Raw genomic sequence first — 72,089 nt, 5'->3', positions numbered from 1 at the left:
CCAAATGTGGGACAAGGAGTATGTTTGTGTGGGACAATGTGGGACACCCTCTCAACAGCACACACCCCCCCCGAAAAAAAAATCTCTATTTCTATTCTGTTTCATTTGATCTATTCAACAGCATCCAATAAACAATAACAGAAAGTCAAGTCAAAATGCAGTAACAATTTAGTATCCCCCCCCCCACAGTGTGTGGGCTATTTTGCCACCTAGAGCCACTGGTGTCTTTAACTCTGCCAAACAACTCTCCACAGAGGCAGGGGCAGGGGCGGATCTACCGGGGTGGCATGGGGTGGCAACTGCCACCCTAAACAATAGCCTTGCCACCCCAGCTGCCACCCCCAGTTGGCATCTTTGTTTTGAAAGAAAAGTTGTGGCTCATCGGACATTTATGAGAGAAAGTCTCTAATGTCCGAGTGCAAGTGAATGCAGCACAAGATGCACGTCATGTAACCCCTCCCCCGGTCCTGGCGCGAGAGTGGAAATATGATTGGTGGCGAATTCACTTGAACGTGGGAACGGCGCAAAACGAGAAGCCTTTCGGACCCAAGTACTGAAGGAATGAGGTAGTTGCGGTCTACAATGACAGAGAAGAGAATGTCAAGTTTGGCTGTACTCAGCATTGAATCAAAACGCACTACAGCTGTTGATCTTAATAAGTTTGTGAGGCGTTTTGCTGAACAAAATAGTAATCGCCGCATTAGACAATAGACAATAGACATGCCAACTTGATGCTCTGCTCACGGATGACTCGATGAGAATAACAAACTGTTAAGATGATGACCTTGTATGCGTGTATATATATTTTTTCTTTGAGGGGGTCTGCCCCCAAAAAACATGTTTTAAGTCCTGAGAAAGTAAAATAAGACGGTGTGTAAAACTACACTGCCCAGCCAACAGAAAGTAACCACTTTGATTTAACTAGGGCCAGTAGGTAGGACCTTCCACTGGATAATAACTGCAGCGATGTTTATGTTTTAGCTGAATACACGTGTTTTAACCCTAACTGATGCAGTTAGTCACTTCTTTAATGTTTGTTCTTTCTGATGTAAAGTCAAGGTTGTAACTGTATATCAATAATGATATAATTACTTGTTTTTTAAATTTGAAGGAGGGTGAGCAAGCATCTTGATGAACATTCATCATTAACTCCTCCAAAAAATATAGTTTATTCAATAATAAATGAATATGTGAATCATAACAGTTCTTCACTATATCTGTAAAGCGTCTTTGAGCACCTGTAAAAACGCTAACAAATTAAATCTATTATTATTATTATTTATTAACAGTGATTGACAGCTGATAGGAATAATATGATTGTTAATAGTATCATATTCATTCAGACAAACATCGATGAGACAGTTTAATTAATGTACTTATTGCAGCAGTCTGCATAGATTGGTACCCCTGCTGGTCTAAGAGTGAAACAAAACTAATTCAGTTATTGTTCAGTTAAAATTCATTAAATTACGTCTGCCACCTTGTAAGGCTTTACTGATGTGCCACAATAATATCACCTATGTGATTGAGTTTAAAATATTAATATTGTGGCTTTCCAAGTTAACATTGATTGTAGGGGTGTAACGGTTCACAAACATTTCGGTTCGGTACGTACCTCGGTTTTTAGGTCACGGTTCGGTTCGGTACGTTTTCGGTACAGCAGAAAAAAATTATCACAAAACATTAAATATTTTTTTTTTATTATTATTAAACTGTGACTAATGTATTCAAATAAATACAAAATATAGTAAAATAAACATTAAGGTGCAGCATTTCGATGAACTGAAATAATCTGTATTTGAACTGTACTAGTACCTAAGCAGCCAGCTTGACATTAGGACTTGCTTGTCATTGTATTTTCATGTTGTTTAAAGAAAGATGAACTTGTCCATATTGCTTGCTGAAAGGGCAGATCTGCTGGCACTAACAATGTCTCCTGCTGTGGAGAACACCCTCTCTAGGGACAGTGGCAGCAGATACAGCCAGGTAGCGCTTTGCTAACATGGCAACATAAGGATATTTGGCGTTTGTAATAGCTTTGGCTCGGTCTGAACTCTTTGCGAGTGGTGGAGGCTTACATGCTAGTGGGAGTTGGGTTTGCACTTCAGTCTTTTTTCTTTTGGTACCGGTAATATTCACATTCGGGTGATGCCTTTTCAAATGAGTGTGATGTATTGCCAGCCGCGTAACCAATGTTAGTTGAACAATGCCGACAAACAGCTTTGGTTCGGTCCACCTGTCTTTGTCCGTCATCCTTGTACGTAACTGCGAAACCAAAATGTTCCCAAACCGGAGACTTCAATGATGCCGGAGGATTTTCGAGCTCAACTTTATCTGCGTTCGCCATTTCGACAGTTCCTCAAATTACTGACTACATTTGAACGCATCCCTGTGACCAGCTCTCATAGTATGCCTCTCGTCCAATGAAATGACTTGGTCGCTCTATGATATAGATTACTTCCAGAAAGTTGTTCATGTTCTCAATTTTTTACGTTTAACGCTATATTAGTTCGGTACACACGTGTACCGAACCGAAGGGCCCGTACCGAATAATTTCAGTACGGGTACGTGCACCGTTACACCCCTAATTGATTGATATGATTGCGATTTAAATCAGCATATACTTCTGTCAGGGGATGCCACCCCTCAAAATCTCCTGCCACCCTCTTGCCACCCCATGAATATTTGTCTAGATCCGCCCCTGGGCAGGGGCAAGCTGCTTTTGTACGTCCACATAACATTTTCTTTACTATCTCAGAGTCTGGAAAAATGGTCGGCGCTAGCTTGTTACCAGTCATTTGACCGGTATGATTGGGAGTGTTGCACTGTATGGTAAACACTGGTTATTTCTGCTGCTGTTACCTTGTCTGAGTGGCCATCATTTTTTGGTTTGAGTAGGAATGTCTCCATAGAGTGGGATGTCTCTTTTTGAGCGACACGTTTCTTGTGAGAATCGCATTCTCGGTGTCTTTTGACGTAGGCTATTCACCGCCATGTGAAAATTACTCTTGCAAAGATTGCAAAAAACACGGATAAGTGTCTTCCCAGTCTTTGTTGTATGTGCATCTTCTTTTCTTCTTAGCTGTAGTTTCAGTTTCCTCCATTTTCCATAACCTGCTGCGTCGCCTGCATTATTGACTGACTTTCGTTGTTGTTGGGGGGGGGGGGTGAGTGAGTTACTCTCATTGGTTAACACTTAACCAGCACCCGCCGTGTGTTACAGATTGATTGACAAAAAACACACCCCCGTGATGATAGCCTTCCCTGCTTTCTCAACAGCCATTGGATAAATCTGATTTTAGGAGAAAAGCGTTTTAGCCAATCAAAATGAAATATGCGGGACATCGTCTCAATTTGTGGGACGCACCAAAAGTCGTGAAAATGCTGTGCAGTCCCGCGCAAAGCGGGACATCTGGTCACCCTAGGTGCCATGTTAAAAGAAATACATTTAAAAGGTGATTTAAGAAAACATCTAAAAATCGAGAAAATACCCTTAGACTCCAGAAGGTTAACCACTGCTTACTGAGACTTCAGCGGAGGGGAATAGATGTGCAGTTATGCTCAGTGGCGGCGCCAGAGATTTTCTCTAGGGGGTGCTGTGGGGTAGCTTGACGTTTCATAGAGGGTGCTCAAACATTTAGGGTTTCCCATTAATGCACCAGCGCTACAGTTGAATGTTCTACTGCAACACTCCCCACGCACACACACACAGTGCACCCGCGACTGTTACAATGAAGGCTAGATAATCAGCTCACGGTATATAGGTGTGGGTAAAGTGCTATTTTTACAAGCGGGGAGCGGACCTCACCTCCTCTAGGAGGGTCCTCACCTTCTCTAGGGGGGTCCGGGGGCTAGCTCCCCCGGGAAGATTTGTTGTTAAATATTGAAGTTAAAAGCATCAATCTGGTGCACTTTGAGAGCAACATTAAGAGATCTATGGATACATCTCTCAACACCCATACGAAACAGAACTGTCAACAGATTTTCTATTTCTTTATAGATATTTTACAAATCCCTCCCCTTTTAAAACAAACCGTTTGAGACCCACTGAGATAACTAGACTAAAGTTAACTATCTAAACACTGAGAGAGTCCTTTACTTCACCTGAGTTGAGGTTACCTGAGACTCTCCGTCTGACAGGAGAGAGTTCTCCCTCCACCTTGTTTGTTGAAAAAGCTCCTTATATCCATTAGCTTGGCTAGCTAGCACCAGATGCTAACCACAACGATCTCCGGTAGATACCCACTGGTGCGCTAGGCGAGCTCGCTCGCGCACGCACGCACACAAAATGGCTCGTGCCACACACACACACACACACACACACACACACACACACACACACACACACACACACACACACACAACACACACACACACACACACACACACACAACACACACACACACACACACACACACACACACACACACACACACACACACACACACAGAGTAGGGCTTGAATGAAACACAGAGACCCAGAAGTAAGCTACTTGTACTCACAAGGCCTATTATGTGCAGAATCCCTCTCGCTTTCAGGTGGTTTTGATTGAGTGTCCACACGTGGACGTTTAAAGACTAAAAAACGATCAATTTTTCACTTTGCTGTTAGCAAATCATTTAGCGCTCTAGCTAACAGGAAGTCACTCAAGTGTCACAAAGTAATGTAGCCTATTGGTAGGTAAAAAATCGAATGGGTGCTGGCCATTGGCCTAATCATATCACCTGTGTTGGCTTTATGTTTTTGGTCAAAAATGTGTTTGTTTCACATATGCATTGATGTAATCAATAATATTTCTAATTTAATAAAAATAATAATAATAATTTTCGAAAAAAGAAAATAAACCACATATTTCTTGGGGGGTGCTTAGGGGGTGCTTTGGCAATCCTGGGGGGTGCTTCAGCATCCCCTAGCTCCCCCCTGGCGCCGCCCCTGGTTATGCTGGGTGCCTGCACATGAGGGAGTTCAAGGGAATGAGCATGCTGATAAGTTAGCAAAAGAAGTGTTACAAAAGGAAATAGCAATACCAGTTTCACTTGGAAAAGGAGAAGGAAAAGCAATAATTAAGAAGAAGGGTATAGAAATATGACAGAAAAGGTGGGAGGAAGATCAGAAAGGGAGGAGATACCACAAGTTACACAAATCAGTCATAATAAAGTCTATACAGAAAGAAACAGACGGGAGGAGATCACAATCACTAGACTAGATTGATTCACTAGAATAATTTAAAACAACGTAAATACAGTGGTATAATTCCACAAGTGGTGATAGGATGATATGGTGAAACACACTCTTGTACAGTAGGTGGCGGTATGCACCTTAAAGCTGTTTGCAATCCGCCAAAAACCAAGAGAAGAAGAAGAAGAAGAACAAGAACAAGAAGAACAAGAACAAGAAGAACAAGAAGAAGAACCTGGATCCATGTGGCGTCTCGTCACTACGGTTCTCTCTCTCTCTGTGTTCCTGAGAAAGTGTGTGTGAGCTCCAGCACTACTGATCCATCATCTGTGTGTTTGGATAAACCTCTGAATGGACTGTGTGCTCTTTTTTCTGGAGCGTTTACCTCGGACTATAGGAGCTAGCTTAGCATGCTAGCTGGAAACACGTTAGCAACACTATTCATATTGAGAGTTTGATGGAGAGAGAAACGGTGTGTTTAACGGAGTCTGCAGGAAAAGGTGATCTAGGAAACATGAGTAAAGTCCAAATGCTGCTGTCGTTGAAGAAGCAGCGACTCACTGCTGCTGCTGAAGAGATATTTGCTCTGTTTGAAAAGATGATAGCAGAGCTCGAGGAGGAGCTGTCTCTTTCCAAAGAGGAGAACAAGAGACTCCAGAAACTACTGGACGCTGTTTTACAGCCTCAGCTTCGGATACACAGAGCAGGTCTGTTTCCTTTAATCAACACTTTACACTTGTAACGGTCAACTATCTAAAATAGTTGTGTTAATTAAATGCACAAGGGGTTCTTGAATGAAATAATATTATAAAGGTAAACAGAACTGATAAACGGACAATCTACTTCTTAAACAAAATAAACAGACAGATTTCATGCATGGATCCATTATATTGACAGTTTTCCAGCCACAACACAAACAAAATGAAACAGTCCGCTCTGCGATACACCAACAGTGTCTTTATTGCCTCATCCAGGCTACTATTGTTCCGCCCGTCGGCGGCAAAAACAGAAATGTTTGTCGGCCTTGGTTGTATCCACAAAAAGAAAAATATGAAGATCAGCGTGGCACAAAGGAGCGATCTCACCCTGTGTCGGAGAGAATCTCTCTCTCTATCTGTGCGCGTCCTCTCCAAGGAGACGTGCTTCCAGGTCGGTCGATGCAATATCCACAATCAGTACTTTCAGTTACTTCCCCATTGCATTGTAACATATATATACATTAGGGATGTAACGATATACCGAATATCGCGGTATCGCGGTAAATAAACGTCCCAATACCGTCGTGAGACTGACAAAATCTACCGAGATTTTTTTGTAATCACTTTTTGTTTGTTTTAAACCTTTATTTAACCAGGTGGTCCCATTGAGATCATCGATCTCTTTTTCAAGAGAGACCTGTGGCAACATGGCAGCAAGTAGGTTACAACATGAACATAAAACGTTGGGTTACGTATTGTAACCCTTGTTATATTAGCACAGGCGGAGCCCTCTACTGGAGTCTATGGGTACTACCTTACCCTGCCAGCATTCTCCCACTGAGACTTCTATAGACGTAGCCGGCCTTGGGCGGGCCTACCTGAATGCGCGCGCATCACACTGTATAAAAGGAGGCCTCGCCTCCTGACTATCATCCTACACCTCTCTTCAGCGAGCGGAATAGGACAGACAGTGCCCTGAGTAGAGGGCTCCGCCTGTGCTAATATAACAAGGGTTACAATACGTAACCCAACGTTATATCTCTCACAGGCTCCGCCCTCTACTGGACTCTATGGGTACCCATAGAGTCCAGGGCACTAGGCACTAGGGGCAGGTCTCACTGCGGGGTGGAGGCGCGTACTACTGGGCGCAGCCTCCTGACCCCCTGTAAAAACCGCGACATCAGTGGTTGACTAAAGGCTGACCTGCCGCCAAATCCCTCATGGCAGGACGAGATGGCTGCTGCATACACTTTCACTGTGTAATGTGCAAGCCCTCTGTCCACCAGTAACTGTAAGAAGGAAAAAAAATAGAGCCTAACTCACAAGATAGGGGCTCTATTCTCCTCTCCTCACACCATCGCTGGAATCCTAGCCACCTTGGCCTGTAACAGGCTGTGGTGGATCCAGCTCTAGCTGCCTGGATAGACTGAATAACACTGTCAGACAATCCACCCTGTCTCAGCCTGTCCCTCTCAGGAGCCAAGCCTGGAGAGGTTGGCCGAGAGTGGGTAACGCCCTGATTGCACCTGCCTCTTGAGACATCGCCCCCCAGAACTGGGGAACTGACGCGGTCCGGAGCCACTAGGATGACTGACAGACGTTCTCGCCTCACTCTCCCCTAGGGCTGTGCAATTTAATCGATCCTGCGATATATATCGATATTTACTTTTCCGAGAAAGTATCGATATTTCAGCCGCGGGTATCGATACATTAAGTCTGATAACTGTGTTCGTTATTCTCGCGTCCAGGAGAGAAGCTTTAAAAAGGAGACCGATTGAATCTCTGAGAAGGTTCAAATGTATACTTTAATTAATAAAAAGCGCGGGTAATGTTACAAGCAGAAGATGGTTCAGTCAGAAAACAGCTGTGTTCTGGCTCTCGTGAGCGAAGGGAAGAGAACGAGCTCCACCTTTCCAGCTGTTAAATATCCTCTTCTGGCTCCTCCCTGTGGGCCGGTTGGCGCTGCTGGGGGCCGGCCCTCCATGTCTCCAATGTTCGTTGTTGCGCATAACAGAGGATTCAGACATTGTACATTAAATATATAACTAAACACGCCTTTTCTCCTCCTTATCTCTTTCATGACTTTTCATTTAATACATTTTAAACGCTGTAATCAATACTCAAAATACTTCACGGCTGGTATCATTTCCGGTAGTTCCGGATGTTGTCTCATGCTACCCAGATCTGTAAACAAACGTATTCAAATAAACTGTACCTTCATTTAATATTCAGCAATAATAATATCTCGATGTCTATAGTTGTAGTGTTGAAATCAGTAGGTTTCGGTGTGCAACACTCCGTGTCATATCGTTACTAAATTCACCTCTATAGTAAATGGTATATTAGCCACATGCTAAATGCTAACCGGAGATGAAGGATTTTCAGAATAAAAGCTTAACTGGTTGTGCACAAGAACTTCTGGTTTTTCAGTATAAAACAGCATTTAAACTGACGGTATGTTTAAGGTACTTTATGCCATCAAAACATTGATTTTAATTTCTAACAAGTCCCATTCAAATCCCCCGTGTTCCGCCACCTACTGCACCTTTTAATTGTCCATTGTGATACTGCACTTTATGTACTTACGTTTCGAAGGCTTGTAAGCTACAGTTTGCACTGTTTCAATAAATGAAACAAATTTTCTCACCACATCTTTTGATTCATTTTGTCCAGCATTTGCAAGCTGTAGACTCTCTGTCAGAGCCATATATTATATAATTGATGCTTTCAGTTTTCAGTTGAATTAATTCAATCCAAGTCAATGGAACACTCACAAGATGTCACCAAAATCACACTGTCCCTTTAAAATCTTTCAGAAAATGATATAAGTGTATCGAATTATATCGAATTGTATCGAATCGTATCATTGGCTGAATATCGTGATATATATCGTATTGTGAGCTGAATATAGGGCTGTGCAATGAATCGTATTTTAATCGCGATTACGATTATGGCTTGCGACGATTAGGAAAACAGCATAATTGACAAAATACGATTATTTTTCTGGGTGCGCTTTCGCCCCTCCCTAAAAGCCCACTCGGCCACGTGGGAGTGACATGTGTTGTGAGTGTTCAGCGCAAGCGAAGATGTCAGAACAAGAGCAGCAACTAGTTAAAAAGAAGGGTCGCGGGGAGATTCCCAGTCGATCGCGAGATGTGTCTAAAAATAGAACAACAATATTCTGTTTTATCGTTAATGTCCTGTAACATAATGTTCCCGTGCCAGAATAATGCACTTGAATGCATCAAAGCTTTGTGATTGGCCGGCCTCACCCCATGTGTCCGGGCGTGGCTGGTGAGCAGTGCACTTACTAGTTCGCTGACGTTGTCCGTGTCAACAGCATGGATGGTCAACAGGAGTGACAGTCCGCACACACACAAGACCGCAATTATGGCAGAAGCAAAAAAGTCCAAAATATATAATTTTCACTCCAAGTGGGAGGATCATTATTTTTGTATCTATTCCAATTCAAAGTCCATCTGTCTCATCTGCAATGCGAGCGTGGCTTTATCGAAGAAGGGTAATTTAGGAGCGGCATTTCAAAACAGTGCACAAACGCTACGAGACGGAATTCCCTCCTGATTCTGCCCTACGCTCCAAAAGGGGAGGGGCCTGAAAGGACAGCTAAATGCACAGCAGTCCATTTTCACCAGGCCCAACAACAAGAGCAAGGCTGCTACCAGAGCATCTTATCGTGTCAGTCACGTTCGTGCGAAACACATGAAGTCTTTCGAAGACGGCGAAGTTATGAAAGAAGCTTTCCTGGAGGCTGCGACGCGCTTTTGTGGGACAGTAAAAAATAACAGCAGCATTTCAACAGGTTTTTGATATAATAAAAACTCAATTTAGATACCGTTATTAATCTGCTGTAAGTTTTAGTTTGTTTGAATTTATTCATGATAATTATTGTACAAAATGGTATAAGAATGCAAACATTAAGATCCGTTCTGTTTAAATTGATTATAGTCTATCAGTTCAGAAACTAGTGTTGCTTGCATCCTATTTTAAAGGAATTTCTTTTTATATATAATGGGTTTGATTCTATTAATGTTGTCTTTTTTATTGCACTGTTGCTGCAGCAGATTATTGTGTAGCTTCAGATCTGAGTTGTCTTATTAGTAAGCCTAATTTATACTTTTGTAGCGACACTATTTTTTAGGGGTGCACCGAATGGGAAATTCTTGGCCGAAACCGATACCGAAAATAGTTAACAGTTGGCCGAAAACCGAATGCCGAAAGGCCGAAAATGATTAATAGAAATATATATATATATATATATAATGTATACATTTTTTACCAATGTTGTTCAGCTACCTGATTATGGAAATAGACATGATTATGGCAAAACTTAACTTAAATAATAATCACTATTATGGGTCCATAAAACATTTATTCAGCACTTTTGAATGCATACAGTACATTTATATATGTCATGTATTATTGCTAAAAAAACATTATATCGCAGTCTTAGTGTCGCCAACTCGTTTCTAATATGCAAAGACAACAAATGCGTCTATGATGTATTTTCGATCAGACGAGATCTCTCTCCCCCGTCTGTGTGCGAGGGGGCGGGGCAGTTTACACACACGCAGCTGCTACATGCAGCGGAGCACACTGCGGAGATGGCGGAGAGAACGCGCTCCGAGGTGTGGTTAAACTTTACCCGTCTCGATGGGGAGAATACTTGTTACCATAAGTGCAATAAGAGTTTAGCATGTAAGCACGAGCAATTTGTCTAAACATTTAGCAAAAGTGCACCGCATGCAGACGGAGGAATGTACCGGGTTCGACCGTCTTTCTAGCAGCTCTGTAGCCCCATCCACGAGTAACGTTTCCACGTCAGGTGTTATGTATGCTAGCAGCAACACACGGAGTTAACTACATGATACAAACATGGGTTAATGATTAGAAGTAACTGAGTTATTTAGTTTGTTAAAATTTCAGCTATTCTGTTTACAGTCTGTCATCAGATTATTTAATACGATTTGTTAAAGGCTCAGGGCAATCTCGATGACAAAGGTCAATGTCCCCCCCCCCCCCCTGTGAGCCAGCCGCGAGCATGGTCGCCGCGTCTTTATTACGTCATCACAACAACACCTTAGGTTACCAACGTAAGCCTGTTCTGACATTCGGTGATATTTTTTCGGTGCTAAAACCCCGAAAGCCGAAAGGGCCTTTTTAACAATTTTCGGCCGATAATTTTCGGTGGCCGAATATTCGGTGCATCCCTACTATTTTTATATAATGGCAAAGAAAGGGTTCTTCAGAGTCTTTTCTTTTTTTCCTGTGTCATATGTGGCAGCACTGCCACATGTTCCTCTTCAGAGAGGGTCTTCAGTACAGGTGGCAATATTGTCACCTGCCTGCGCTCATCTCTGAAACCAGACCATGTCAACAGGCTGGTATTTATTGCAAACAATCTTTAAGAGATGACATGAGCAGCCCTACCAGCATTTGCCATGGTGGCCTAAACATTTTTATTTGGTCTTAAATTGTAGTTCAACATTTATTTCCTGTTACTTCTGGACCATGACGGTTGGCCAGCCTTCAACGTTTAACTGAGTGGAATATGTTGAATATGTTTTACCAAAATGTTGGCTATATGTTAAGGAGTTTTCAGTAGGTTGTGACAGTGCACTGCAACATATTTGATTTCATTTATTTTGGTCTAATTTATTTTTATTTATCATATTAATATATGTTTAGTATGGTTTTGGAAGTGCGCTCCAACACATTTATTGATCTTGTTTATTGGTAAAATATTATTTGTTTTAAAGTTCAATAAATGGTCAATGAATAATCGTCAAAATAATCGTGATATCATTTATTGACCAAATAATCGTGATTATGATTTTTGCCATAATCGCACAGCCCTAGCTGAATATCGTGTATCGTATCGTGAGATTAGTGTATCGCTACAGCCCTACTCTCCCCAGGAGAGGGAGAATGAGACGCAGCAGTGGAAAGGCGTATAGCAGCTTCCTTGGCCATGGCTCGTGTGCAAACGCGTCCACCCCCAAGGGCGGGTCGTCGCTCCGAGCCACGGAGAACCACAGGGCACAGTGGTTGTTGCGCCGGCTGGCGAACAGATCCACTTCCGGTCTCCCGAACTGGGCCCAGATCTGCTTCACCACCTCTGGGTGAAGCGTCCATTCGCCTGGCAGGGGGCCGCCCCTCGACATGAGGTCGGTCCCCCTGTTCTCCAGTCCCGGGATATGGAGGGCTCTCAGGGCTAACTCCACCTCTGAAGCCCATAACCACAGCCCCTCCGCTGTGGCCAACAAGGCGGCGGAGCGGACTCCGTCCTGCCTGTTGATATTAGCCACTGTGGTGCTGTTGTCGCTCCTGACCATTACATGTCTCCCTTGAATTAGGGGCATGCAATGCTGGAGGACTAACACTACCGCCCGTAGCTCTAGGAGGTTGCTGTGTCGAAACTCTGTTAGAGCCCAGCGCCCACCTATAGCCCTCTTCAGGCAGGTCCCTCCCCATCCTGTTCTGGATGCGTCCGTGAACACTGTGATGTAGGAGGTAGGGCTGGGCGATAAATCGATGTTATCGATTAACTCGAGTGTGTAGTTCACGTCGACTTGTTAAAATGAAAATCGGTTTTCTCTTCAACATCCGCCAACTTTTCCCTCTGGGCTCCCGTAGTTCGCCTCCCCCCGCACAGTGCGCGCATTTACCAAATAGAGTGATACACATTACACAAACAACATGACAACGAGCAGGTAAGAACTTGTTCCAAAGAAAGGCACGGTGTCATCCGTTATTTGGAATTGGTTTGCGTTCGCGAGGTCAGATTTAGACCAGACAACACCCCGCTGCAAAGTATGTTTGAAGTCTGTTGCTAGCAAAGGCAGCAGTACGACAAATTTACTGCAGCACCTCCAACAAAAGCATCCTGCTGAATGGGAGAAATGTTCCGCGCAGCGGAATGAAAAAGACCGCGGCACTACAAGCACCTCACGCACAGCCGCCAAAATACAGTCTACCGTAACACAGACATTTTCAAACTGCATTCCATATAGTGCTGCGTACCGGTACGCCGAACCGGTACTGGACTTGTAAAACGTTTCCGTTCAAGTCCGGTTAAAACCGGAACGTCGGGAACCGGTACTTGGACTCGCAAAAAAAACTAGCACTTACGTATATTCTGGTGTCTGTGGTTATTTAAACATTCCCTGATAAACGTTATTCAGCATCAATAAATGAGTGCTAATCCCAGTGTGCTCAATGTACAACATCACATGTCATTTCACCTTCGATTCACGGTTTGAAAACGTAGCATTTCACCACATGCTAATGCTAACCGGAAGTGAATAATTTTCAGAATAAAAGTATTAAGTTAATAGTGTCAACTTCCGGTTTTTTTCAGAATAAAACTGATTTAAATTAAATAGTGTATTTAATTCAAAATTACGCCATATCAACATTGATTTTAATTTCTAAAAGTATGTTTGTACATCACTATGTATGTAGTATACACTGTATAATGTACACATGTAGAGTTGTAGAAAATACATGGTGTACAGACAGTACAGTACACTCTGACTGTACAGTCACTACAGTGTAGCCTATACTGTATAGTAGGTGTGTAACAGTGTAATGCGTATAGTCTACTCTACACTCTACCTTTCAGCAACGATTTAGGCTCAGTCAGCTCAGGGACTGTTTGGTTACTTTAGTTTGGTAAATGAAATAAATGTTTGAACTTTGTAGTAGTTCACTGTAGTTGCTGTCATAAGTCATTTGTAGACTAAGTGGCAAAAAGTGTTTTTTTTACATTTGTACTTTGTAGAGAAATGTAGACACAAGTTGGAAGGGAGCACAATAAACCTGATGAGTTTGAATTTTAGTTAATTATGAGTGAATTTTTAATTGATAATTAGCTCACAATAAGTTCATTTTAGTTACTCACACAACTTGACACAAGCCATGGGTTCAGGTCCGGACTTATAAGTCCGGACCTGAACCTGAACCTCTGGACTTGAGTCCGGACCTGAACCTGAATGTGAGTCCTGTCCAGGTACGCAGCACTAATCCCATATGACAAGAATTTGGCCCGCTGGAAAGCCATTACAGATGCGGTCGGTATGTATATAGCAAAGGATATGGTGCCAATATATCCTCCTGGGACCCAGCCCATTGAAAATGTCCACTGTAGTGGACATTTTGTTAACATGCATCTCCTTTTAGTCTTTTGAGCTACTCTATCAATCCCTGATGTACTGTACAGAAGACATCCTGGTCTTTCCAGTGATATGTCATTGGTTAAAATTGGAACAATTACTTTGTCATCTGCATATGAATTGGGGGGGGGGGGGGGAGAAAATCGATTTAAATCGTAAATCGGATTTTTTGTGAAAAAATCGGGGATTTCTTTTTTTGGCCATATCGCCCAGCCCTAGTAGGAGGTCATCCGTCCCAGTGGAGACCCCCTCCGGAGGTGATCCGGAGGTTGCCCTCCACTGAGGGGGGGATGGTCACCAGCCGTCGTTTGTGCCTCTTGGGATCCAAACGCAGGCTGGAGAACCACCTCTGCAGGCGGCGCATATGCAGTAACCCCAGCGGGACCACAATGTGAGCAGCCGCCATGAGACTCAAAGTCTGCATGACAGTTAAAGCTGTCACTGTCGCCCCCTGTTGCAGCCTTTGAACCGCCCGGAGAAGGGACGCACTTCTGCTCTCTGACAGGGTGGCGCGTAGCACGCCTGCATCGAGCACCACTCCCAACTACAACGCCTGTTGGTGAGGTATGGGGGTGCTCTTTTTTCAATTGATCGCAAAGCCTAATTTGGTTAGGTGTGTGATCAATTGTGCTGTGCAAAACATTGCCTGTTCCCGGGACCCAGCCATGACTATGAGGTCGTCTAGTAAAAGAAAACTCATGCCGTGGGCGTGCAGCGGTTGAAGCGCTGTGGCCACACATTTGCTGAAGTGCATGGGGATAGGGAATAGCCGAACGGCAGCCTGTTGTACTCGTAGGCTATCCCCTGGAAGGAAAAATGCAGACACTTTCTGTGCTCTGGAGCAATTTCTACATGAAAATACGCGTCTTTCAGGTCGATGGTGGTGAACCAATCGCCTGGCTGCACAAGCCCCAGTAACTGTTTCATAGTTAAAATGCGGAATTTCCTACAGGAAATGTGGCGATTCAGGCCGCGGAGATCTAGAATAGGTCTGAATTCCCCTGTCCTCCTGAGAACCAGGAAGTACATGGAATAAAGATCCTTTTCTCTCTGCTGAGGGTGCACAACAGACACAGCCTGTTTCTGCACCAGAGCCTGAATCTCTGCTGAGAGGAAACACATCTCCTCCTGGGAGGACAGATTTACCTCTCGCATGCCCATAAAAAGAGGTGGGTGTGGGACACCCACAAGACAGTGGTCCATGTGATACAGTGGTACAGTGTATAGACATGTGGTACAGTGGGACGCTGCAAAACTGGAGTGAATAGCCCTGTTTCAGCGTCCTCCTTTCCCTCCACCTTGTTAGCACACCGCTGAGTTTCCATTCCCCAGAACATTGTGTTAATGGACAAGCCCTCAGCCGTGGTGCCGCAGCTATGAAGCTGTGATACATTCTGGTGACCCGTTCCGCCGCAAAAACTCCCCGCGAAGGGAAGATTTGCCCATGGAGGGTTGACACAGAAAGGGCCGATTATTTACTGAGGACCCTGAACGCACTGCTGCGCGCTCTTGTGTGAGCGCGCGCTCCACCCTAATGCTGTTCTCACCACTACGGTAAACAGCATTAATCGGAGTCTTTATAGGCGTAGTGTATTTTACTAAGGTCCCTGAACGCACCACCACGCGCTCTTGTGTGAGTGCGGGCTCCGCCATAATGCAGCCTTTACCACTACGGGTAAACTGCATTGGAGTCTTGCTCTAGGCGTAGTGTCTTCTCTGACAGCAATACGCCGGCCATAATGTCTGTGCATTATACAGGGAGGAGGCGGGATTCTCCCCCTCGTCCCGGGCGGTGAGATTTTCTCCCCTCGCCAGTCAGATCCGTAAAGACGGAAAGCCCGTCCCCGTGAGTGCCGGCACGCCGGTTCCACGGGGTGGAACCGGCGTCTCACCTCTCTACTGAGGTATTTGAACGCACCGTGGCCCGCCCTCGGGGGAGGGGGGCCGTGCGCGCCGTCACAATGCCGTCTCTTTGAAACGGACATTATGGGGAAAAGTGGAATTGTGGAGAGAAATAACTCTTACTCTGGGATAAATGCAATAGTCTTTACTGAATGCATTTTTCCCACACACAGACCTCACTCCAGAACTAGAGTTTACAACGTAAACCACCGTTCCACTGCGGAGGTCCCTGAACGCACCGCGGCCACTCTCACGAGGGCCGCGCGCCCACGTATTAACGCTGTATTTCCCATTGCAACGGTGAAATGCATTAATCGGAGCTATTATACCAGGCAAGGTGTGTTTTCTGACAACAGCACGCCGGCAATAGCGTCTCTTGAACCCGCACAGTGCTTTGACAGCACTCGGTTTATTCCACTCACGTGCACACGGCCACCTGCTGGCTCCCTATACTGGGGTTTACAGCAGGGGCGGGGAGTGTAGGAAAGTGTTTCTTCCTCTGGGGATGGGCAAAAAGCAGCCACGCTGCGACTATTCCTCATCCCGTGAGCAAGGAGATAGATCCAAAGAGCCCTTCCGTAAACACGGGGGCTCCCAGGAGATCAACACGATCCTCTTTGGAAAGTGCCACGCGGCGTGATATCCCAGGGACATCACACGGCGGCCTATGATGAAGTAGGGTCGACCCTATATCATGTGAAGCCACAGAGCACCGGTCCCCGGGGGAACCGGGCCTGGGGCAAGGCCCGTGGACCAAGCTACTTATTCGGCCTTGCGGCCCAATCATCGCTCTGACCTGGTGAGGCGGGGGCATCTCTAGCAATGAGTGAGTAGCCCACACACACATGGACGCCAGACCCGGAAGGAATGGCGAACGTGAATGGCACCGCCTCGGCGGTGTTATGCCGTGTGTGCATGCACCTCGCGGGAGCGCACACAGCGTAAAGCAAAACCTCCCAGACATGTGTTGATCTGTACGGCAAAGTACGGTTTGGAAACTATATAATTTCTTTTTGGAGGGCATGCATAACACGGAATAACACCAGAGCCTCGCTGCGGGGAAACATTGGCGCTGTTCCGAGTTTGTTCTAATCTCTCAAAATGACAGACTGCTTTCAGATTTTTCCGTTATTGATAAATAAAATATTCGGTTAACGCGACCACTGCTGTCCCAGCAACATCAGTACCAAGCGAGAGAGTTTTTTCCAGAGCAGGGAATATTGTAAATGCCCAAACATCCCAGCTTATAAATACCTGGAAATTTGGACATTCTCATATTCCTAAAAACCTGTCTGATGATGCTGAGTGAGTGACTAGTGAGTTTGAGTTGAGTTACTTGAAAAACTAAAGTGAAACTTGATTTATTTTATTGCAGGGTCTGATTATTAAATGTCCTTGTTTATTTGTGAGATGCAGTGGCACTAAGAAAATGCCTACTTTGTTTGGTAGTACTATAGGTACAAAAACAATGGTTTTCTTGTTCCAGTCTGTTACTGTCACTTTGTTTTTGACACTTTAAAATACTGCTATCCTACTAAAATGCTGTACAAATCAGATTTATTATGTAATAAAGAAACATTTTCAAAGTAAAAAAAATTGTTATTGTAATTTTTTTTTGACAAGTGGACTTGTTATCGCGATATTATCGTACCGTGAGTTTTTGGTATCGTTACATCCCTAATATACATGCTGAGGAAACTTAAATATCCCTCTGAATACCTGCATTCGCCACACACACACGCTTCCTCCTCCCGTGAGAACTGAGGTTACCTACTGTAACCCCAGTTTCTATGAGTAAATGGTGCAGCCCTCTAAGGCTATCGCTATTGGGTAATCCCCCTGCGCACCCGCGCAGCACTGAAACACTTGTAGTCCACAAACACCCGCAAGGTGGGCCCCACCCTCGGGCTCCCTTCCGGTATAAATAGGAAGGAGGCCCGACAATCTGCTCCCATGCAAAATAACTTTTCTTCAGCTATTCGTAGAGCCAGTGGGGCCCAGCACTTAGAGGGCTGCACCATTTACTCATAGAAGCTGGGGTTACAGTAGGTAACCTCAGTTTTATTTCGTATATGGCTTCGCCCTCTATGGCTATCGCTATTGGGTTAAGGGCGAAGCATGATGTAGTCTGCGCCCCACTGGGTCCGCCCGGCACTAGAAGCACAGACACACCCGCTCAATAACACCCCCTGCCTGTTGTGCCATGCGTAATGGCGCATCGCCGTCCCTGGAATATAGCGTAACATGAATATTTTCCATGAGGGAACGAAGGCTGGGAACAATACATACCTACCGCTGTGAAAAAGTAGAGACGAAGGTCATACTTTGCCCAGTGACAAAAAGAGGGGGTCAGCCACTCTCCGCGTGCTGAGAGGCAGGAGAGAGGCGTACAGCTGGATCCCTGACGTCACTCACTCTGACAAGACCCTCCGTACGGGGTGTGTCAGAGAGGAATGGGAGACATCCCTCAAATACAATTGAGTAAATGAACAGGGGGAAGACCAAGATGCAGCAGTGCAAATGTCTTCCACTGACATTCCTCCGTGCAAAGCCGTGGAGGAGGAAATTCCTCTGGTGGAGGACATTGATGTTCTCCGGGGGATCCACCCCAGAGGAGACATATGCCTGTGACACAGCTTCACACAGCCAGTGTGACAGCCGTTGTGCCGAGAGAGGCTGCCCGATCGGACTGAGAATGGCGCAAGGCAGCCGTGCGCGCCACGAGCAGGACAGCGCGCGCACAGGACAGAGGAGATGAGACGCGGCTTCTTCCTCCGACCTGTGAGGAGGGGGAACGAAGCCATCCAAGGTGATCACTCTCGACTCTAAAGAGCTTGTTAGGGTTAGGGCGTAAAACAGCTGAACTCCTTGGATCCGGAGGCATGACGGAGCCACAGGGAGAGCAGACAAATCACTCACCCTTTTCGCTGATAGAGCCAAAAGTAATATTACTTTGGCTGACAACAGTTTAAGGGGAACCTGGTCTAAAGGTTCAAATGGGACTTTGCTTAGTGCGCGTAACACCAAAGCCAAATCCCACTGAGGCGCTAGTGCGCGTGACACAGGTCTGAGTCTCCGTACTCCTCGCATAACACGGCTGCTGCGTTCTGCGAGCCCCTCGGTTCAATTCGCCGGGAATATACATTCCTCTGATAAGAGCAACGTGTGTGCGCGCTCAAGGTTGGCAAGTATGACGCCAACGCAGTGTAGCTGCGTCACGGAGAGGGCTGTGACACGCTGGAGGAGAGCCGTCAGTTCCTCCACTTGCTGCCACGAGAGCCGCGCTCTCATGCTGGCTGAGTTTAATTCCACTCCCAGATAAACGATTGTCTGAGAGGGAAGAGGACAGCTCTTCTTCCAATTTATTATGAAACCCAGGCTTTGACAGATGCGATACCAGATGTACCGTCTGTAAAGCGACTTCCTCCCTGGAGCGAGCTAGCAAATAGCAGGTCGTCCAGAGAAAACCACACTCTCATCCCTCCTCTGTGTAGTGGCTCCAGCCTTCTCTACACAAAAATGTGAGGAGCCAGGAAATATCCGAACAGCAGACGATTGTCTGGTCTGATATTCCCTGAAATGGAAAACGCAGGAATTTCCTGTGTTTCGGGATGATGGGTACGTGGAAGTATGCATCCTTCAGGTGGAAGTGAACCAGTCGTCCTGGTGAACACATTCCAGCACCTGTTTGATCGTCAGCATGTGGAATACTGACAGATCGAGGATGTCTCATTGCCCCAGTCTTTTTCGGGATTAGAAAAATAACGGGAGTGAAAACCCCTGATTTTCCTCCCTTTGAGGAACCCTGGAAATATCCTCTTTCAACAGGAGTTCCAGCAGCTCGGATTGGAGCGCAAGACATAGCTTCTGGGAGGACAGGAGTGTTTCCTGTATCCCATTGAACTGTGGGGTGGGAGAGGCAAACTGCAGGACGTATCCTCTGCTGATCAGCCTGCTCATCCATCTGTCCATCAGACACACGCGCTGCCACTCTGAAAAACACTCAGAGAGGGCGCACATGCTCGAGATGTTCTGTGGTCGTCATGGCAGGGAGCCTCCACACGCTGTGTTTCACTCCGGCTCTCATCATGAGGCGCGTACACGCTTAGGGGATGAATGGATGGAGGTGTGTGTAGTGCTGTCCACACGAGGCGTTATAACGGCGCTCATGGGTTTATTGTGACCGTCTGTAGGAGGCGTATCTCGGACAGAGGAATGCCGCGAGCTCTGCAGGTTATTAACCGAGGTTAAAACCGGCAGGCTTCTGCAGCGAGCCCTGCTGTACTTAATCAACAGATTAGTGGCAGCCGGCTTAATTAGTGAGCTCTGCAGTTAATTAACCGATAGGTTCAAACCAGCAGGCTTCTGCATCGAGCGCTGACGCCGTGGCGCTGCCGCTGGGGGCACTCAGCCTAGGAATACTGCTCATTCCCCCGTTCTGGCTTCTCTGTGATGTGCTGTAATGGTCGTCATGGTGACGAGCCACGCCATTGCCCTCGCCGCCGCTCGTAAGGCGAAAAAGCTGCAAGGAAGCCTCCACACGCTGCGTTTCACTCCGGCTGTCATCATGAGGCGTGTACACGCTCAGGGGATGAGTGGAGGTGTCTGCAGTGCTCTCCACATGAGGCGTTATAACGGCGCTCATGGGTTATTATGACAGTGTGTAGGAGTCGTATCTCGGACAGAGGAATGCCGCGAGCTCTGCTTTAACCGATAGGTTAAAACCGGCAGGCTTCTGCAGGAAGCCCTGCTGTCTAACTTAATCAACAGATTAGTGGCATCCGGCTTAATTACCGGCTCTGCTTCCTCGGAGGCTCTCGCGGAGCAGACCAGGAGCGGGGGAGCCTCACTCCCCTTAGACTTGCCGCCAGGAGACCCTGTTTCTGGGGTGGCGGGGGAGCGGAGACGTGGGACGGAGCCCCTGCAGCCGCCGAAGGGCGAGTCTGACGCCGAGGCGGTTGCTGTGGACGTCTCTCCGCTTGCGGCCTCCTGTGGCCGGCATGGACGCTGCGGCTGCTGCAGGCGCCGCTGTGAGCGCTCAGCAGGTTGGAGCCAGCTGTACATGCTGGCGAATGCCGTCCGCCTGTTCCGCAGCCGTCTTCATGGACTCCACCATGGCGTGGAACTGGGGTCCGAACAGCCCGTCCGGGCTCATTGGAGCGTCCAGTAGCCCTTTTCTGGCCGTCTCCGTAACAGACGCCTGCTGCAGCCAGAGGTGGCGCTGGATCTGTGTCACCCACACGGAAATCCTCGCCTGGGAGACAGCGATGGACACGCACAGAGTGAGCGCTTTGCTGGCCACCTTTCTGATTTCGACTGCCTCGGTGGTGGACCGCTCTACCAGTGTCACCACCGAGTTGGAGAGCAGCGCGATGTTATTCGCCGCCACCTGAAAGGCACAATGGTGCACCCGGCATGTTCGGCCGCCAAGCTGGCACCCTGCTCCGACTCTGTCTCCCCCGTCCGGGGGAGAGGAGGGAGGGGAGAACCGAACGGTGAACCGTGGAGGGAGGCGGGGCAGGAGTTGCTCGGACTCCTGCCTGGCACTCGGCCCCCGTCCGCGGCCTCGTAAGCCTGGACGGGCCAATCGTCCTCCTCGGCCGCAGCAGCAAGAGCGTCCGCTCTCCGCTTCCTGACGCCCGAGGGGAGACGGGCGCAGTGTGTGCCTGCTACCTGCTGGTTTAGAGCCGCGTACGCGTGCTCTGACCCCAGGCAGGATTAGCATACTGCTTTTATCTGTAATGGTCATAACTCATTATGAACCCAGAGCCACATGAGGGACAATCTCTCCCACAATTGTTACTCATGTTTACTCTGCAATTGAAGTGTCTCTTGTGCTTCAGTAACTGTGCTGGTTTGCTGAAGAAAAGAGGGAGCATATTGTCGGGCCTCCTCCCTATTTATACCGGAAGGAATCCCGAGGGTGGGGGCATGGACTACAAGTGTTTCAGTGCTGCGCGGGTGCGCAGGGGGATTACCCAATAGCGATAGCCTTAGAGGGCGAAGCCATATACGAAATAGAACCACACTCGGGCATCCTGTTGACGCGCCCACTAAAAAGCCTCTGGGCGCGCCGCGACAGGTGCATATGCAGATGAGGCTTGCAGAACCACACCCTCAAACCGTACATAAAAGTGGACATTTAACAACTGTAGTTGCGAGGATAATACACATGTATCATAGTTTTCATTTCATTTCAATATAAACCACATGCCTTAACCTTTTCCCCTGTCACTACATTTAATAAGAAACACTTAGATCAATCTGCGACTGTCACACACTCTTCAGTAGCACTTTATTGTCACATTAATAACACTTTAGACTAGGGATACACGATATTGTTTTTTTGAAACCGATACCAATCCCGATAACTTCCTGCTTCTCAAGACCGATACCGATAACCGATAATAATATAATAGATATATATATATTAAATGTACCTGTAGTTTTTGCACACCTGGTGTTAAAAAAAGATTAGTAGTGAGCAAATGACATGAGCATTACTACTATGAACAAAACAAAGCCAAGAACAGTTTTGACTCTTCAAAGTGACCATATTTATTTTCCCAAATAAATATAATTGAGTATTTTTTCGAGTATTGTCTTTTTCAAAAGCCTCGTCGATAGGTAAAATCCCCGGTGCCTTTGCAGCTGGATTTGGATTATCGGGATGACGTCATAATTCCTAATATCGGACCGATAATTATCGGGCCGATAATTATCGTGCACCACTACTTTAGACCCTTTATCAGCACTTGCTGCAGGTAGTAGATCCTGAAGTAAAAGTACAAACACCACACTGAAAATACTCCATTACAAGTTAAAGTACTGCATTCATATATTTTTTAAGTAAAAGTATGTAAGTATTATTACACATGTACTTTTATTATAATAATTCAAATGTATTACGGAAGAGCAAACCTACCAAAATAAATATATTTATACAAATACATACATTGAATAATATGCCATTTAATGTACTGATTTAAATATTACCCATACATGTAGGCACTAGTTGGTTAAATGTGACATACATTGATTCTTTAGATTTAATGTGCTTCTTTATTCACCTTTTCTTTTTAAATGTGTAAAAGCAAATGAAAACAAATACTTTGTTAAGAAATCAATGAATAAATATGTTCAATAATAAATTAAACACATCTAAAATGTTACTTGATAAAGAATAGGGGAACTAGTACAAAGGTCATTAAGTAATTAAAACATTAATACAAATTATGTAAAATCTCAATCAATTATTGCCAACATGTATTTATAATATATTCTGTATATATATTTAAAGGTCCCATGTCATGGCCATTTCCACTGATCATAATTCCATTGTTGAGGTCTACTAGAATAGATTTATACTGTGCAATTTTCCAAACTCACATTGGTTTCTCATACAGCATCTCTGTAAACTACGTGTATTCACTCTCTCCACTAAACGGCTCGTTGCAGCTCTTGCCCCCCCCTCCCTGTGAGCCCAGTGTGCTCCGATTGGTCGGGACCAGTCGGGACGTTGTGAATCGCGCTAAGCTCCGTGGAGGTGTGATTTCCTTGTTTAGCGATACACAGCGAAACACAGCGAAACTCACCCTGAGCACACACAAAGTCACAGCCGAAGTAAAAACAATAAGTGTGGCTTGATATTGAGTAAGAAAAAGTTTGATAAACGCTGTGAGAATGGGTCTGCAGAGAGAATGGGTCTGCAGAGAGAATTTCGCCGCCATCCCAACTGTCTGTTATCAGCCTGCAGCCAGATAGGAGAAATCAACAGAGCTGCCTGCACTGAGTGTGTCAGGAAGTCCGTGGATTGGTCAATTTGGACCAATCAGCGGGGGCTTAACGTAACGGCTCCACGGATTGGTCCATTTCGTTCCGGGTACGACATGACATCAGATGTCCCCGGAAGAATCAAATGGATGATGACGTTTCACCAACGAGGCGTTTTGGGGAGGTATTTTCTGTATTAGAGTTTACTCGCTACATGGTGTACTTTGAGGGGTTTGACTCTGCACACCGTTTACATGCATAAAAGCCTTCATAACACGCAAGGGGACGGGTAATAACCGGAAAAGCATGACCGGTGACCTTTAAGTTAAAGTTAAAGCCTTTTATTGTCATTATACACAGAGTATAACGAGATTCAGAGTGCAACTCTGTCCCGGTGTGCAAAAAAAAGACCCTCTCCATTGAGGTGAAGGGGGGCGGGTTCTGGACGGTGCTTTCTGAAGTCTGATGATTTCTTTTGTTTTGCTTGTGTTCAGATGTAGGTTCTTAGCTGAACACCACGCAGACAGCTTCAGGATCTCGTCTCTGTATGCCGACTCGTCGTCGATGGAGGGGAAACCTAGGCTTGACAGTTTTTCCACTAGTATGTCAGGTATGATGGTGTTAAAAGCTGAGCTAAAATCGACAAACAGCATCCTTATATAGTTGCCTGGGCCTTCTAGGTGGCTCACAGCTGTGTGAAGGACCATGGCGATGGCATGATCCGTGGATCTGTTGGCTCTATAGGCAAACTGATGTGGGTCGAGGGAGGGTGGGAGGTTGGCTTTGATGTAGTCGGCTATCAGTCTTTCGAAACATTTCATCACCGCCGATGTTAGGGCTATGGGCCTGTAGTCGTTGAGCTCTCTGACTGGTGTCTTTTTGGGGACAGGAATGATGGTAGCCGTTTTCAGACAGGATGGAATGCAAGCTTGTGACAGGGACAGGTTGAATATCCTGGTCAGGACCCCTGAAAGCTGGTCAGCACAAGCTTTGAGTACTTTGCCGAGTACTCCATCGGGTCCTGCGGCTTTTCCAGGATTCACAGACCTCAGCGTCACCTGATGTTCTTTGAGAGTGGGAGGTGGTATGGAGCTGGTAGTTTGCAGGGACAGGGGCAGAGTAGAAAAGTGGGGGGGTCTGCTAGCCTCAAAGCGAGCAAAGAAGTGGTTTAGTTCCTCTGCAAGGTGGGCGTCTGCTCTACTAGTGCCAAATGTTTTGCCCTTATAGATGGTTAGCTGTTGAAGGCCCTGCCAAACGCAGCGTGTGTTTTTATGAGCGAGATTCTCCTCCACTTTTTCCTTGTAGTTCTCCTTTGCAGCCTTGATGCTTCTCCTCAGATTCGCCCTTGCCAAGCCGTCCTGAAAGCTGTGTCACGGGAACTCATGAGAGAACGCACCGCTCTTGTCATCCATGGTTTTTGGTTTGGGTAGACCCGTAAGCATGTTTCCACAGTTACAGTGTCTGTGCAGAACTTGATGTAGGATAAGACAGGCTCTGTGTGTTCCTCCAAGTCTGTCTGTTCTAATATGTCCCATGCTGTGTGTTCGAAGCAGTCTTGCAATTGTGAGAGTGCCCCCTCGGGCCAGGTTCTGATATATTTGACCACTGGCTTTGTGTCACTTCTGAGGGGGGTGTACGCTGGGATGAGAAGCAGTGAGAGGTGGTCAGATAGACCTAAATGGGGAAGTGGTGCCGCTCTGTAGGCATGCTTCAGGTTAGAATACACCCGGTCCAGTGTATTCTTTCCTCTGGTGGTACATCGTACATATTATATAGCTGCGCCGCCGCTATTTGTATATAGGGTAAACACTGAAACCAATTAAAATAAACAAAAAACATTGAATTAGAAGGTGTCCAAACGTTTGACTGGTACTGTACTGTATATAGAAAACACACACAATTTAATATTTAGCAGGTTCCCTCATCTATAATCATTTATGCAAGCGCAACTTTGAACATGTACAGCAGTAAAATGCAACATACAAAATAATCAAGAAACAACATAAATTAAACACTGACAGGGAACATTTTACTGCACCATCATTACTTTTACATAAGAAGGTGCCGTAAAATGTTCTTTTAATACTTGCATACTTTTACTTAAATAAGGTTTGAATGCAGGATTTAATTTGTAACAGAGTATTTTAATTCTATACTGTAGGTGTAGTGTATCTGTGAACGATCTCAAATACAATTCATTGTTTACATTGCGGCTAGTGCCATGCCAGAAGAAAAAACCCTTTTTCATTTTCAAAGGGGCTGGGCTACATGAGGTGAATTGAGCCAACACAAATACACAATAGGTGGGACTAAGAAAGATAATGTAAAAATATAAAAACAAAGGCATTAATTAGGGCTGCAAAATGTCTCCAATTGTAATGGTGATTAGATTTTTAACAGTTTGTTCTGACTGTGTGTTTCCTGTTTCCTGCAGACGTCCAGCAGCTGGTGGTGGTTAAAGAAGAGCTTCTCCCTGACCAGCAGGAATGGAGCCCCAGTCTGGACCAGGAGGACCCAGAGCCCCCCCAACACATTAAGCAGGAACAGGAGGGAGAGCAGCTTCAGGAGCTGGAGGAGGCTGATATCACTAATTCCACTTTCACTCCTGACCCTGTGAAGAGTGAAGATGATAAAGAGAAACCTCAGTCCTCACAGCCTCATCAAAGACAAACTGAACACATGGAAACAGAAGCTGATGGAGATGACTTTCGTGGACCAGAACCAGCCAGGAACTCAGATCCAGAGAGCAGTTTACAACCAAAGACTATGGAGGACACTGAAGACTCTTCTGAACCGGACGCTGGAGACTCTTCTGAACCTGACGCTGGAGACTCTTCTGAACCTGACGCTGGAGACTCTTCTGAACCTGACACTGGAGACTCTTCTGAACCTGACACTGAAGACAGTGCTGATTGGAAAGAGACCATAGAACCAGCATCAGGCTCAATCTCACTGAAAAATAGACATGAATCTGGCAGTGATCCACAACATAGTGATGAACATAAACCATTCAGCTGCTCAGTCTGTAAAAAAGCTTTTTCAGAGAGTGGAAGTTTAAAGAAACACATGAGAGTCCACACAGGAGAGAAACCACACAGCTGCTCAGTCTGTAAAAAACCTTTTTCAGAGAGTGGAAGTTTAAAGAAACACATGAGAGTCCACACAGGAGAGAAACCACACAGCTGCTCAGTCTGTAAAAAACCTTTTTCAGAGAGTGGAAGTTTAAAGAAACACATGAGAGTCCACACAGGAGAGAAACCACACAGCTGCTCAGTCTGTAAAAAACCTTTTTCACAGAGTGGAAATTTAAAGACACACATGAGAGTCCACACAGGAGAGAAAGCATTCAGCTGCTCAGTCTGTAAGAAAGCTTATTCACAGAGTGGAAGTTTAAAGACACACATGAGAGTCCACACAGGAGAGCAAGCACACAGCTGCTCAGTCTGTAAGAAAGCTTTTTCACGGAGTATAGATTTAAAAGAACACATGAGAGTCCACACAGGAGAGAAACCATTCAGCTGCTCAGTCTGTAAGAATGCTTTTTCACGGAGTAGAAGTTTAAAGACACACATGAGAGTCCACACAGGAGAGAAACCATTCAGCTGCTCAGTCTGTAAGAAAGCTTTTTCACGGAGTAGAAGTTTAAAGACACACATGAGAGTCCACACAGCAGAGAAAGCAAAAAGCTGCTCAGTCTGTAAGAAAGCTTTTTCACAGAGTATAGATTTAAAGGAACACATGAGAGTCCACACAGCAGAGAAAGCACACAGCTGCTCAGTCTGTAAGAAAGCTTTTTCACGGAGTGATCATTTAAAGAGACACATGAGAGTACACACAAGAGAGGAAAAATAGAGCTGCACAGTTTGTGACAAAATATTTAAATGGTTTAATCGTTTCAAAAGACACAAGTGTGTTGGTCGTCAGCTGCTTCTGTAACTGTAAGGGAATACATTTGTCTATTTTGTATCCTGATGACCTAATGCCATTACATGTAATACGTTACTCCCTAAGCCTGATTTCACCCACCTGCAACCGATTCACTAATAATCAGAAATGTTCATTTCTTTGACCCCTTGACTCGACTATTTCTTGTTTAATAATCGTTACATCTCCACGGGACCAAGTTCCCGTGTCCTGCCTTTCACCTGCTGATCACCCACTGCTCATTTAAGGTGGACTCACCTTCCCTCCTCCTGCTCTTTTCTCTTCTCCCCCTTTTTCTCACATTACGCACAGTAAGTAGAAAGTAGTGGTTGATGCCAATACGTCTCAGTTTATGCTGCTTTATACTTCTACTTTACTACATTTCAGAAGACAGTATTGTACTTTTTAATCCACTGCATTCATTTCACAGCTTTTAGTTACTAGGTAGATATAGATTATTAGATCATTCAAAAATATAAATCAATTATTAAATACACCTTGACAGTTATTTATAGGATAAGATATCCAGCAGCAGGACATAAGGTTATTCAAATTAGCTCTACATTTACTAACTGTGATAACACACACATACTTTTGGTACTTTAAGTATATTTTGATACCAATGCTTTTGTACTTTTACCCTGTAGTATTTGTACTTTTGCTTTAGTAGAATATCTGAATACTTCTTACACCACTGCTACCATAAGTGTGGAGCCATGTGCTACAAAAGCCTGAATTTAAAACAAATACTTTACAGCTGAACACTGTTTTCAAATGTAGAGCAGGTTGTAAGCGAGGCTCCGTTTGTAAATTCCTCCCCTTCAGATCCACGCTGAGGAGGATGGGTGTAACCAACATGTGGGTAAAGTACAAGAGCTGATAGGCCACATTCACTGCTCACACACACATGCTGTTCAGATCACAGCTCACATAGTTTCAGCTCTCAGGAAGTGAAACTCAGACACTCGCTGCCACTGAGAGGTGAAATGGCGCAGAAAGGAGTTCAGCTGGAGCGGGAAACCTTCTCTTGTTCCATCTGTCTGGATCTACTGAAGGATCCGGAGACGACTCCCTGTTGACACAGCTACTGCATGAAGTGTATTAAAGGCTTCTGGGACAGAGAGGATGAGCAGAAGATCCACAGCTGACTCAGTGTAGGCAGAGCTTCACACCGAGGCCTGTCCCGCTGGAAAACACCATGCTAGCAGCTTTAGTGGAGGAGCTGAAGAAGACTGGACTCCAAGTTGCTCCTGCTGATCACTGCTATGCTGGAGCTGAAGAGGAGAGACGCTGAGCTGAAGCTGCTGTCTCACACAGAGGATCACAACCAGTTTCTGCATAGCTCCCTCACTGTCAGCCCTCAGTGAACCTACACACTCCTCCAGCATCAACATCCGTCCTCTGAGCTACTTTGAGGACATGACGGCGGCCCTGTCAGCAGTCAGAGACAAACTACAGGACGTCCTGAGAGAGGAATGGACAAACGTCTTATCGACTGAAATGGATGTTTTACTGTCAGCAGCAGAGCCCACCACCAGAGCTGGGTTCTTCAATTATTCACAGGAGATCACTCTGGATCCAAACACAGCAAACACACGGCTGGTATTATCTGAGGGGAGCAGAAAAGCAACATGCATGAAACCACAAAAGTCTTATTCTAGTCACCCAGACAGATTCACTTTATATCCTCAGGTCCTGAGTAGAGAGAGTCTGACTGGACGTTGTTACTGGGAGGTGGAGTGGAGAGGGGCAGAAGTTGAAGTAGCAGTCGCATACAAGAATATCAGCAGAGTAGGGGGTGGGAATGAATGTGGATTTGGAACCAATGACAAATGTTGGGCGTTATATTGTGACAAAAACAGTTATTCATTTCTTTACAACAGTATCAAAACTCCCGTCTCAGGTCCTCTGTCCTCCAGAGTAGGAGTGTACCTGGATCACAGAGCAGGTATTCTGTCCTTCTACAGCATCTCTGAAACCATGACTCTCCTCCACAGAGTCCACACCACATTCACTCAGCCGCTACATGCTAGAGTTGGGCTTTATTATCCTAATGGAACCACAGCTGAGTTGTGTAAACTGAAATAGCCTGAAGTCATTTGAGAAACTCTTCTACTTCTTAAACTCATTGCATGTTCATCATTGTTGCTGAGAGTGCCACATTTACAGTAACAAATAAAATGTTGGGATTTTTCTTGTTAATAAGAGCTAAGAGAACACAAGTGATAATCTCATTCTTTGTTTGTAATCTTAAAATGAATAATTTTCATTTCATTTCAAATCTTTATTTATACAGATAAATCCCATTAAGATCATTGATCTCTTTTTCAAGGGAGACCTGCTCAAGTAGTTCCACATGAAACATAAAACATAAATAGAACAACAAAAGGACATCATACAGCATCATTTACATAATTATCCACATAAACAGGTACCAATAGTTTCTGATTGAGTAGCATCCAACCGAGCTTTAAAAACATTTAGTGGCACCAGATTGTTCAATTTCCATTTCAATTGCAGACTATTCCAAGACAGAGGAGCTGCGCATCTAAAAGCTGTCTTCCCTAAGACAGTCCTAGCAGTTGGCACATTTAATAAAATCACAGCATTCGAACTCAGGCAGTAGCCACTTACAATTTTCCGTGAGATCAGGGAGCAGATATAAGATGGAAGTTTCCCTAACATGGCTTTGTATATAAAAATGTACCAGTGACTGAGCCTCCGTACAGTTAGTGAAAGCAAACCAGCTCTTGCATACAGGGTACAGTGATGGGTTAATGCTTTACAGTTTGTCACAAATCTTAGTGCACTGTGATACGCAGCATCTAACTTGATCAGGCAATGGGCAGGTGCATTCATATACATCAAATCACCATAGTCCAGCACAGGTAAAAAGGTCACAGTGACTAGCCTTTTCCTGGCTTCAAGCGAGAAACAGGACTTGTTCCTGTAGAAGAAACCTAGCCTAACCCTCAGCTTTTTAAGCAGGTTATTGACATGAAGTTTAAAAGTGAGACAATCATCAAGCGAGATACCAAGGTATTTGTAACAGGTAACCACTTCAAGTTTTATTCCTTGCGTAGTTACAATATCTAAAACAGGCTCTGGTGTCTTTTTAGCTTTAGAAAAGAGCATTACCTTGGTTTTCTCAACATTTAAAAGAAGCTTTAGTTCAGAGAGCTGAGTCTGAATAATGTTAAAAACAGCCTGTAATTTAACACCAGCCTCCTTAATGGAGGGACCTGCACAGTACATAACGGTATCATCCGCATACAAATGTAAAGTAGCTTCATCCACATTTTCACCTAAACTGTTGATGGAGATGGAGAATAAAAGTGGACCTAAAACAGAGCCTTGGGGAACACCATTTGCAATGTTCAACCACTCAGAAGACAGCCCATCAAAATGAACACATTGGGACCTTTCAGAGAGGTAGTTTACAAACCACCCTACTGCATGGCTGGACATGCCTATACTGGCTAGCCTCTGCTTTAAAATGTGATGATCGACGGAATCAAACGCTTTTGAAAGGTCAATAAATAGAGCTGCACAACTCTGCTTATTATCTAAAATACTCGGCACATCATTCACCACTTTCATTGTGACAGTGATGGTGCTGTGTTGCTTTCTGAAGCCTGACTGATGTTTAGACAGGATGTCATTTGTACATAAAAACACCTTTACCTGTTCACTCACTAAGCGTTCAAGAACCTTAGCCAGAACTGACAACTTAGAGATTGGCCTATAGTTATTTAATAAGGTGGCCTCCCCTCCTTTTAGCAAAGGCAGGACATAAGCTGACTTCCACAATTTTGGAAATGTGTTAGTGCTGAGGGAGAGGTTAAAAAGAGTAGTGAGAGGTGGAGCAATAAAATCTGCAGCTATCTTTAAAAAGAAAGGTTCTACATTGTCCGGGCCAGCTGGTTTCTTAGGATCTAACTTGGTTAAAGCTTCACGAACAACATCAACAGTAAAAGGGGTAAAACTAAAAGGGTTTTCCAACACACGTTTTTCAGAGTCACATACTGTAGTGTTCACAGAAGCAGAGTTAGTGACAGAATCAAATAGAGAACCACAGGACACAAAATGCTCATTAAAGCAATTTAGCATAGTAGCCCTGTCCGATATAGAGCCAGATGCTGTGGTAATGCACGGAGGTAGCTCATTACGGATATTGCTGGTGGATAACGATTTAATGGCTTTCCAACATTTTCAAGGATTATTCAGATTCTTTGTGGTTACTGTCAGATAGTACTTTGATTTAGCACTTTTGATTTGCGATGTGAAGCTATTCCTTAGCTGCCTAAAATGCAGCCATTCTACCTCTGAGCCTGTTTTCCTAGCCTTTGCCCAGGCCTTGTTTCTCTCATGAAGGAGACTGGACAAATTAGCAGAAAACCAAGGATTGTCTCATCCCTTTACTCTAAATTTACGCAGGGGTGCATGTCTATCAATGATCTCCATAAAACCAAGATAAAAATAAGACCATGCGGTTTCTATATCAGCACACAGATCGATTTTACCCCAATCAAAATCAAACAGATCATGCACAAAACCCTGCTCCACAAAATGTTTTTTATCTCTCTTAATGATAATGCGAGGTTTATGATGTTAAACCTCGCATTAATGATCTCTCCTCTCCAGTGAAGCTGCACTAAGTTGAGTTGAATTTTAAATGCATGTAGTTCTTTTTTTACTGCTACGTCCCCAAATAAGCTCCAGGACAAACATGGAGACAGTAACATACAACAACAAATAACATTGAGAGAGTCGGGGGGAAAGTTTTGGTCAGATCCAAAAAATAAATCCACATGTGGTCCTCATCCTCTTCCGTGGTTCAGAGTTCTGAGATTTGCATTACAATAAATAAAACAATGTATATATTCCTAGATCTCAGAGTAAAGTCAGAATTTAGAAAAGTTTCCTCTGAATAAAAGATAAATCATTTTTGGTCCAATTTAAAATCAAATGTCCCCATGTGGCCCTCATCCTCTTTCTGACCCTCTTTCTCCCACGCTCTCTAAAGTTTAACTGAATCAAAGAAGAATTTTCTACACGTCGTAGCGCCGCAGTCAACAACTACGTCTGATTATCTCAACGTGTGTAGGGTCCTTTAATCCAAGGTTTTAGAGAGAAGTGCATTAAAGATAGTTCAGTCTGTAATGACTTTTAAACATATATCATTTTAAGGGTTTTCTTCTTAGATAGTGAAGTGAAAACTGTAAGACAAAAGTAAAGATGGCATGAATTGTGATGCGTTTGATTTATTTTTTAAGAGCCTCAAACGCCTCTTCCCAAAAGGCTTTGTTAAAAAAAGGAACATGTACAGTACAATAGCGCTTATCATGTTTGAGTGATTAGTCTCAATGTTGGGACATAGCCACCAAAAGATGGGCTCTCAATGTTTCGAAATAATAATGATCCCTCGACCAAATGCAGATTAAAACTAAAGTAACTGGTTGGTTTTGAAAATGTAAGAAGTAGAAAGTACAGGATTTAGTGGTAAACATGTAAGGAGTTTCTCCTGTCAATCTACTCTAAGACAATGAACAAATTACCCCCTTTGCTAAGCAAAATCTTTTGATAACGAATGCTTAGTGGTCATGGAAGAAGCTAAAGACCAGATTTTAGACTCTAGCAAAGAGCAGGTATTATCAGAATGATATTTGACAGTGAAAGACTTACAACATTTGAATTACCATTTACAAAATACAGACTTCTAAAAATATTTACAGGTCAGACATTATATGTATAAAAATCCAATTCATTGGAAATCTCAAGAGACTCTCACCTACTAAAGATATTTTTCCCGGATCACAAAGAACTAAAACACTTTATATCCAAATTCAACTCGGAAATGTTAAATCTAAAAGCAGACCAACTTGGAGGGTTGAGAACATCTTGGTGTACTCTGCTTAACTGTGTGATGCATGATTGCATCTGGGTTCATATCTTGAAGCTACCTTCCAACATTTCTATTTGGAACAGATATAAAGAGTTATAATATTCTCCTTATATCTATCGTAAGTATGAGACGGGGACCTCACAGAATTGTCCAACATGTGAGACTCATGTAGGGACTAGGCTGCATTGCAATGAAGGAATGCAGCAAAACTCAAGTATTTTGGAGGGCAACATGTGCAAACATCACTACAGCAATCGGTCAACAGGTGTCAGTAGAACCTCTATTGTGTCTGCTTGGATATGGCCATAGTCCTCTAAAATAGTGGTTCCCAACGTTTTTCAGTCAGGCCCCCCTTGGGTGATTGGAAATATTTGCGAGCCCTCCCTAACCCGGTTCCCACTTAGATTGTTAGAATTAATTAATTGTATTAATTGTACGAACGTTACATTTTCTCTGCTAATAATAACGAGACAAAAATATATATTATTTTATATATTATTATGGATTGAACATGAACAGAAGTGCTTGTATTGGCAGATGATCCTGTGCCACTGTGAAATAATGAGGCCTGATTGAAACATTTACAAATACTGCTTATCGATCCGGTTCTTTAACAGTATTTTCTTTTTTGTAATTTCTTTAAGGGAAAAATTAAAGAAATTGGAAACAGAATTCACATTGATTTATTGTATGTTTAGTGTGGATTATGGGCTTCTAGCACACATGACATACCTGCAGTGTTGGTAGTAACTAAGTAGATTTACTCAAGTACTGTATTTATATTGAGGTACTTAAATATTTCCACTTTTACCTCTTTGTAATTCTGCTCCTCTACATATATTTCATACCTTTAGTTACTTTACAGATCTGGATGAATGATGTGAAATATAATCAACTCTTAAATCAGACTTTAGTTACACCTGGAGTAAATTCACAAGCTACCCTGCAGTATACTACTTTTACTTAACCCTCCGGTATCATTCGATTGGACTACGCAAATTAGTCATTCGAGACAAAAATGTCCACTGCAAAAGACATTAATAAAAACATTATATTAAAAGGTTTTTTTCACAACTTTTTTGGGTTCAATCTTTAAAGCAAATTCCGCCCTAATAGAAAATACCTAAAATGTAATCATTTTCAGGCTTTTAACCCTTTAAATGCCATTTTGAATACATGAAACCACTGTTTTTTTTCATGATGAAAACAGAGAAAATGAGTTATTTTCCAAAAAATACATATCTGGGGACTGGCTCTTTTTTTTTTTATCACAGTCTTGGATATGTCAAAGATTAGAAACAAAATGGATTTTTTTTCATTATTAGTTTTTCGGGACAAAAATGTCCACTTCCAAAAACTGCTCTAAAATGACAACAGATTAATATTTTTTTTTAAATCTTGGGGTTAAATCTTTCAATCAACTTCAGTCCTGATCAAAAATACCAAATGTTAACTTATGTTCAGGGTTTTAACCCTTTAACTGCCAGTTTGAAAACACGAATTTGCGTTTTCTATGAAAAACATGCACAAACAGGCAGTTATTTTCCATATAATAAATGTTTGGGGGGTCGGCTTTATTTTAATTTTATCACAGTCTTGGATATGTCAAAGATTAGAAACAACATTGATTTTGGTGGATAATTAGTTTTTGCACAGAATCAGATTAAATAAAAAAGTCACACATTAGCCACTCGCGGACAAAAATGTCCCATCCACTCCCATTATAACCACATCTTTTGATCTCTCCGCCATACCGGTATAAAATCATGCATTTTGTAATGTCAGGGTTTTATATTGTAGGAAAATAGTTAAATTTGTCCTTTTTACTGTAAAAACCAGATGTGACATTTTACCATTGAATTACATGCTTGTCATTTATTGGTTTCTTTGCCTGTTGTATAATGGGGCCCTGACAGCCATTGGAATACATGCATGCAACTAATATGATGTAGGTGTGTTGGTATGGATGTGGAAGAGTGGTATCAGCTGAGTGTGTGTGCAACAGCCTAGTGAGGTCTGTTAACATCACATTTATATTAAAAGATTCGGATTCCCGGCCACACCAATACAGCGAGAAGGACAGCACATGTGTAAAATGGTTTATTGATACAAAGTTACCTTAAAAACACTCCTTTGATAAATACTTAAAATAACGTAAGGTTAAAATAATGTTCAATAAATATAAACCAGTTACTTAAGAATTACAGTTCTAGCAAGGGTTGATAAAATCCTGAAAGTCCTGTCCGCTTGGGCGGGACTTTCAGGGGTGTGTCCCCATTGGCTACTCAGTTTTTGAGTGACAGCCCAGTCCTCCAGCAATTGTATAGTGCAGGCAGCTGCGGTGCGGTGGCTAGCTGAGCTGGACAGAAGACCCCGAAGCGAAGTTGAAGAATGCAGGGGGTGTGGAGTGAAAGAAAAATGTGGAACACATCATATTACACTGCAACATGTACAAAACAGAGAGGGAAACACTAAGAGACAGGGTCAGAGAGGCAGGAAGGGAGTGGAGCCTAATGGGGACACTGGGAACAGATGGTGAGGGGGTAATAGCTACCAGGAAGGCCATTCTTAAGTATTTGAGTGAAACAGGATTGATTGGAAGAATTTAAAACAACGTAAATACAGTGGTATAATTCCACAAGTGGTGATAGGATGATATGGCGAAACACACTCTTGTACAGTAGGTGGCGGTATGCACCTTAAAGCTGTCGCCAAAAACCGAGAGAAGAAGAAGAAGAACCTGGATCCATGTGGCGTCTCGTCGCTACTGTTCTCTCTCTCTGTGTTCCTGAGAAAGTGTGTGTGAGCTCCAGCACTACTGATCCATCATCTGTGTGTTTGGATAAACCTCTGAATGGACTGTGTGCTCTTTTTTCTGGAGCGTTTACCTCGGACTATAGGAGCTAGCTTAGCATGCTAGCTGGAAACACGATAGCAACACTAGTCAGATTGAGAGTTTGATGGAGAGAGAAACGGTGTGTTTAACGGGGTCTGCAGGAAAAGGTGATCTAGGAAACATGAGTAAACTCCAAATGCTGCTGTCGTTGAAGAAGCAGCGACTCACTGCTGCTGCTGAAGAGATATTTGCTCTGTTTGAAAAGACGATAGCAGATCTCGAGGAGGAGCTGTCTCTTTCCAAAGAGGAGAACAAGAGACTCCAGAAACTACTGGACGCTGTTTTACAGCCTCAGCTTCGGATACACAGAGCAGGTCTGTTCCCTTTACCCTTAATCAACACTTTACACTCTTCAGTAGCACTTTGTTGTCACATTAACACTTTAGACCATTTATCAGCACTTGCTGCAGGTAGTAGATCCTGAAGTAAAAGTACAAACACCACACTGTGAAAATACTCCATTACAAGTTAAAGTACTGCATTCATATCTTATTTAAAGGAGACCTATCATTCTATATTTAAATGATATAGTGTATGACCATACCTATATAAGGTATATTTATACATTTTATTTTTCAAAATACCAAACGGATCATTTTTTAGCCATGCCTCGTTTCGCTCATTTTCGCTCTATTCCAAGCCTGTCTTTGAAAATTCTGAGCAGCAGCTGACCACGCCCCCCTGCAGAAGAGCGGGGCATGCGCCGGCGAGAGTCACGTTACCATGCTTGCTGTGATTACGTGTGGAATAAACATGTCATCTCAGAGCAATGCATGTGTTCAAGCATATTATGAATTTGATCCAGAGACTGACCCTGAAGCAGCGGAGGTTTTGGTGGAGGTGGAAACATCTCGGTTGCAGCAGGACGTTTCTGAATGGTTAGTTGACAAGCTGTTGTCCCTATTTATTTTACTCTGTTACGATGCTTGCTACTTATTCCGTTCATATGTTGGCTAATTAGCAAGAATGCAATGTGTACAGTTTGTAACTTATAGTTTGTAATGCAAAAACAGCAATACATATTTATAAAGGGAGACATTCATATTTTCAGCATATATACAATGGCCTCATTGCGTTTATTAATAGTTTACAGTCCTTTTCTTCCAACATCGTGCAACAACCGTTGGAAAGTTCGATAACTTAGGGTGATAAAAAGTATAACTCCAACAACACCTCAGTTGTCAGCAATGTGTGTAGTTTCATGTGTTTTTAAAAGCTCAGTTATTGACTTCTTTCTACAGGTGTACATGTGCAAATTGCGCCACGATGCCTTCTGAACCGGAGAATGTGTGCTGCATGGAGATACCACAGGTAACATTTTTGATAGCTTCACTAAGTTGTCTGTTTAGAGAATACATTTTTCACATGTCATTCAATATATCTTTATCACACTAGGTGTCAAGACGGATGCAGGAACTTGAAGACTCTGTTAACTGTATGGTGGACCATCCTGGATTGGAGCCTGTGTGCCTGAATGTGTCCTCCCTGCAGAATGCATTTAATATTTACAGAGCTGAACATGGTGGACTACAGTTGAGGCAAATAGAGCAGTGAGTGGTTTGTTTGTTTTGACTGAAATTGTAAAACGAATGCTAATATTGTTCATGGAAATAAATACTGGTGTATATGGCTTTATGCAATCTTTCATTGTACATGTACTATTATATATATATATATATATATATATATATATTATTACACAGCAATGGCATAACACACCCAAGTGTACGACTAAAAAAGTCCACACACAACCTTATGCTTTTGAAATCAGAATATTCTTTACCCATCCAAACATAAATAATCACGACACATTTGATATCAACTCTGAACTTTATTGTCATAATGAACGGTTCTTTGAACCCATAAAAAAAAACTAAATGTACTTGTATTATATATAAATGACACTAAATATATTTTGTAATGATTTCAGGCGTCACAGGTATCTAGCCTACTGAAGCTTTGTGAGCTGGTGCTGGGGCTTCCTTGGACGCAGGATCAGAGTGGTGATTCCGGCCTGCGTTGTCCTCAGGATTCGCAGAGAGTTTCCTGATCCGCGAAATATCTATGTTGGGTTCAGACAGCAGCCAAATTGAACCGAGTAGCATACCCGGAGATGACCTCCTCCCTGTCAGGTCGCTCATATTGGGAACACAGGTCCCCTGGGATGGGTATCTTCAGAAGCTCCTGTGTGAATGGTGCAGGGTCCACAAAGACTTGGTCGAAGATGAGGTCCATCAAGTTGGCCACGTAGCCTGTGCAATGTTAAAAAAAAGCACAACCAAAAATGTGGTTTACATTAGTATATGCATGTACAAAACTGAGTTATTTTTAATTTATTTATTTTATATTTGTAAATAGTTGTATAATAAATATTTTAAACACTTACAGAATGTGGGGTCAGTCTTTACTGGTTTTGCTCTGCATTCTCCCTTCCTGGCCTTTGGGAACTGCAGTTTATACAGAGGCTTTCCAGTGGATGTAGTGGCTTGTGCACGCTCAGCGTTTTCATTGTAGTGCAGGGCTGCCAGGTACAGTCTTTCATTTCCGCCATGAGTAAAAAAAAAAAATGTAAATAATAGCAAAGGATGTACAAATTGTCACTAATTAGTAAGTAACTATGGTTTATTTTACCTGCACAACATTCTTTGGAGCAAAGCGCAGGATGACGACATGGAATGACTCCAAAGATGAAGTCTGGTGGTGTGGGCTGAGTTTGGCCACAGCTTTCAAAATCCTCTTGGTTGAGAGAATTGTCTCCAGCTTGTGAAAGGCCGGCGTTCCTAAGAATTTGAAAATGAAAGTCATATTTGAATTGTCATGCTTTATAGATTGTGTCTGACAACATCCTGTATTCAATAGTTGTCCCTTACAAATATTTATAGAGGAGTAATGTAATATGGTTTATGAACAACACACCTGCAGCCATCCATTGGTATTGCGCAATGCGCAGTGGATGAAGGCACTTGGGGAACAGGGGGTCATCATGAGAGTGGATATCCTGCACATGGTTCAGGATGGAAGTCCATTTGGCCACTCTCTCAGGCCCGGTGGTGGAGGTTGCTGCAGTCCAGTATATGTGGTTTCTTATACTCTTCACCCACCCTCGAAGTTTTTCGCAGTCCTTCTTTTTTGCAGCCTTCTCCAGTTGCTTAGAAATCCCTAATAAATACATTTAACATGTAGTTAATATACATACAAGTTTACTCAAAATATTATTATACTAATGTGATTGTAGGAAGCCGGGTTTGTGTCTAAATAAAATAATGATTGTATTTACAATCGATTTATTTACATGGAAATTAATATAAAGAAAAATACCTTTTTTCTATGTGCCACACATCAAAGAATTGGGTGATGCTGCTTTCCCTTAGGAATTTCTGAATTTGCAGATGTCTGTCCGTGACAATACAGTCCAGAGTCACACCACGTTCCTTTAACAACTCCAGACTCCTTTTCAGGCCCTCTAACTCCATGTGGTAGCTTCCACCAACCTCATTGCTCTGTTATGACACATACAAATAACCATTGATACACACATTTTAAATATAACGTGCAAACAGTGTTAAAGAAAAAAACATTGATATTTCATTTCACCCCACTTACCTGAACCAACTGGAGGTCAACGACTTTGTTGTTCTTCAGGTCCATCATAGTGTAGCTTCCGAACTTTGCAGAGTGGCCTGTGAAAATATGTTTTACAGTAATTACTTTTCTCTGCGGATGGTGAATTTGTATTTTTGCTTGTAGTGTTTAGCATATGTTTTTCAGGAACCATTAATTAAATAAATCACGCATAGTGAAACCCCTTTCTGAAATGTAAAATATATAAAAAATACATACCTGGGGAGTCAGCCCTCATATCACCACCAACTATCACTTTCTCCTCTGCATGGAGCTTCTGTAGCATGCCTTCCTGTGATTTTTGCCAGTAAGAAACAATCGCTGGCTCAATGAACATCCTGGCATGCCTTCGGAAGGTGTTGTATTTGCATAGCTGCATATTCATTGCTTTGAAGACCTAATGGTTGAAAGAAAACCGCAAGAATACATTTTAATCTCAAAGATCACCTGTAGATGTGTCAATGAGGAGAACCTGGAAAGTGCAAATGAGCTGCCCTTTTTTTAAACGGGGAAAGAGCTGAACATGTCATTAGGGGTGCTTACTCTACAGTGCCCCTTTCACATCTCTTCTCTTTCTCCACACCACCCTCCCAAAATATCTTTACATATTAGCATGGGTCGTTACCTAACAGTGCCCTATTCCCACCTTTTCTCACTATTGTTATTGTTACCTTGTCCTATCGTATTCAACAACAACATTTGCATTTTCAAACATTGGCAAAACAATCTTCTGCAGTTAATTTACCTTTGAAAGTTTGTAGAAAGATGCTCCGTTGACATATGTTGCAACTGATAGCTACAGGTTTCCAACTGGAGTACTCCCAAGAACAGGCTGGCTATTCCAGTTTCTTGTAAACTGACAATGGGGGCACAGCTGCTGCACTGATATGAATGTACCGATCCTTCTGGTTTGTACATCACACACACGCTTGCACACAGGACATGATTCAAAAAGCTCCATGAGGCAGGTCTCATACACGATGTATGTGTTGATCGTCTGGGGGGGGGTTTTGTTCTTGACCACTAAAACAAAAAAATAGAAGTTAAGATCCTTCACACAGATTGTTGCTTTAGAGATCTTTGGTGTTTCCCTATTATCAATGTTTGAATTATATACAGCAAAAAATACAATACATAGACAAACTCACACATAGTGATATTTCAGTAACTTACGACATGGCTGTTGTTTCTGTAGCATTTGTTATGGATTCTGCTGGATCATAAGTTGCATCCTGGCCTTCGGAAAACACCAAAGAAGAGCTTCCCTCAAATGGATCTTCGTATTCCTCTTCAAGATCCACACGGGGCCTCTTTGGTGGTCTCTTTAAGGGGGTGGATGTTAAAAAGGGCACTGGCACTTCCAACGGAAGTGTTTCGACACCAACGCTTCTGCAGGGAATTTTAGCCTGGACAGCTGTAACATAATTGTATTTGACATTAAAAACTAGGGGTGCACCGAATGGGAAATTCTTGGCCGAAACCGATACCGAAAATAGGAAACAGTTGGCCGAATGCCGAAAGGCCGAAAATGATTAATAGAAATATATATATATATATATATATATATATATATATATATATATATATATATATATATATAATGTATACATTTTTTACCAATGTTGTTCAGCTACCTGATTATGGAAATAGACATGATTATGGCAAAACTTAACTTAAATAATAATCACTATTATGGGTCCATAAAACATTTATTCAGCACTTTTGAATGCATACAGTACATTTATATATGTCATGTATTATTGCTAAAAAACATTATATCGCAGTCTTAGTGTCGCCAACTCGTTTCTAATATGCAAAGACAACAAATGCGTCTATGATGTATTTTTGATCAGACGAGATCTCTCTCCGCCGTCTGTGTGCGAGGGGGCGGGGCAGTTTACACACACGCAGCTGCTACATGCAGCGGAGCACACTGCGGAGATGGCGGAGAGAACGCGCTCCGAGGTGTGGTTAAACTTTACCCGTCTCGATGTGGAGAATACTTGTTACCAAAAGTGCAATAAGAGTTTAGCATGTAAGCACGAGCAATTTGTCTAAACATTTAGCAAAAGTGCACCGCATGCAGACGGAGGAATGTACCGGGTTCGACCGTCTTTCTAGCAGCTCTGTAGCCCCATCCACGAGTAACGTTTCCACGTCAGGTGTTATGTATGCTAGCAGCTACACGGAGTTAACTACATGATACAAACATGGGTTAATGATTAGAGGAAACTGAGTTATTTAGTTTGTTAAAATTTCAGCTATTCTGTTTACAGTTCTGTCATCAGATTATTTAATACGATTTGTGAAAGGCTCAGGGCAATCTCGATGACAAAGGTCAATGTCCCCCCCCCCCCCCCCCCTGTGAGCCAGCCGCGAGCATGGTCGCCGCGTCTTTATTACGTCATCACAACAACACGTTAGGTTACCAACGTAAGCCTGTTCTGACATTCGGTGATATTTTTTCGGTGCTAAAACCCTTTCGGCCGAAAGCCGAAAGGGCCTTTTTAACCATTTTCGGCCGATAATTTTCGGTGGCCGAATATTCGGTGCATCCCTATTAAAAACAAAACAAAAGATAAAACAAAAATATTTTTACAACAATTAGAAGCACACAAATTAAAGGCTACAACATCAGAATGTCAAGATGTATCCAAAGAACATTTGAAAAACGTGCTTCTAACCTGTACTTCGATGTGAACCAAGAGTCCTCGAGGATAGCTGTGTAGAACAGTACGGTACTTGGGTGGGTCAGTCTGACATGCAGAATCTGTCATCACAGGTAATCTGCTGGTAGCATGTGAGGTGCTGGCCTGTAAAGAAGAAAACAAAATCATCTCAATTTAGTATTCAGGATGAGAAAATACTATTTGGATAAATATTGTCTGAAATCCCAAAAGATGGGGGCTAAAACTCTCTATTTAGCAAAGCTCTTTGCTTAGCCTTTTCCAATCTGAGTTAGTTTTGAACCGTAACGTGCATGCTGTGTTTCTGACTCAATACAGATGATGTGTTGGAGAGGGGCTGAGCTCAGTAGACTGACTGTAATGAGTGCTAGCCACTAATTAGCCTGTTGCTAGGTAAGGCCTCGTCAACAACAACAGACCAACGGGGATTTAGTTCTGTTTTACTCGTGGTGTGTGTCCCCCCTCACATACATACAGTGTTGTATCCTAACACATCCCCATTTATATTCATGTGCGTAAACAAGTAAACATACAAAAGCTTTTACATATAACGCTGGAAAAAACGGCATGTCTCATTAGCGTAGCGTAGCTTACAGATCTGATCGTTCTTAGAGACTACAATCACAAAAGCTTTTACATATAACGCTGGAAAAAACGGCACTTACCTACAGAAGATTACGTTTGTTATTATAACTTACTCAATATGATTTTAGAGGATACAAAATACTAATAAATAGGAGAATAAATACTTGTGTTATCGGCTAGGGCGTGGCTTTACAGCCTTCACACAGATCGCCATTACGGCAGTATGTCTGAACATGTTAGCAAATGCCTGATAATTAAAATAAAAGACAAAGCAAAGACTGCGGAGCGTACAATATAAAATGTTATAAAAACTAACCGATTACTATTTGGGTTTGAGGCGACATTGATACGGCGAAGCTACATGCTACATACTACAAGCTAGAGATAGCTTTATCAGGAAAAACACCGCTAAATAAAAACTTACAGCTTCAAAATTGGATGTGTCCTCACTGGCCTGCTCCCGGATGGTTGGTATTGATCCCGGGTTTAGCATTAGCTTGGAGGCATATCCGTGTTGGACTTGAGAGAAGTTCATAAACATGTCCGTGGTAAAATGTTTGGAACACACAAACAGAAATCTGCCGTGGTCTTCTGGCACATGTCCCTTGAAAATGAAGTCTAGCCACAGATTCTTTTCTTTTTCCACTGATGGTATTGCATGCAGTCCCCCTTCTCGAGTCTTGCAGCCAACAACAGCACAAAGTTTAACTCGCTTAGACATCCTGGCAAGAGCAGGCAAAAACACAGATGTGACTGGAGTTGATTTAGCCTGCCGATAGCCTATATGCGAATGAGAGGTTTGGCAATGCACGTGGCCGTGGCTCATTCCCCTGATAGGTGGAGAGTTGACCAATAAGCGGAGCACGTCTCTTTGTGACGTAGGAAAGTGTTGAAATTTTTCAGATCCGTTTCAGCCCCTTTTTTAGAGATTTGGCGAAGGAGGAAAATAGAGAGGGTTGTGTTTTCTGACACTTGGTGAGTTCCCTGGAACACCGGGGACACATATTCATGTATAAAAGACGTCCAAAGGTGCATTTTGCATGATAGGTCCCCTTTAAGTAAAAGTACGTAAGTATTATTAGACACATGTACTTTATTATAATAATTCAAATGTATTGCGGAAGAGCAAACCTACCAAAATAAATATATTTATAAAAATACATAGGCCTACATTGAATAATATGCCATTTAATGTACTGATTTAAATATTACCCATACATGTAGGCACTAGTTGGTTAAATGTGACATACATTGATTCTTTAGTTTTAATGTGCTTCTTTATTCACCTTTTCTTTTTAAATGTGTAAAAGCAAATAAAAACAAATACTTTGGATTAATTCAAATTGCGCGAGAATAATTGATGTAGAAATCAATGAATAAATATGTAGCAGCCAAAATCATATAGAAATAAAACAGATAATTAACTTAAAATAATACAGCCGCTGAGGCACTAGTTAGCAGATCTTACCAGGGCAATGATCCCGGTCCAGACAAGATTCTCCATTTGTGCAGTTTATTCCGATAACAAAGTACAACGAACAGGTTTCCTATATCCCTTTTCCTTAAGCCTTTCCTATGGCTTCATTTTTGCTGGCTTGAAACACCGTTTACACACAAAAAACCGTTTGCCTACTAGTGCTCTGGCTCCCACCTGTCTCAAATATATACAATTACACCAGGTGCTCTAATCACCAGTGCCCAAAACATGCCTTCAAAATAAAAGCATAGAAACTACTTATGAGACTAACTAAGAATACATTTACAATAAACACTATAAAATAGCAAGAACATAAATGTTAAACTATTAAATAATATAAAGAGATATATAGCTCCAACAAAATATGTTCAATAATAAGTTAAACACATCTAAAATGTTACTTGAACTAGTACAAAGGTCATTAAGTAATTAAAACATTAATACAAATTAATGTAAAATCTCATCAATCAATTATTGCCAACATGTATTTATAATATATTCTGTATATATATGTATTGTCATTATACACAGAGTATAACGAGATTCAGAGTGCCACTCTGTCCCGGTGTGCAAAAAATACAAACACATACATAACACTAAAAAACACGGCAATAGGACAGACAACATAAACAATCATACGAGGGAATTAATAGTTAAAAATATTGATATAAAAATAGTATATAAAGTGCATTAAAAGTATGTGTGAGAATGGTTATGGTTATTGCATTATGTGTGGTGGTTAAGCAGCCTGACAGCCCAGGGGTCGAAACTGTTTGTCCGTGACTTGAAGCTCCTGTATCTTCTCCCAGAAGGCAGGAGAGAGAACAGTCTGTGACCTGGGTGAGAGCTGTCCTTTATTATTTTGTTAGCTCTGTTGGGGCAGCGGGAGGTGGAGATGTGTTCCAGAGAAGGCAGGGGGCAGCCGATGGTTTTCTCTGCCATCCTGATCACTCTCTGCAGGGCTTTCTTGTCTGCAGCTGAGCATCCTGCATACCACCCCGAGATGGAGTATGACAGCACGCTCTCGATGGTCGCCCGGTAGAAGGACATCAGCAGCTTCTTGTTCAGTCGGTTTCTCTGAAGCACCCTCAGGAAGTGTAGTCGCTGCTGGGCCTTCTTAACTGCTGCAGTGGTGTGTGCTGTCCAGCTGAGGCTCTCCGAAATGTGAACCCCCAGGAACTTAAAGGTCCCATGTCATGCTTTTCCGGTTATTACCCGCTTGACAGTTTTTCCACTAGTATGTCAGGTATGATGGTGTTAAAAGCTGAGCTAAAATCGACAAACAGCATCCTTATATAGTTGCCTGGGCCTTCTAGGTGGCTCACAGCTGTGTGAAGGACCATGGCGATGGCATCATCTGTGGATCTGTTGGCTCTATAGGCAAACTGATGAGGGTCAAGGGAGGGTGGGAGGTTGGCTTTGATGTAGTCGGCTATTAGTCTTTCGAAACATTTCATCACCGCCGATGTTAGGGCTATGGGCCTGTTGTCGTTGAGCTCTCTGACTGGTGTCTTTTTGGGGACAGGAATGATGGTAGCCGTTTTTAGACAGGATGGAATGCAAGCTTGTGACAGGGACAGGTTGAATATCCTGGTCAGGACCCCTGAAAGCTGGTCAGCACAAGCTTTGAGTACTTTGCCGAGTACTCCATTGGGTCCTGCGGCTTTTCCAGGATTCACAGACCTCAGCGTCACCTGATGTTCTTTGAGAGTGGGAGGTGGTATGGAGCTGGTAGTTTGCAGGGACAGGGGCAGAGTAGAAAAGTGGGGGGGTCTGCTAGACTCAAAGCGAGCAAAGAAGTGGTTTAGTTCCTCTGCAAGGTGGGCGACGGCGTCAGCTCTAGTAGTGCCAGATGTTTTGCCCTTATAGTTGGTTAGCTGTTGAAGGCCCTGCCAAACGCACCGTGTGTTTTTATGAGTGAGATTCTCCTCCACTTTTTCCTTGTAGTCCTCCTTTGCAGCCTTGATGCTTCTACTCAGATTCACCCTTGCCAAGCTGTACTGGGCTGCGTCCCCCGTCCTGAAGGCTGTGTCACGGAAACTCATGAGAGACCGCACCGTTCTTGTCATCCATGGTTTTTGGTTTGGGTAGACCCGTAAGCATTTTTCCACAGTTACAGTGTCTGTGCAGAACTTGATGTAGGATAAGACGGGCTCTGTGTGTTCCTCCAAGTCTGTCTGTTCAAATGTGTCCCATGCTGTGTGTTCGAAGCAGTCTTGCAGTTGTGAGAGTGCCCCCTCGGGCAGGTTCTGATATATTTTACCACCGGCTTGGTGTCACTTCTGAGGGGGGTGTAAGCTGGGATGAGAAGCAGTGAGAGGTGGTCAGATAGACCTAAATGGGGGAGTGGTGCCTCTCTGTAGGCATGCTTCAGGTTAGAATACACCCGGTCCAGTGTATTCTTTCCTCTGGTGGTACATTGTATTATATAGCTGTGCCGCCACTATTTGTGTTGTGGAATATTTTCCAAGGCCCATAACTTTGACCCAGTTTATCAGTTCAAACTGTCCTGACTGAGCACACGCACCTCGTAACCTTGGCTGCTGTGCTCTCAGTGTTCTGTCTCCCTGTTCCTGCCTGTTGGCATCAGCTGATAGAGGTGTTATGATTTTATCTTGTTATGCAGCATGTTGATGATGCTCTCAGAACTAGCTAAATACATGGGTCTGAGGTAGAGTTCTTTAGAATTGACGTGGCAACCCACCCGTGCAGTCAGATCATGGCTGCTGTGACTTGTGATGTGAATTCTCCGGCCGTAACTCCAAATAAATCATCAGCGTTTGACATCGAAGCTCCTGCTCTACCGTGTCTCCTTCCTGAGTCGGTGACTCCCACTGCATTGCTACACAGAAGTTTCCCTTACAATATGTATATAGGGTAAACACAAAAACCAATTAAAATAAACAAAAAACATTGAATGAGAAGGTGTCCAAACGTTTGACTGGTACTGTACTGTATATAGAAAACACACACATTTTAATATTTAGCAGGTTCCCTCATCTATAATCATTTATGCAAGCGCAACTTTGAACATGTACAGCAGTAAAATGCAACATACAAAATAATCAAGAAACAACATAAATTAAACACTGACAGGGAACATTTTACTGCACCATCATTACTTTTACATAAGAACCTGCCGTAAAATGTTCTGTTAATACTTGCATACTTTTACTTAAATAAGGTTTGAATGCAGGATTTAATTTGTAACAGAGTATTTTAATTCTATACTGTAGGCGTAGTGTGTCTGTGAACGATCCCAAATACAATTCATTGTTTACATTGCGGCTAGTGCTACGCCAGAAGAAAAAAACCTTTTTCATTTTCAAAGGGGCTGGGCTACATGAGGTGAATTGAGCCAACACAAATACACAATAGGTGGGACTAAGAAAGATAATGTGAAAATATAAAAACAAAGGCATTAATTAGGGCTGCAAAATGTCTCCAATTGTAATGGTGATTAGATTTTTAACAGTTTGTTCTGACTGTGTGTTTCCTGTTTCCTGCAGACGTCCAGCAGCTGGTGGTGGTTAAAGAAGAGCTTCTCCCTGACCAGCAGGAATGGAGCACCAGTCTGGACCAGGAGGACCCAGAGCCCCCCCAACACATTAAGCAGGAACAGGAGGGAGAGCAGCTTCAGGAGCTGGAGGAGGCTGATATCACTAATTCCACTTTCACTCCTGACCCTGTGAAGAGTGAAGATGATAAAGAGAAACCTCAGTCCTCACAGCCTCATCAAAGACAAACTGAACACATGGAAACAGAAGCTGATGGAGATGACTGTCGAGGACCAGAACCAGCCAGGAACTCAGATCCAGAGAGCAGTTTACAACCAAAGACTATGGAGGACACTGGAGACTCTTCTGAACCGGACACTGGAGACTCTTCTGAACCTGACACTGGAGACTCTTCTGAACCTGACACTGGAGACTCTTCTGAACCTGACACTGGAGACTCTTCTGAACCTGACACTGGAGACTCTTCTGAACCTGACACTGAAGACTCTTCTGAACCTGACACTGGAGACTCTTCTGAACCTGACACTGGAGACTCTTCTGAACCTGACACTGAATACAGTGCTGATTGGAAAGAGACCAGAGAACCAGCATCAGGTTCAAACTCACTGAAAAATAGACATGAATCTGTCAGTGATCCACGACGTAGTGCTGAACATAAACCATTCAGCTGCTCAGTCTGTAAAAAAGCTTTTTCACAGAATGGAAGTTTAAAGGACCACATGAGAGTCCACACAGGAGAGAAACCCTTCAGCTGCTCAGTTTGTAAGAATGCTTTTTCACGGAGTGGAAGTTTAAAGGACCACATGAGAGTCCACACAGGAGAGAAACCATTCAGCTGCTCAGTCTGTAAGAAAGCTTATTCACATAGTGGAAGTTTAAAGACACACATGAGAGTCCACACAGGAGAGAAAGCACACAGCTGCTCAGTCTGTAAGAAAGCTTTTTCACACAGTATAGATTTAAAAGACCACATGAGAGTCCACACAGGAGAGAAACCATTCAGCTGCTTAGTCTGTAAGAAAGCTTTTTCACGGAGCGGACATTTAAAGAGACACATGAGAGTCCACACAGGAGAGGAATCATTCAGCTGCTCAGACTGTAAGAAAGCTTTTTCACGGAGTGATAATTTAAAGTCACACATGAGAGTCCACACAGGAGAGAAAGCACACAGCTGCTCAGTCTGTAAGAAAGCTTTTTCACATAGTGGACATTTAAAGAGACACATGAGAGTCCACACAGGAGAGGAAAAATAGAGCTGCACAGTTTGTAACAAAATATTTAAATGGTTTAATCGTTTCAAAAGACACAAGTGTGTTGGTCGTCAGCTGCTTCTGTAACTGTAAGGGAATACATTTGTCTATTTTGTATCCTGATGACCTAATGCCGTTACATGTAATACGTGACTCCCTAAGCCTGATTTCACCCGCCTGCAACCGATTCACTAATAATCAGAAATGTTCATTTCTTTGACCCCTTGACTCGACTATTTCTTGTTTAATAATCGTTACATCTCCTCGGGACCAAGTTCCCGTGTCCTGCCTTTCACCTGCTGATCACCCACTGCTCATTTAAGGTGGACTCACCTTCCCTCCTCCTGCTCTTTTCTCTTCTCCCTCTTTTTCTCACATTACGCACAGTAAGTAGTAAGTAGTAGTTGATGCCAATATGTCTCTGTTTATGCTGCTTTATACTTCTACTTTACTACATTTCAGAAGACAGTATTGTACTTTTTAATCCACTGCATTAAATTCACAGCTTTTAGTTACTAGGTAGATATAGATTATTAGATCATTCAAAAATATAAATCAATTATTAAATACACCTTGACAGTTATTTATAGGATAAGATATCCAGCAGCAGGACATAAGGTTATTCAAAGTAGCTCTACATTTACTAACTGTGATAACACACACATACTTTTGGTACTTTAAGTATATTTTGATACCAATGCTTTTGTACTTTTACTTGTAACACAGTATTTTTACCCTGTAGTATTTGTACTTTTGATTTAGTAGAATATCTGAATACTTCTTACACCACTGCTACCATAAGTGTGGAGCCATGTGCTACAAAAGCCTGAATTTAAAACAAATACTTTACAGCTGAAGACTGTTTTCAAATGTAGAGCAGGTTGTAAGCGAGGCTCCGTTTGTAAATTCCTCCCCTTCAGATCCACGCTGAGGAGGATGAGTGTAACCAACATGTGGGTAAAGTACAAGAGCTGATAGGCCACATTCACTGCTCACACACACATGCTGTTCAGATCACAGCTCACATAGTTTCAGCTCTCAGGAAGTGAAACTCAGACACTCGCTGCCACTGAGAGGTGAAATGGCGCAGTAAGGAGTTCAGCTGGAGCGGGAAACCTTCTCTTGTTCCATCTGTCTGGATCTACTGAAGGATCCGGTGACGACTCCCTGTTGACACAGCTACTGCATGAAGTGTATTAAAGGCTTCTGGGACAGAGAGGATGAGAAGAAGATCCACAGCTGACTCAGTGTAGGCAGAGCTTCACACCGAGGCCTGTCCCGCTGGAAAACACCATGCTAGCAGCTTTAGTGGAGGAGCTGAAGAAGACTGGACTCCAAGTTGCTCCTGCTGATCACTGCTATGCTGGAGCTGAAGAGGAGAGACGCTGAGCTGAAGCTGCTGTCTCACACAGAGGATCACAACCAGTTTCTGCACAGCTACCCCTCACTGTCAGCCCTCAGTGAACCTACACACTCCTCCAGCATCAACATCCGACCTCTGAGCTACTTTGAGGACATGACGGCGGCCCTGTCAGCAGTCAGAGACAAACTACAGGACGTCCTGAGAGAGGAATGGACAAACGTCTCACCGACTGAAGTGGATATTTTACTGTCAGCAGCAGAGCCCACCACCAGAGCTGGGTTCTTCAAATATTCACAGGAGATCACTCTGGATCCAAACACAGCAAACACACGGCTGGTATTATCTGAGGGGAGCAGAATAGCAACATACATGAGAGGGGCAGAGGTTGAAGTAGCAGTCGCATACAAGAATATCAGCAGAGTAGGGGGTGGGAATGAATGTGGATTTGGAAACAATGACAAATCTTGGGCGTTATATTGTGACAAAAACAGTTATTCATTTCTTTACAACAGTATCAAAACTCCCGTCTCAGGTCCTCTGTCCTCCAGAGTAGGAGTGTACCTGGATCACAGAGCAGGTATTCTGTCCTTCTACAGCATCTCTGAAACCATGACTCTCCTCCACAGAGTCCAGACCACATTCACTCAGCCGCTACATGCTAGAGTTGGGCTTTATTATCCTAATGGAACCACAGCTGAGTTGTGTAAACTGAAATAGCCTGATGTCATTTGAGGATCTCTTCTACTTCTTAAACTCATTGCATGTTCATCATTGTGGCTGAGAGCTGGTTGTTCATGTCTTCACTGCACAGAGATCAGCTGTCAATCTAACATTATGGGATGTGCTTTAACATCTTCTCATGAGTTGTTCTGTAGATGTTGGAGTTTCTTTAGGCAACGCTCCTTCCTGTGTCTGTTTAGCCATGGAGGCTGTCACTGCTCAGGAGGATTTCTGTCAACCTCAACTGATATTTCTCTGCATGAAAATGTAAACTTTGCTCTAAATATTCGTTGAATAGGTCTTTTAGTTTTGACTAAGTCTCAATGTGTTGAATGCATTAATGAAAGTTTGAAAAAGGAAAGAAAACACATTAAAAGAAAAGCTAATAGGTTGAGTTTGTTATACATTGTGTTTCTATTTTCAAGATGTGAGATGAGTGCCACATTTACAGTAAAAAATAAAATGTTGGGATTTTTCTTGTTAATAAAAGAGCTAAGAGAACACAAGTGATAATCTCATTCTTTGTTTGTAATCTTAAAATGAATAATTTTCATTTCATTTCAAACCTTTATTTATATAGATAAATCCCATTGAGATCATTGATCTCTTTTTCAAGGGAGACCTGCTCAAGTAGTTCCACATGAAACATACAACATAAATAGAACAACAAAAGCACATCATACAGCATCATTTACATAATTATCCACATAAACAGGTACCTATAGCTTCCGATTGACTAGCATCCAACCGAGCTTTAAAAACATTTAGTGGCACCAGATTGTTCAATTTCCATTTAATTTGCAGACTATTCCAAGACAGAGGAGCTGCGCATCTAAAAGCTGTCTTCCCTAAGACAGTCCTAGCAGTTGGCACATTCAATAAAAACACAGCATGCGATCTCAGGCAGTAGCCACTTACAATTTTCCGTGAGATCAGGGAGCAGATATAAGATGGAAGTTTCCCTAACATGGCTTTGTATATAAAAATGTACCAGTGACTGAGCCTCCATACAGTTAGTGAAAGCAAACCAGCCCTAGCATACAGGGTACAGTGATGGGTTAATGCTTTACAGTTTGTCACAAATCTCAGTGCACTGTGATACGCAGCATCTAACTTGACCAGGCAATTGGCAGGTGCATTCATATAGATCAAATCACCATAGTCCAGCACAGGTAAAAAGGTCACAGTGACTAGCCTTTTCCTGGCCTCAAGCGAGAAACGGGACTTGTTCCTGTAGAAGAAACATAGCCTAACCCTCAGCTTTTTAAGCAGGTTATTGACATGAAGTTTAAAAGTGAGACAATCATCAAGCGAGATACCAAGGTATTTGTAACAGGTAACCACTTCAAGTTGTATTCCTTGCGTAGTTACAATATCTAAAACAGGCTCTGGTGTCTTTTTAGCTTTAGAAAAGAGCATTACCTTGGTTTTCTCAACATTTAAAAGAAGCTTTAGTTCAGAGAGCTGAGTCTGAATAATGTTAAAAACAGCCTGTAATTTAACACCAGCCTCCTTAATGGAGGGACCTGCACAGTACATAACGGTATCATCCGCATAAAAATGTAAAGTAGCTTCATCCACATTTTCACCTAAACTGTTGATGGAGATGGAGAATAAAAGTGGACCTAAAACAGAGCCTTGGGGAACACCATTTGCAATGTTCAACCACTCAGAAGACAGCCCATCAAAATGAACACATTGGGACCTTTCAGAGAGGTAGTTTACAAACCACCCTGCATGGCTGGATATGCCTATACTGGCTAGCCTCTGCTTTAAAATGTGATGATCGACGGTGTCAAACGCTTTTGAAAGGTCAATAAATAGAGCTGCACAACTCTGCTTATTATCTAAAATACTCGCCACATCATTCACCACTTTCATTGTGGCAGTGATGGTGCTGTGTTGCTTTCTGAAGCCTGACTGATGTTTAGACAGGATGTCATTTGTACATAAAAACACCTTTACCTGTTCACTCACTAAGCGTTCAAGAACCTTAGCCAGAGCTGACAACTTAGAGATTGGCCTATAGTTATTTAATAAGGTGGCCTCCCCTCCTTTTAGCAAAGGCAGGACATACGCTGACTTCCACAATTTTGGAAATGTGTTAGTGCTGAGGGAGAGGTTACAAAGAGCAGGTATTATCAGAATGATATTTGACAGTGAAAGACTTACAACATTTGAATTACCATTTACAAAATACAGACTTCTAAAAATATTTACAGGTCAGACATTATATGTATAAAAATCCAATTCATTGGAAATCTCAAGAGACTCTCACCTACTAAAGATAGTTTTCCCGGATCACAAAGAACTAAAACACTTTATATCCAAATTCAACTCGGAAATGTTAAATCTAAAAGCAGACCAACTTGGAGGGTTGAGAACATCTTGGTGTACTCTGCTTAACTGTGTGATGCATGATGGTATCTGGGTTCATATCTTGAAGCTACCTTCCAACATTTCAATTTGGAACAGATAAAAAGAGTTATAATATTCTCCTTATATCTATCGTAAGTATGAGACGGGGACCTCACAGAATTGTCCAACATGTGAGACTCATGTAGGGACTAGGCTGCATTGCAATGAAGGAATGCAGCAAAACTCAAGTATTTTGGAGGGCAACATGTGCAAACATCACTACAGCAATCGGTCAACAGGTGTCAGTAGAACCTCTATTGTGTCTGCTTGGATATGGCCCTAGTCCTCTAAAATAGTGGTTCCCAACCTTTTTCAGTCAGGCCCCCCTTGGGTGATTGGAAATATTTGCGAGCCCTCCCTAACCCGGTTCCCACTTAGATTGTTAGAATGAATTAATTGTATTGTATTAATTGTACGAACGTTACATTTTCTCTGCTAATAATAACGAGACAAAAATATATATTATTTTATATATTATTATGGATTGAACATGAACAGAAGTGCTTGTATTGGCAGATGATCCTGTGCCACTGTGAAATAATGAGGCCTGATTGAAACATTTACAAATACTGCTTATCGATCCGGTTCTTTAACAGTATTTTTGTTGTTGTAATTTTTTTACGGGAAAAATTAAACAAATTGGAAACAGAATTCACATTGATTTATTGTATATATAGTATGGATTATGGGCTGCTAGCACACATGACATACCTGCAGTGTTGGTAGTAACTAAGTAGATTTACTCAAATACTGTACTTATATTGAGGTACTTAAGTATTTCCACTTTTGCCTCTTTGTAATTCTGCTCCTCTACATATATTTCATACCTTTAGTTACTTTACAGATCTGGATGAATGATGTGAAATATAATCAACTCTTAAATCAGACTTTAGTTACACCTGGAGTAAATTCACAAGCTACCCTGCAGTATACTACTTTTACTTAAGTACTTGATCTGAGCACTTCTCCCACTCTACACGGAAGTTGAAAATGGTGCATTTCTCCGTATAAATATGATGCCTTTTGGCCAGCTGATGGACAGATTGCTCGTGTTTCCGCGCCCCCCCCAGGTTGGGAACCACTGCTCTAAAACATCATGAGGATGTTGTTCAGTCTTAATACTGGCCAGGAAAGCCATCATGGTGAAATGGGTCGGGGACGACACCCCCCCCCCCCCCCTCCCCTATCTCCATGTGGAAGACACTGAGGTATTGAGTCTGGAAAGAATAAAGCTCTGTCTGGATGGAAGGTCTAATGTTTCCCTACAGAAGTGGAGTAAACCCCTGGAATCTCTCTGTGTTAAATACTGTTTGGGGTTACCTAAATGAACACTGGACATTGTGTTTGGAAGAATGCTGGATTTGAGACTGACAGATTATAATTTTTGCTCCATGTATTATTATACAGTCATTGTAACATGTCATGTCTTGATTTGTTGTGGGCGCGCTGCCCTTTGCCTCGTTCAATTTAGCAGTTTTAAATGTCTCGTTTTAATAACATTTTTGTTTGTTGCTTTGTGTGCCTTCTTAAAAAATCAATACCATTAAATATTGAGTGAAGTAAAAAGTTGTCAGAAAATAAATATATATATAAATATATATATATATATATATATATATATATATATAGATATATAGATAGATACAGTGCAATAAGCTTCTTAGTGCAATAAGAAGCTACAGGGACGTTAATCTACGTCGGTAATATTAACTTTACTTAATACAACACTTACGGTACAAGATTTAATCATACAGCCCATGTAGTATAATATTTTACAAATGATGAATTACAGCAAACATGTGCAATATATCCATTATTACAGCTCCGTGGGCTGGCAGTAAAGCGATATGGGTCCTTTCTTATTGTGCATCCATGGGTAAAGATAAACGCATGTAGTGCTGAACACGTACCATGAACGTGCCGGGCGGCGCGGACCCGTGGGTTAGATGCGCGTTCATAATGCAGAGGGAAATAACTCTCAGAATAACGTTATTAGCACATTTTACAACTTGAGGAATGAATTTTTAATAAGGGCTATGGTTCATTTAGTCAAAAAAAATTATCCAACGATTTACAGACCACTCTTTCCCCATGTAAGTCAATGGGAAAAGTGTTTCCGGGCCCAGCAACCTAAAGCTCGGTTGGATGCTACTCAATCGGAAGCTGTACCTGCACATGTGGATATTTATGTAAATTGTAAACCCTGTAATGATGCTGTATGATGTCCTTTTTGTTGTTCTATTTATGTTTTTACGTTTCATGTGGAACCTACTTGAGCAGGTCTCCCTTGAAAAAGAGATCAAGGATCTCAATGGGATACACCTGGATAAATAAAGGTTTGAAATGAAATGAAATGAAACGCAAGTGTAGTACCGCCGTTTGGCCACAACGAATATTCTCATCAGAGTCCGGCGCACTTCCTGGGGGCTTGGTCAGAATCTCCATTAAAAAGTGAAGGAGCGCAAATGAGAGAGCTGCAGCGAGAGCAAAAGTCTGATAATTGAGAAAGAAGAAACAAGAACTGCAAACAAAAACCTATGTTAAAACAAAGAAAAAAGACTTATAGTTTACATGATTACACAAATGATTTGTTTGCAACTTATAGTTTTATTTTTTAAATGTATTTAATTTTGCTTGACTCAGTTTTTTTTCTTTTACACTCATAGTTTTGCTTTATTCTGAGAAAGTGTTTATCTTTATGATACAAAACTAATCGCATAGTACTGGCAATGTGGGGAATACCGCGAAAATGAACAATAGGTTTATTGATATATATTTTTTATCGATAGTCATGAACTTTTTCTTGGGACAAAATAGACTCTCCATTAGCAAACGTTTACTCTGTGTTAACGTTATTTTGGTGTGTAAAAGTGAGATTACATAGATGATTAAATCAATAATTTATTCGTCCCACAACGGAGACATTTACAGCGGCTATAGACATGTTTTTGCCATCGATTATTTTATCATACTGTTCTGTACAGATGAGGCTGTCATAGATGTATTTATATGTGTGCCTGTGATTATTTTATCATACTGTACAGATGAGACTTTGTAATCAGATGTAGCCTATGTATATGTGTGTCTGTGATTTTATACTGAATGTAAAGTAACTGGAAATACCTGTGTGTGTGCGTGTGTGTGTGTGTGTGTGTGTGTGTGTGTGTGTGTGTGTGTGTGTGTGTGTGTGTGTGTGTGTGTGTGTGTGAGAGAGAGAGAGAGAGAGAGAGAGAGAGAGAGAGAGAGAGAGAGAGAGAGAGACTCCTGTCCAACCTCCCAAACTTTCTTTTTATGTTTGCATTGTTATTTGTGCTTGAGCAACATTTTACTTGAACTTTATTTCAATGAAATTAGTTGTAATTATTGTCCTACATTTTAATTTGTTTTGCAGAGATGTTTCTCAGCTAGCTGGGCCTCGTGGCCCACAGGCGGCGTTTATCCAGCAGCCAGAACATCCATCTGTGCCTGCCCCCAGGTCAAGATCTACTGTGGCTCAAGGGCCTTCACCAGAGCCATCACCACCAAGGACCAGCAGACCAGCATCACTACAGCTGCCTCCACCTCCATCTGCGGCTGCCACCAGGTCAAGATACACCTCAGCACAAAGGCTCCACCACAGCCATCACCTTCAACCCAGCCAACAAGGAGGTCTCGTGGAGGTCTCGTATAGCACTTGTACCCCCCACCTACACAGCAGCCCATGCACCATCACCCCCATCTTCACAGCAGCCAGACCCACTGTCTTGGAAGACAGACAAAGACCTTGACACTGTCTTGACATTTATAATGAATAGTTGTTTGAAAGTTCTGATGTTCAATATTGTAAATAGTGAGATTTTCCAGTTTCTTATATTTATATAAATAGTTGGTTGAAAAAAACATATTTATAATACATTTATGGTTTAAAAAAAAAAGTTTGAATGCTCAATTTGTATTTGTACACATCACATGAACCTTGGTATGTAATATGAAGTCATTATTAAGTCCTAATGTATCTCAGTCACTGCTGTGGTGAAAGTAGAGTGATAAACACCTATTTTACTCAAAATTCGAATACATTTAAAAACATTTTAGACATGAATAACACATTTATATACAGTGTAATTCAAATATTTCACTGCTTTTGTGATCCTAAGTCTTTGGTAACCAAATCTAAAACACCAAAACAATTCGATCACAAGAGTAAATTTGTGTTTTCACAAGAGTTTTGAAGATTTTCCAAAAATCGGATGTAAAATGTTAAGCTTTTGAGCTACTTATCTCATCAAACAGTGCTCTAATGTGAGTAATTTGCATATATAGCAATAACAAAGATTGTCCTGAAAATGTTGATATGTAACACTTGGGGTGCCATGTTAGAAGAAATACATTTAAAAGGTGATTTAAGAAAACATCTAAAAATCGAGAAAATACCCTTAGACTCCAGAGGGTTAACCACTGTTTACTGAAACTTCAGCGGAGGGGAATATATATGCAGTTATGCTGGGTGCCTGCACATGAGGGGGTTCAATGGAATGAGCATGCTGATAAGTTAGCAAAAGAGGCGTTACAAAATGAAATAGAAATACCAGTTTCACTTGGAAAAGGAGACGGAAAAGCAATAATTAAGAAGAAGGGTATGGAAATATGACAGAAAAGGTGGGAGGAATATCAGAATGAGAGGAGATACCACAAGTTACACAAATCAGTCATAATAAAGTCTATACAGAAAGAAACAGACGGGAGGAGATCACAATCACTAGACTCAGACTGGATCATACAGGATTAAACGGCACATTGTTTTTAAAAGGAAAAAGCGAAGTTGAAGAATGCAGGGGGTGTGGAGTGAAAGAAAATGTGGAACACATCATATTACACTGCAACATGTACAAAACAGAGAGGGAAACACTAAGAGACAGGGTCAGAGAGGCAGGAAGGGAGTGGAGCCAGATGGGGACACTGGGAACAGAAGGTGAGGGGGTAAGAAATACCAGGAAGGCCATTCTTAAGTATTTGAGCGAAACAGGATTGATTGGAAGAATTTAAAACAACGTAAATACAGTGGTATAATTCCACAAGTGCTGATAGGATGATATGGTGAAACACACTCTTGTACAGTAGGTGGTGGTATGCACCTTAAAGCTGTTTGCAATCCTCCTAAAACCAAGAGAAGAAGAAGAAGAAGAAGAAGAAGACGCTGGATCCATGTCGCGTCTCGTCGCTACGGTTCTCTCTCTCTGTGTTCCTGAGAAAGTGTGTGTGAGCTCCAGCTCTACTGATCCATCATCTGTGTGTTTGGATAAACCTCTGAATGCACTGTGTGCTATTTTTTCTGGAGCGTTTACCTCGGACTATAGGAGCTAGCTTCGCATGCTAGCTGGAAACACGTTAGCAACACTAGTCAGATTGAGAGTTTGATGGAGAGAGAAACTGTGTGTTTAACGGAGTCTGCAGGAAAAGGTGATCTAGGAAACATGAGTAAAGTCCAAATGCTGCTGTCGTTGAAGAAGCAGCGACTCACTGCTGCTGCTGAAGAGATATTTGCTCTGTTTGAAAAGACGATAGCAGAGCTCGAGGAGGAGCTGTCTCTTTCCAAAGAGGAGAACAAGAGACTCCAGAAACTACTGGACGCTGTTTTACAGCCTCAGCTTCGGATACACAGAGCAGGTCTGTTCCCTTTACCCTTAATTAACACTTTACACTCTTCAGTAGCACTTTGTTGTCACATTAATAACACTTTAGACCAGAGGCGCGGGAAGGTATTTTGAGTGGGGGTGCTGAGGTGCTGGACTCCAGTGAACACTATTACGGGCACTATGCCGCCCTACAAAGGCAAAAGACCTTAACTCGCCAGAGTGTAGAACTGAGAAAAATGACTTTAAAGTTGTTTTGTTGTCCAGCCAAATGAATTGTAGGCAGAATATTGAAAATGTGGCAATTCTTTGTTTTTTTAATGAAGTTAAATATCTACATACAAATCGTGAGCTCAAACTTGACCTTTGACCTTTCTTCGGAAGCTAATGTACTCTGCCTTTGCATTGTCTGCAAAATAACAAGGGGTAATACCAAGGCAAAAGGCATTAACTTCCATTTAATCGCTCACTTGGTTGCTGATCACAATATAAAATCAGTTTATGTTACTAATGATAACATCTACATACAATCTAGTGATCATGGTGTAAATTAGGCTCAATATAATATAAACCTAAATAAAATATAATGCAAATGAGATAGAATCAACATGTATTTGAAGGTGAGAAAGTTGCATTACCAACTCACATCATTATGACCTATTTTATAAACCCATTGTTGTAATGAATTGAAACAACACTAACACTCCTCTTCTTATTCCTTAAATTGCAAGTTACATCTGATTTTGCGATGGCAATAATAGGTAACAATGCCCTAGGTTAAATATCAGTTAACGTTTTCGGATAAAACGTAGAGGGAATACAACTTGTTGATGATGTAGTGTGTATGTTTTCTAATAGTGTATAAAAGTCACATCCTACAAATAAATTCACTTGCATAGAAAGTAAAATGTATAGTATTTAATGCAAATGCTGATGGTATACAAAATTAGAATTAATGTTCTTTCCATAAAGTTCTCTCCCATAAATTAGATACTAGATTAAATCGAATGTGATGCAAATGCCTTATTGGTAACAATTAATCTTATTCATATATTAGTGATGGTTATCCTTCTTGTTCTTCCTCTCATTATTCTTCATCAGTGTTGCTCACATGCAGGGAGCTCCAGAATAGCCTCCTGTTGGGTGGCATGAGGGGACCAAGCTTCTTGAGGATATCCCTCTTCTATGCCCTTGTCTTGTGGCCTCAAGGTGGTGGGTATCTTTAGCTGACATTTCTTTTGCAGGAAATCCAGTTCTGTGAAGAATTCCTCCTCATGGGATATTTTCACAAACATACTCCTTGATCCACGTCGCAATTGGACAACTTTAAGGTCTGCCAGTTTGGGTAATTTCTTCGATTTGACTGCAGAGTGGCCATCCGTCCAGTCCCTGATGCCTTCATTTTTTAGCTCCACCACCTCAACTTTCTTAGAATTAGAGTTTCCCACCACAGAGAGGAAGTCGTCAAAATCATAGACCACTCCTCCTGGTCTGCTCTTCATCTCCTGCTCCACGCCATGATGGAAACTGTCCGCACTCATAAATGTGTGCCCTGGCTGAAAAAACTTTAGGGTGATGTCTTCAGTTGAGATGGTCTGCGAGTTGACTATGGACACAAGTGAAGAGAAAAGGCACCAGTTTTTATTTTGAGAGCTACAATTGTCTACCCAGTAGACAATGTGCTTGATGTCCCGCTCCTTCTCCAATGCTGCTGCATAGGCTGATGTTATTTCTGCAGCACTCCGCCCTGCAATCCCCTCGTGCCAGACAACAGAGATGGTATTCTTTTTGTTGGTCGTTTTCCCAACTGACGCAAAGGTTTCATGATAAGCCACAATCCGTCTTGTGAAGACAGCTGACTTGACACCAGGCATTCGTGGGAGCATGATCACCTTCTGCAGATCTATACTTCTGGTCGATGTATCTTCAGGCCAGTCCCGTTCTGCATCTGACTGGTAGTGTAGCCTGCTCTCTGTTGCGGAATCTTTATGTATTTGCCACTTCTCACACTGCGGGCAGTTTGCTGCAGCCTCCCCCTGGTGGTCAGCCTTCACATGCTGTTCCTGCAGCAGACAGCTCTCACACTGCTCTTCTCCAAGCTTAGTAAAGCTAATGTTCAAAGACTTCACAGCCTTTCGATATGACTCGTAGGAGCACTTGTTGTCCTTTTCTATGTAGTCAGCATACATGAGTTTCATGCTAATGTCACTGGGGAGGTAGCGGCGCCATGGGGCATGCTCCCTGCGGTAGTGGCTGACAGTCGGGTGGAAGGACTCAATGTGCTCATGCAATGGCTTCTGGTCCAGCTTGTTGGCTGGTGCATGTCTCCCTCTCTGATCTTTCGGTGGAGCAAGAGGAGTTGAGATGTCTTTGCCCATCACTGAAAGGACCAGGCTGTCGTTGGTTGGGTGGTACCCTAAAGTTGAAAGAAAGAACATTTTGCACACCTGCTGTGGGACCTGGTCTTCATCTTTCAGCCTGTTGATGAAAGACCTGCCCCGCCGACTTGGTTTTCCATCACCACAGACTTTAGCGGTCGGTACCTGGCATACACTGTGAAACACAAGACAGAAGGAACGTTTCTCAGGGTATGGCATATCCCAGTACTTGCCCCAGATTTCTCTTCGTCTGTCCTCTGAACATTTCTCAGAGCATTTTCTTCTGCATTTGGGGCCACATGGTTGTCTTATTGGTGGTTTATGAGTGGGCTCTTGGGGAGGAGCAAGAGTGGGCTGTTGTACTGTGGCTTCAGCAATGGCAGGCTCTGATGCAGTCAGTGGAGCAAGGGTGAGGTATTCTGGGGCTGGAGCAATGGTGGGCTCTGGTGCTGTGGCTTGAGCAAGGGTAGGTTCTAGTGCAGTTAGTAGAAGGGTGGGCTCTAGTGCAGTCAGTAGAAGGGTGGGCTCTAGTGCAGTCAGTGGAAGGGTGGGCTCTAGTGCAGTCAGTGGAGGGGTGGGCTCTAGTGCAGTCAGTGGAGGGGTGGGCTCTAGTGCAGTCAGTGGAGGGGTGGGCTCTAGTGCAATCAGTGGAAGGGTGGGCTCTTCAGGGGCTGGAGCAAAGATGGAGTCAGGTGCGCTGGTGATAAGCAGATAATCTGCTCTGTAAAACAGCTCATCATCAGTACTGATGTCATTGTAATTGTCCAGAATTGTCCACTCCTTCTCTTCTAGTTCTTGAGCAGGGGCCTGCATTTTGGCTGCATTTGGCTGAATTTTGCAAGGAACATCCACACAAGAAACTGAAATAAATAAAGTAATAATTGGAGACATGCATGGAAAATGTATATTGTAATAGGCCTTTGTAAACATACACCCATCTGTGACTGTCACCCATCAGTTTTTTTTCGAAATACATATAGTATACATACATATAGTATATTGAATAATGCAGTGTGGGCTAATTGATAGAAATTCACATTAATTAACCTGCACCTCATTCTTAATCTTACTGTTTTATGACTTTCCATTTATATCAGAGTTCCCGTTAGCCGGTAATTACCGGACTATGACCGGTAAAATATGCTGAAGACCGTCGAATCTAAATCTCTCCGGTCAAAATAATTTCCTCTTAGCGCAATACCGCATCAGTTGGGCCACTTAGCCTATGTGACAGACAAGAACAGTGTGTGACAGACAAGAATAGTCAATTCTAATGTCTATCACTTAATGTGGAGAAAGAGATGTCCTGTATGGGTTGATTGTGCGTTGATCTGTTGGTAATACCTCGGGGTTCGGGTGGGGATGTAAACAAATGCATAATGCTGCGCTATACTTTGTGGCCAGCTCACCCAGTTGCATAGCCACGCTTATTGTTTAGGTGTCTTTTAATAAGCAGGTAGTCATATCATTAGCTAGAACTAGCTGGATCTGATCGATATGGACATAAACGCGAGTGAAGTCTAATCTGACGTGAGAGAGAGATCAGCTGCTGCTGACGAGTCGACACGCAGCTCTTCATGATCACCTGCAGCGGTGAGCGAAGCAACACACACACTTCAGGTTAGAATATCATACGTAGCCTAGCGATTTTAATTACCTCTCAAACTAGGCTACCTAAACTAGTTATAGATATGTTTTAGTTTTACTCTCGGATCACTCATTACTGGATCCGCGAGCTGCATGATACTGGCGGGCTGTCAGCAGAGGGATAGGCCTACTGTTACGCCTAAGCTAGCTAACGGCGTTAGTAACGCTAGGCCCTCTATCTAGCTATCTATCTGTCTATTTATCTATCTATCGATCAATCTATCTTTCTTGTATTCTAATCTTTTTCTTACCTTGATCTTGGTGTCTGCGTTTCAAAGCCATCTCCACCAACATTTTACCTCGAGAGCAATGAGCCATTCTTAAAAGATAATTTAAAACAACCACTGCAACAATATTTGCTTTACATTGTATTCAAAATACTGTGTGTGTCAAATGCTTTGATGACAGAAGGCATAACACCGTAACTCCAGCGCGGTAAAACAGTAACTTCAATTTGAAGTGCATCAAAACAAAGGCAGAGTACTGTAACTCAATTTGAGCGTTCTGGAGTGCAGCGAAACAAAGACAAAGAACGGTAACTGATGTTACGGGATTCTGCCTTGGCTTCTCTATGCTTTTTGGAAGTTACGGCAAAGAGCACACACTGGTTTCTCCCAAAAAATGTAAGGTCTTTTGCCTTTGTAGGGCAGTATAGAGCACCAGTGTTTCCCACATATCTGAAATATACTTTGGGGGGGGGGGGGGGGGGGTTGAGGGTGACGTGCAACAACATTAACATTAACCTTTCTGTTGGTCGCTTGTTCGTTGATGATGTTGGAAATTGTTGATGATATTGGTGATGTTGTTAATGATGTCAGGAATTATGTCTGGCATGTTGTTGTATTATTGTTTTAAGTGTCGGACCCCAGGAAGAGTAGCTTTTGTCAAGAGCAAAAGCTAATGGGGATCCTTAATACACATAAACCATGTGCACGGTTGTGGCATGACCACCAAAACAGAAAGATATGGACACAAGATGTGGACCTAACCTCCTAGGGGCATGCTCCCCCGGGAATATATATTTTTAAATGTTGAAGTTAAAAGCATCAATCTGGTGTGAGAGCAACATTAGAACTGTAAGCAGATTTTCTTTTTCTTTATGGATATTTTACCAATCACTCCCCTTTCAAACTGTATTCTTGTTTATTTAACAACTTTTTTTTACTGTCATATAGTATTTTATACCAGTTTTTCCTTTATTCTCTTGTTTTTTTATAACTATAATGATCATATAAAGATGTGCCTTTACCTCACTGGTTGTAGAAAAAGCTTCTTATATTCGTTAGCATATAGCTAGCTAACCAGATGCTAATAACAACAAAGTTATTGACTGTATGATCAGTATGACAGATGAACAGATCGCCACTGGGCTTACAACTAAAGACACAGCCACGCAAAAGCTGCGGCATGTGTACGGCTCCTTATTGGTACTGCAATTTTTGGAAGTGCTGGAGCGGTGTTCTGGTGCTCTCCGGCAGAACTGCACCCATGTCAGACGAGACATATACCACGTGATGACACGTTAGGCTTGTGTTGTGTTCAAGGACCCTGACCTCGGCCAGGAAAAACAGGCACTCTTGTTTAATTATTTTGCGGTCTAGATTTCTTTAATTTTTTGCGTGTGTTTATGTGTTTATACATCGAGGGCCGCATCAAATGGCCTCACGGGCCGTATACGGCCCGGGGGCCGGAGATTCCCCACCCCTGCATTAGACCAATCACTACCCTCTCAAATGGAAATATGTGTTTACATAAATGGTGACCACACCGTTTGAGACCCACTGAGAACTTAGACTAAGTTAACTATCTAAACACTCAGAGAGTCCTTTACCTCACCTGAGCTGAGGTTATCCCGAGCTTGAATGACACACAGAGACCAATCAAGGGCTTTGATTTATGATCTGTATGACAGTGGCCATGTCGGCAGGCCACATCATGTGGACAGCCAGTAGGAGATCAGAAGGAGGCGAGATCAGAGCGAGGGATCATTGTCCACAAGTTAATCGATCGCAGATGGCGTCGTGGTCACGGACAAATACAAAAAAGAATAAAAAAAACCTAAATGGGTCGCGAAATATACTTGGGCGGCCGTTAATATACCTGGGCGGCCCGCCCAAGTATAGTATATGTGTGGGAAACCCTGAGCACGCACAAAAGCGCGAGCACCAGGGGCGCTACAGTGGAATGTTCTACTGCAACACTCCCCACACGCAAACACACAGTACACCCGCGACTGTTACAATGAAGGCTCGATAATCAGCTCACGGCATATAGGCAGGGGCAGTGGCGTTTCTATATGTACAAAAGTAGTGGGGCACAAAAAACTTAGATGTCTATAAGCTTCTGCAGTGAGGTTCATGGCTGGTGAGGCACTGGCACTGACTCTTCAGGTTTACAAATATTATATTTTGACCTAAATCAAAATATAATATTATTTTCAAAAGCTTTTTTAGTCTGATGCTTCAATTAATTTTAAACAGACCGTTCAACAGAAGGATACCCAAAAAATGTAATTTTATCATTTAAATATTGAATTGTTCTCTCTTAGTAAGATCCCATTTTCAATAAAATTGAGGTCTTACCTTGACTTGAAGATGAAGTCAATTTGCCTATCCTTCTGGACAAAAATCTCTATTACTTTTTTGTAAAAGTCCTCCTTATCTTCTTGTAGTTTCAAAAGTCTATCATAAATCTAATCGATAGATTTATGATTCGAAAATGATAAAAGTAGGGTAGACATGTGGATATTATCCGGCTGAACAAAACGTACATTTATCTAACAGCGTTTCCCACAGATCTTATTTTGAGCTATTTTCTAAAATCCTATGGAGAAATCTCATTGTTTTTTTGTGGAGGGAACCAATGCGCAGCTTACTTCCTGGTTTTAGGACGCGTCTCTCTCCTCCTCTTCACACACCACACTTTTCGCGGCACACGTACTTACAGCCAATCAGCTCTGAATTATGTGAGATGACGTATGGTGGGGATGGCAGCACTATGCCCCTATGGTCATTATTTTTTTCAGGGTCCTTTAGCTCACCTGAGTCTCTCAGTCTGAGAGGAGAGGATTCTCCTCCAGCTTGTTGTGGAACAAACAGCTCCTCCGTCCGTTGGTGCAGCTTGCTAACCACATGCTAACAACACGGTCTCTCTCTCAAAACAAAATACAAACATACATAACACTATAAAAACACGGCAATAGGACAGACAACATAAACAATCATACGGGGGAATACATAGTTAAACATATTGACATAAAAAGTATGTGTATGTGTGAGAATGGTTACGGTTATTGCACTATGTGTGGTGGTTAAGCAGCCTGACGGCCCAGGGGTAGTAGCTGTTTGTCCGTGACTTGAAGCTCCTGTATCTTCTCCCAGAAGGCAGGAGAGAGAACAGTCTGTGACCTGGGTGAGAGCTGTCCTTTATTATTTTGTTAGCTCTGTTGGGGCAGCGGGAGGTGGAGATGTGTTCCAGAGAAGGCAGGGCGCAGCCGATGGTTTTCTCTGCCATCCTGATCACTCTCTGCAGGGCTTTCTTGTCCGCAGCTGAGCATCCTGCATACCACCCCGAGATGGAGTATAACAGCACGCTCTCGATGGTCGCCCGGTAGAAGGACATCAGCAGCTTCTTGTTCAGTCGGTTTTTCCGAAGCACCCTCAGGAAGTGTAGTCGCTGTTGGGCCTTCTTAACTGCTGCAGTGGTGTGTGCTGTCCAGCTGAGGCTCTCCAAAATGTGAACCACCAGGAACTTAAAGGTGGCGACCCTCTCCACTCTCTCTCCATTGAGGTGAAGGGGGGCGGGTTCTGGACGGTGCTTTCTGAAGTCTATGATGATTTATTTTGTTTTGCTTGTGTTCAGATGTAGGTTCTTAGCTGAACACCACGCAGACAGCTTCAGGATCTTGCCTCTGTATGCCGACTCGTCGTCTCCCTTATATATTTGGTGTCATCTGCACATTTGATAATGGAGTTGGAGGAGTGAATGGGAGAGCATTCGTGTGTGTAGAGAGTGTAGAGTAGAGGGCTCAGCACGCAGCCCTGTGGGGAGCCAGTGCTGAGGGTGCGGGTAGAGGAGCAGTAGGGGCCTATTTTCACTGTCTGAGGACGGTCTGTAAGGAAATTATTAATCCAGGCGCATACAATGGAGGGGAAACCTAGGCTTGACAGTTTTTCCACTATTATGTCAGGTATGATGGTGTTAAAAGCTGAGCTAAAATCGACAAACAGCATCCTTATATAGTTGCCTGGGCCTTCTAGGTGGCTCACAGCTGTGTGAAGGACCGTGGCGATGGCATCATCCGTGGATCTGTTGGCTCTATAGGCAAACTGATGAGGGTCGAGGGAGGGTGGGAGGCTGGCTTTGATGTAGTCGGCTATCAGTCTTTCGAAACATTTCATCACCGCCGATGTTAGGGCTATGGGCCTGTAGTCGTTGAGCTCTCTGACTGGTGTCTTTTTGGGGACAGGAATGATGGTAGCCGTTTTCAGACAGGATGGAATGCAAGCTTGTGACAGGGACAGGTTGAATATCCTGGTCAGGGCCCCTGAAAGCTGGTCAGCTTTCAGTACTTTGCCGAGTACTCCATCGGGTCCTGCGGCTTTTCCAGGATTCACAGACCTCAGCGTCACCTGATGTTCTTTGAGAGTGGGAGGTGGTATGGAGCTGGTAGTTTGCAGGGACAGGGGCAGAGTAGAAAAGTGGGGGGGGGGTCTGCTTGCCTCAAAGCGAGCAAAGAAGTGGTTTAGTTCCTCTGCAAGGTGGGCGTCAGCACTAGTAGTGCCAGATGTTTTGCCCTTATAGTTGGTTAGCTGTTGAAGGCCCTGCCAAACGCACCATGTGTTTTTTATGAGTGAGATTCTCCTCCACTTTTTCCTTGTAGTCCTCCTTTGCAGCCTTGATGCTTCTACTCAGATTCACCCTTGCCAAGCTGTACTGGGCTGCGTCCCCCGTCCTGAAGGCTGTGTCACGGGAACTCATGAGAGACCGCACCGTTCTTGTCATCCATGGTTTTGGTTTGGGTAGACCCGTATGCGTTTTTGCACAGTTACAGTGTCTGTGCAGAACTTGATGTAGGATAAGACAGGCTCTGTGTGTTCCTCCAAGTCTGTCTGTTCAAATATGTCCCATGCTGTGTGTTAGAAGCCGTCTTGCAGTTGTGAGAGTGCCCCCTCGGGCCAGGTTCTGATATATTTGACCACCGGCTTGGTGTCACTTCTGAGGGGGGTGTAAGCTGGGATGAGAAGCAGTGAGAGGTGGTCAGATAGACCTAAATGGGGGAGTGGTGCCGCTCTGTAGGCATGCTTCAGGTTAGAATACACCCGGTCCAGTGTATTCTTTCCTCTGGTGGTACATCGTACATATTATATAGCTGCGCCGCCGCTATTTGTATATAGGGTAAACACTGAAACCAATTTAAATATTGGATGAGAAGGTGTCCAAACGTTTGACTGGTACTGTACTGTATATAGAAAACACACCCATTTTAATATTTAGCAGGTTCCCTCATCTATAATCATTTATACAAGCGCAACTTTGAACGGAGGAGACTGAGCTACACGGACCACGTTTCATTTGGATTCATTTGACAACAGTCAAACTATTTTCATAAAGAATATATATATTTTTCAAAGTCAACTTTATGTCAATCTACTCAGTTTGAGAGATCAAAAAGACGTTTAAATAAAATATACAATTTACAGATATGTATACAAATATATATATCCTATATACACCATCATGTATAATGATGGTGTATGATGTAGAAGGAAGTGTGGTAGATAACAAGTAAATATAGAGTTACATACAGATCCATGTTACAGCACAAAGATGGAATAACTCAGAAAGCAAGCAGTATAATAATAATTACATGCAACAATTAAATAAACTGCCTCAGCATCTCCCCACAATCCCCAATCTGCTGTGTCCTGTTTTCCTCCCCTCTGCATAAACACCCCATCACACATACGAAACACAATGCAGAGTCCGAGGGTGTTAAGAGTATGTTTATTGAAATGTCCTCCTCTCTACTGGCCAACACAGGGAGCATATGCTGGGTGTAGAATTGTTCCAGGAGGAGGAGATTTCCATGCCATGCAGGGTCTTTGGGGATGGGGATGATGATTCGCCTCCTTCGTGGTCCACACAACAAAGTAGTAGAGGACTCCGGTTCTGTGATGTGCAGCTGCCCTTGGACCTGGTGCCAGTATGGGTGATTCTCCTTGAGAATATATGACCCACCCTCCTCACGGCAGACAGAAGAAATGGTAACTGGACTGCCTCCGTGATGGTCATGTTCCTCTGGCTGTGTGGACACTTCACCCTCCAGCAGGGCAGATGGCTGCACAAGTCCATCGGGTGATGCTCCCAGAACACCCGACTCACTCACAAAGAGACCAGACTCGATTCGAACACTGTCACTTGATAGGCCTCCACAAAAGCCTTCACCCCTTCGGGCCTCGTTTACAACCCCCCAGTTGACAGTTGGCGATGTCTCTGGCCAGTGGGTTGTATGTCTCCTCTCGCTGTTGGTTAAAGTTGAGGACAACGACTGGACTACTTTGGAAGTGCCAGGCTTCCTCCACTGGCACTCAACATCTGTGGAGCTGATCTGCCACATGGCAAATATTGCCAATGCTGCAGCGTGGCTGCATTTGTACATCTCCTGTGCACAATCACAGACAGCGCTCTGCATCGCGCCATCGTCTCCCATGCAGATCTGTAAAAATAAAGTAAGTACCATTTGTTAGCATGCTATAATAGATTGAATGAGCAATAATACAAGGATGGTCCGGATCTGGGGGTGGGAGGGTTTATTTTTCCATAGTTTTGTCCTCTTGTCTGTTGTTATTGTTTGTTTTTCTGTATTTTTTGTAATTGTGTTGTATTGGTTGTGATTGTACATTGTATTTTTCTAAATGTGTATGAATACATTTTTGAAAACATTTGATCAACAATATAAAAAAGGATTTGGTCAGGATCTAGACTCAGTGTGTAGTTTATTAATTAATCAATGCTCTCTACATTAGGAAAACACATAACGGTGTACCAGAGGAGTCACACACAGCTGTGCCTAGATAACCAAAATCCTTGAATCTACACACAGCAAATAAAGTCAAATGACACAACGAGAAAAAGGAGATCACACATACAGTATAGTCGATATTAAAACTGGCCGCTTCAATCTGAAGAGCAACCTAAAACAAAACACGGGAGTGTACCTTGTTCTTGTGAACACTAATGTTATCCACAGCATACACAGAGACCACGAAGTTCTTAAGGAGAAAACTAGTTGCTAAAACAAACACGTTAGTGTACCTTGTAGCTAATGTTAGCTAGCTGACATTAACGTTACACATTGCACTCATATTACTCACCGAAACCTTGTAAAGCCGGTCCCGCTGCTCTTACAGAACCGACTAACTCCCCTTTCATATAGGTACAGCTCTCAACGTGCCCAGACTTGTAGTGATTTTCACCTCGTAAAATACTTTTATTCTCATTCTGAAAGAATGTGGTGAAATGTGGTAACGTGACGGCCATCTTTATGTTGGTGACGCGTATTGTGCGAGACGAGAGACCTGTAGTTCACTGAGCGGTTTCACACGAAAAAATGTGTAACTTCACAGTTTTACGACACATTTTTATTTTTTTGACTTGCAAAATGTTCTTTTAAATTGACAAACATCATATGTGTCATTCGTGGCACAATTCAAACGGGATCAAAGATAACCTTTCTCTCTCCATTGACTTCAATGTATAATTTTCCGCTTCCGGGGTCCCATGGAGGCTTTCGGAAGGGGAGGGACTTCGCCTCTCTATTGCGATAAGCATGTTGTAACTTCCGGTTGTTGTCATCTCTGGGTATCCCGTGTGCCTGTTCTGTTGCTGATAGCTTATTATCTTAACTTAATCGATCGTTTTAAAACTCTTGATCACGGCAACTGCCTGACGTTGTAATCACACGTTACTACAGCTTAAGCACTCACAACTCTCCTTATCTTAGCGACTGTAACTCCACAGTTGCCTACACTCTTTTCGGGTTTGCTAACGGTAGCTATTTTAGCTTGATAGCTAGCCATGGCTCTTTCCCCACCCTCGGGTGCTATTTCCTGCTCTAACTGTCTCATGTTTGGTTACTTCCCTACCTCCTTTACTGGTACCGGTACATGTGTTAAATGTAGTATAGTTGTTAGGTTGGAGGCGGGAATCATAGCCATAGAAGCCGGGCTCCTTATCTTAGAAAGTAACTCAGCTACAGTAAAGCCCATATTAGCCGGTGCGGAATGGCAAAAGGTAGCTCCTATTAGCCGTCCCCCGGCAACTCCCGAGCAGCAGGGAGACTG

The 72,089-nt window shown here is 42.9% G+C and overlaps 1 protein-coding gene, 1 long non-coding RNA gene and 1 pseudogene across 2 annotated transcripts; 2 read left to right on the top strand and 1 right to left on the bottom strand.

The window, feature by feature from the left end:
* The first annotated feature begins 27,428 nt into the window (after positions 1 to 27,428).
* LOC117546037 lies at positions 27,429 to 29,810 on the top strand (annotated as a pseudogene).
* Positions 29,811 to 39,792: 9,982 nt separating this feature from the next.
* Positions 39,793 to 42,817, bottom strand: LOC117546039. The gene is made up of 6 exons (XR_004568927.1): positions 42,774 to 42,817; positions 41,263 to 41,503; positions 40,835 to 41,112; positions 40,309 to 40,486; positions 40,072 to 40,148; positions 39,793 to 39,968 (listed from the first exon to the last, which is right to left on the bottom strand). It is a non-coding gene; the product is annotated as an uncharacterized LOC117546039 (long non-coding RNA).
* Positions 42,818 to 49,497: 6,680 nt separating this feature from the next.
* LOC117546038 (tripartite motif-containing protein 16-like) lies at positions 49,498 to 52,195 on the top strand. The gene has a single exon (XM_034216120.1). The coding sequence runs from the start codon at positions 50,967 to 50,969 to the stop codon at positions 51,684 to 51,686; it is 720 nt and encodes a 239-aa protein (XP_034072011.1). The 5' UTR covers positions 49,498 to 50,966; the 3' UTR covers positions 51,687 to 52,195.
* Positions 52,196 to 72,089: the final 19,894 nt, after the last annotated feature.

Source organism: Gymnodraco acuticeps, unplaced genomic scaffold, assembly GCF_902827175.1.
Source record: "Gymnodraco acuticeps unplaced genomic scaffold, fGymAcu1.1, whole genome shotgun sequence".
Taxonomy (NCBI): Eukaryota; Metazoa; Chordata; class Actinopteri; order Perciformes; family Bathydraconidae; genus Gymnodraco; species Gymnodraco acuticeps.
The sequence above is the reverse complement of the archived record's forward strand: the minus strand, read 5'-3'. Positions and strand labels throughout refer to the sequence as shown.

Bases quoted from the DNA above. Each gene is read 5' to 3' on its own strand.
- LOC117546038 (XM_034216120.1), top strand. From the start codon at position 50,967: ATGCTGGAGCTGAAGAGGAGAGACGCTGAGCTGAAGCTGCTGTCTCAC.